Source organism: Amaranthus tricolor, chromosome 11, assembly GCF_026212465.1.
Source record: "Amaranthus tricolor cultivar Red isolate AtriRed21 chromosome 11, ASM2621246v1, whole genome shotgun sequence".
Classification (NCBI taxonomy): Eukaryota; Viridiplantae; Streptophyta; class Magnoliopsida; order Caryophyllales; family Amaranthaceae; genus Amaranthus; species Amaranthus tricolor.
The window spans coordinates 19739973-19803700 of record NC_080057.1 but is presented as its reverse complement, the minus strand read 5'-3'; the positions used below and the strand labels follow the sequence as shown (position 1 = coordinate 19803700).

The window sequence follows — 63728 nt, the reverse complement described above, 5'->3', positions numbered from 1 at the left end:
CCTCATAATTACCTTAAAATGACATTAGGATGTATCAATTATATTCACAAAAATCTTTAAAAATATGAAAATTCATTTAGTCTATAAGATAACTCTGTAAAGGAAATATTTATAGACCATAATTACCTCAAACAACTACCTCATAAAGAATATTTCTAAAATATTTAACTACCTCATAATTACCTTAAAAGTTTATAGACCATATAGGGGTAATAATTACTTTTTGAAAACTTATAACCTATAATAATATAATGGAAAAATTGCCAAAATTAATTCAACATTTTTCGATTTTCCGACTACAATTTCAACACTTGATTAATCATAAATAATACCAATTAAAAAAGGTGTTTTCTTTTAACATTCAAACATGTAAAATAACCTACTATTACCTACGACCTTAAGCATGTTGTTTTGGAGTACAAAGCTAAGATACTCGTTCAAGCACAGGGTCGCTCATTCTAGGACCTTATTGCTTGTTCGAGCACATTGCTTGATCAAAATCAGTCTGTAGCTCCTATAAGTTGTTTCTTAAATTTTTGGGGGTATGCTCGTTCAAGCACAAATGCACTTGAAAGAACAACCCCATATAGTGCTTATGTTTGCAAAGGAATATTTCGTGTATGTACATCTTTTCATCAGTTATAAGACACGAAACAAAGGGATAAAACATACAATATCACTATAAATAAAGGACATGCATAAGGGTTAAAATATACTTTTAATTATTGAATTCATACTTTATACTTCTCGCTACTCATGAACAAATAAAGAATCTTGCAAACACTCTGTTTAGTTTTCTTATTTTATTACTTCCTAATACACATATTCATTTAGATTACATCTTATGTACTATAGGTTTGATGTGATTGTTTGTATCTCATAGTACCATTGTGGGGATAATATCACAAAAGGAAAATTTTCATACGCCTACAATAAATATTAGGTTTTTGAGTGACTTAAGTGTCGCAAATCAATTTTTAAATTTCTGTCCATATTTTAAATTCAAGCAAGAATTCCATTGCCATACAACAACGAAATGAAAACATAAACTTGTAATTCGTATTGTTCTTATCTTCATTATTTGTAATAATATTTTGTGATAACTTATTTTGAATCATGGCAAGCATTAAGAATATTACATCAAACTTTATCAAGTTGGGCAAATTATTGGGTGCAAAATTTCAAAGGTGGCAAAAGAAGATGCCCATTTTATTGACTACCTCCAACATTGCATATGTCATGAGCACACCAAAACTAAAAGAGAAGCAGAATGAAACATAGAAGGAGAAAATGATCATTTCATTTGCGGTATGACCGATTCTCATTTTGATATTTATCAATTTTATGTATCTGCAAAAGAACTTTGCATAGTCTCAAAGGAATATGGCTGAAGATGCTACTTCCAGAATCTTTTCTGTTAGTAACTTTAACAATTATAAACATTGGGGGATCTACGTATGTGCCCCTCAGGGCACGTGCTCCGGACGAAAAAAAAAATTTAGGGGTCAGATTTCAAACACGATTTTCAGCAATTTTGGACATTCAAAAGTCAAAACTCTAAATTACTCTTCCTTCTCTCTACTCCAAACGCCTAAAAACCTCTACTCACCGCCGCCTCCTGCTGCCACAGACGAGCCATCACAGCCTGTCGTCGGTGTCAGACGCAGCTACATCTGGATGCTCGCGCCTCGCTGCTCACGCCTCACAGTTGGCAGTCTTCCCTTCTTTACAAAAACCCTAAAAATCAAAATTTTATTTTTTTAGGTATTTTTCACTCCTAACCTTAATCTTTGTTGTTCTAATACTAGCTTCATTGCAAACGAAACTCCAAAATTTACAAAAAAAAATTGAATTAATTAGAATTTGGGTTTGGTTGGATAATTTGAAAAAAAAAACCATAGGTTATTGCGCTTTGGCTTTGTCTTGGGATTATTACGCTTACACAACTCATTTTGCCGAAATAAAAAATATTTTAGTTGTTCATTATATTAACAAAACTATGTCAAAATTTCATCTATTTATTGGTGCCTCAGGAAACTCTAAACTCTGAATCTGCCACCGACCTATATAATGTACCAATTCCATGAGTTAGGTACAATGTATATCTTCACTTGCATGAAATTATATGACATAAACATAGATGAACTATACATTTTGTTGCATCTGTTTTTTTGAAGTGTTCATTAAGACATGATGAGCTTTATGTCTTCTAGCCTCCATATGCTAGTCATGTTAAATACTACACAATCCAAAAATAAAGGGTGATCTCTAAGAAAACTACATGCCTTAAAAGATCTATAAGTTTTCCGATCTCTTTATTGTAAGAAATATTACATAAATGATATTTTTTATTTTTATGACTTTCAAAAAGTCATATTTTATATGAGACGGAGGCCTTGATATCCAATTCGAAATTAAATTTTGGATATCGGATATCAATTTATATATCAATTTATGAGAATCCAGATATCCGGATCTTTTGGATTGCCAGATATCCGAAAATTATATTTCGGATATCCGATATTCATATTTATAAAAATGATTTTGTTTAGATTTGGATGTCGGGTATCAAATATTTAGTGGCATCGGATATCGGATATCCGATTCAGATAATATTGTTGGAATTCGGATTTGAATTCTAGTCTAGTCGGATCAGATTTCAAATTTTATATATACTATTTTTAAATATCCAATTATGTTCACCCCGTTTACGGAGTATTAAAAATAAATTACTAGTTAGAAGGGAAATGAAAAGAGGAGCACTCAGGCAGGAGCAGGTTATGCAATAAGCAAGTTAATTTGTAATTATATCCTTCACCGACACATAATTGTTGCTAAGTGTCGGCACAAACCTCATACTCAAACTCAGATCTAATCAACCAAATATAAAATGGACATTTAACTAATCATTATTGGAGTTGGTTATTGTAACTATTTTTATTTTATTTTCCAATAAAAAAAAACATTTTTGTCCATGCAAAATTAATCGTGTTGAATGGTGAATGAGAATTTCTAACAATTTGTTCAGTTGATTTATCGTAAATGTTAGCTATAATTGTAAAATATAAGGGACATATGTTATAAGCCGCTATAAGAAAATATTATCTTAAAACCATATGACAATGGAAAGAATAACTCTGACGACTTATAAAATATACAACTTTCATCTTTACTTTATTGATGTGGGCCAAACTATCTCAATATTTATTTTTATTTTTTCATCTACATCACCTTATGTCAATTTCTTAAGTAAATCCGTTCACATCACCAATCTTAATATTTTCTTTTTTTAAGCAAATTATTTGATTATACTCTTTAAATAAAAATATACACATTATTTTAACGTAAATTAAATTGTTGTTTGACAAAGCCTCTAAAACTATTTCTCCAATAAAAAAACCAAAGATAGCCAAACATTGAATGTAAAAAAAATATACAAATTTATTTAGTTTAGGAGTAGAAATTATAATTTGAACTTCCACTTTTGATTCAGTGAAGCAATAAATATATCATTAAGAACTTTTTATCTTTCCACGAACTTGCTTGTAAAGTTGTAATCTACTATATCATTTTTTGATCTTTGGACAAAGTACTCTATCATTATTTTTTTTTTTTTTTTTTTTAATTCTTAAATGAACATTTGATGTTATTTTTTATGAGCTCATCTTATTATACACTATGTCGTAATAGAATAAACTTATATAATTAATTTATTTTTAAATTGATAATTTTAAAATTATAACTAATCACTTTAATACAGTAATATACAAATATCAACCCAATAGAGAGCTATGGTCTCATTCGTGTGGTTTAAGAATATGATTTTTTATTATATAATAAAATAATACTCAACAACTAATATACATAATTGCAAGTAAAACTAAAAGGCGAAACACCAACATAATTACAAAGTCAAACATAACCTAAATCTATTATATGAGTATATAGTGTAAAATCATAAATGTGCTCTTGAAATGAGTAAATATAAAATTATCCCTAAAAGTATCACAATGTATTATTACAATTACAAATCTGGATTGTCCAACAGAATTCATACTTGTAACCACACAGATCCAATGGCAGGAGGAAAACACTTGATTGAGAAACTCCCATTAGTCAAAGCATCTATGATTTTATATCACATAATAAAATAATGGATCCCCAAGGAATTTCTTGATTGAACTGCAAGAATGGGTCCAATGAAGACCCCATCTCACATTACAGATACAACTAATCTTACCAACTCCCTGACTCTCCCAGTCTATGTTATTTGAAAAATCGGATGCTGATATGTGTAAAAGTGTCAGATACATCTAAATATTCAATTTTATGCATCTAAATGCCATACCAATGTCCGAGCATCAAGGATCAGACACGGATACGTGAAGCAAAATGAAGAGTCCAAGTAACATCCCAATTAAACAAAAAATTTGAACCAAGACCTAAGGTCAATCAATAGAAACAAATTCCTTGACAAGAAATGTTAAGTTTTGTTTACATCCCAACTAAATTAATCATTTTCTAGTCTTCTTTGCCGAGTGACCCGTCTTACGTTTATGACGGCTGAAATCTGACACAAACCGGAATGTCTGGCCACAATCTAGCTCGGTGCAGACATAAGGACGGGCACCCGTGTGGACTCGAATGTGTTCAGTGCGTGCCCACGCCCACTTGAAAGTCATGCGGCATCCCTTCCAAGGACACTTCAATGGACGGTCATCCATGTGAACACGCCGATGCTGCACTAGATACTTGTGTGAGAAGAACTTCTTACCACACCCTTTGACGGGGCATATGTTCCGTTTATGAGAGGCCAACTCTTGCTTCGAACCAAAGCTCATGGAGCAACCCTCAATATCACAAGTAAATTCATCATCCTCGTCTTCTTCTTTGTCTACGTTTGCGTCTGTAGAGAAAGACGGATTCTTCCTGGCTGGACCCTTCATTGCTGGACCTCTCGATACGGGTAGCCTCATCTTTGGACCTTTTCTTGCAGGTGTTATATTCATAGTGACATGAGCAGCCTTCTTTCCTTTGGAATTCGGTACTTGCTTCTTCACTGCAGGTTTATTTTCCCTCTTCTTTAACGTGGGCCTCGAGATTCTTTTCCTCAGACGAGTACTTGGCCCACCATCAACCTCCTCATCTTCAGTCGCTGGCTCATATTGTTCATGGACCGAGAGTCGTCTCTGAGACGCCGCATAACTCCTTACATTTCTCTCATGCTCCTCTGGCTCGGATTCATCAGACCGCAATCCTTCGGAGTCACCATCCAAACCCTCCTGGGGTTTTACCTTCTGAGTAGATTTCACCTCCGCCTTGAATTTTCTACTACTATTTCTCGGTCCACGTTGATGCGACATATCATTGGGTGAATCCTCATCAGAATAACCTTCAATGGCTGCAGCACTACGATGGCCTTTCGGTCCTTTCAGAGCTCGTCTAGCTCCTCGCTTCGAAGCTCTAGCGCTTTTCAAAGGTTCCTGATGCAAACTAATGTCGTCCTGTGAATCCTCGGAGATGCTATCTTGGACTTCTTCATGGTGTTTTACTCTCTTAATAGACCTGCATTGTGCTTTTGATTTCCTCACACTTCTCCTTGTTTCAAACTCAGGTTTATCGTCCACGGAATCTTCTGGTTCGGAATTTGCAAACCCGGATGCTTCAAATTTCATTTTCTTGACCGTCTTGCTCTCTGACATTGGTTTCTTCCTCTTATTGGTCTTCCGTTTCATATAGGATGTTTGAGCTTTCGGGATAGCTTCCGATTTTCTCACAACTTTCTCATTTGATTTCAAACAAGGATTGACGATTCTGTCATCTTCATCGTGATCTCTATGCAACAACATCGGATGAACCTGATTCGACATCCAGACTTTGCCGCACCATTTACCAGCCATCACCAACTTTTTCTGTCTACCGAATCCTTTACCGTGAACCTTAGCTTCCGAAGACGATATTGACGGAGTACTGCAGCCAAAAGCACTGTATATGACAGAATTGTAAGGCATCTGCTTGTTGTAGAGAGGCGAGCGGCTGAGTATTGCACTGTAAAAGAGATTGATACCGAGCTTTACAGCCCAGTCCCCGTTTTTTGGAGTGGCCTCCTCACTCTGCAATGCCATATGAATCCGCTCCTCATCGTCTTTTGTGGCCTCGGAAAACGCAATATCTTTCCAAACATAATTCATTTCCAACTCTTCCGCTACTTTCTTCGCTTCAACTTCTACATTCGGATAGTCTAACGACAGACGACAAATATATTAAAACCCATGTGATAAAGAGAACAAACATAGAAAAAATCAAGCTAATACGAAAAATAAAAAGACATGGAAGAAATCATCATTAAGCCCTGCGTCAGCACATTCACCTAGTAAAACATAAAAATGACGGTCCAACAAAACTATGATTTAGCGTATAAAACTCGACACACACCTGGATGACAAAGGAGTAATATATGCACTCCGCCGATTGGTCTGAGTTGTTTCTCAACCTCAACAGCATGCTCAAGACAAAAAACATGCATCCTTGAAGAATCTTCATCATATCTACGAGCATAAGAAAGCTGCGGCTTGCTCACCAGATCATCATGATCATCGGCAATAGGTGAATAATTTTGCTCTGAAGTCAACGTATCTTCCTCCGCAAATTTGGCAGAGCAGTTGTGAGTCTCATACTCATTATCGCCGCTATTCGATCTTCTATGGCCACAGTCCTCATAAATATCAAACCTTTGGGGAAAATCCTCATCGACACACTCCGATCGAGAAGAAATCTGGCTTCGTCCCCTTTCTACACCACTATCATAGCCTTGCTCGAAATTTGGTGATGCAGTATCATCTTGGTGAATTCTATTATCCCATGAACCATCTCCGGACAGATTACCCTCAGAAACAACAGGACTATTGGGCTGAACATCATCTTCATCAGAGTCGGAAGAATTTCCATATGTCAAAGCCAATAGGCCGAGAGCAGATGATTCTACCTTATTTTCAGTAAATAAAGCATCTTTTACAATTGCGGTATTTGACTTCATCTCCGAGGTGTTATCCATGCTGTGAGCTTGGTAATTACCCGAATGGACAGAGAAATCATACAAGCTGTCAAGAGCATTTTTTTCCAAGGATCCTACAATTCAAATAGTACCCAAGTCACAATGTTTCTTAGATACTAAAAAGAAGGTCATTAGTATTGATTCAATCCATTATATAAGTCATTCATCAGTAAATATTATTACCAAACTACATTTAGAGGATTGCAGAAGTCGTTTTACTGTACATCCAATCCATCAGAAAAATCCATGCAGATCCCCCCTCCAGCCCTCCCACCGGGCCGCCCCTGATTTTCCCCTCTATCCCTTATAAACCTAACAAAGTAAGGACATATCAAACTACACAAGTACTCAATCACATTTGCCAAACAGAAGGAACCAATTCACATGCTGGCTCTTGTTAGACAATATTCTTTCTTAACACCCCCCATCCCACCCCCACCACCGGCCCCATCCCACCCCACTCCCACATACACAATGAGAAAGGACCTCTAGCACATTACCCCTGACACAACAAAATTAGAGTACCATTAATCATAAGACAATCCATTGGTCAATGGACCTCAACCCATGAGTCATCATCCAACAAGTTATCGGATAGATTCTAGTTTTATGCAGACTAAGCACATATTTAAACAGAGGAATAAAACTAACTTCCTTATCTCCATCTTGTGAAGTAATTTTAGTACTTCCTCCGTTCTGAATACTTGCTACTTACGGTTACTAACACTATTCATCATTCAAGTTTATTTTACATATCAAGGCTAACGTGTAAGAAAAAAATATGGTCAAGTAGAATTTTGTTTGAGTCGCCTAATCGCATACTTTTAAATATAAAGTTTTTATAATTTTTAGATGAGCATAGTTCAATATATAAATAATCAAAATAACACATTGAGTTGAGTAAAAAATCAAATGTAGCAAGTATAATCAAACGGAGAAAGTACTAAAAATAACAATGCTAAGTGGAAATCGCTTTGATACATAAATCAAAATCATATTATTCTCCTTAGAACACTTTCGTCAGCTAGGTCTATAATAATGATAAACAACTCTAATAGAAGATCCACAATAGACAACATAAAAGAGAAATTAACGAGAACGAGGAGCGCTTGTCTGCAAATGTATCTTCAATCTACAAAACTAGCTAAAAGAATATGCAAAAAAACATACCCGAAAAAGAATCTGGCTCTGTAGTATTTGCTTCACCGTCAGCAGCCTCCATTACTTGACTTGATACTCCAGAAGCAGCAACCCAATCATTTAAGGAATTACAATCTGCTGACATCAGGTACTGAGCGGCTGATTCGGTAGGTTGAACAATGGCAACACATGCAAAAGTCCAAATCCCACATTTGACACATGAAAACAGTCCGCGTTCTAATAATCCATCTCCAGCTGCACTTCTCCCCTTTTCATTTTCCGAGTCTTGGATATTATGCGGCGAAGTGGACAGAGAGCCACCAGGCTTAGTTTTGGTAGAATATAAGGTATTCCGTTGGTTACCGTCTCTAGCTAACATAATGTCATCAGAAGCTTTTATAGATTCTTCGGAACTGTATAAGCTAAAAGGCAACCCGGGTTTCACTTTATACTTGGATCCAACACGCAAATTGGACCAAACAAATTTTTCAGATGAATTGTGAGGGAGAAGTACCACTTCGGATCCTTGTCCAAGAGTGTGAAAAAGCTCGTTATTCTGCATTACGTCTTGCACAAACATCTGTTTAACCAGCATTTCACCTTCACCCTTCTTTTTATCTTTTAAGCGAGAACTTCGAGGTTCAGTTTTAATCCCCATTGGCACCCTAGCACCAAAAAAAAGGGGCCGATTGAGACATCACTTGAATTTGAGGTAAAAGTTAGCCAATATAGATCACTAAATGATACTATTAACAACGCAATACAAGGCAATGATCAGACTGAGAACTGCCCAAAACTGTTTATAAGACATATAATGACTAAGAAATAACTTTGTGCAATGACAAATGAAGATCAGAGGGAAACAACAGAGACGAGTGAACTAATCAAATGCGATGATTAGTGTTTCATACATAGGCGCATCCACATCTTACCCGGCCCCCCTTGCCCAAAATGCGTTTCTTTGTAATTTTGGCTTTGGCCCCCCTTACTAATATAATATAATTTAAAGAGTGCATAAATATAACAAAAAACTACTATAGTTTAATGGTTGGGGTAACATTTCTGTAATATAAGGTTAAGGGATCAAACCCAAATTTGAAACATTATTTTTAATAGACTAATAAATTTATATTATAATGCCATTACTCTTATCTTTTATAATTTCACATTCATCCTTTTTGGTGTGTATTTATATTTTTGCTATCTTAATTTTAATAATGTTTTTTTAGACTTAGTAGGCAAATATATGGAATCGAAAACACTTATTTTTTTTCAAATGGCGTAATTATAGAGAAGCTTCAACTTCATTTGTTAGAAATAATTTTTGCTATGATTCAAGTTCATTTTAGTCTATATGTAAAATTTTCATAGTTGAACTAGTTTTTATATAATAAATAATTTGCTAGTATATCGACAATTTGGCCCCCCTAACTCAAAATCCTGGTTTCGCCCCTAGTTTCATATACTAAAAAAGATTGCATGGTAATAGGCAAAAGGTAACTAGCTTGCGGCAAGAAAAAGAAACAGCCAAAAAGTGCAATAACTGATTTACTTGCACATTCATTTTTACTAAGTCCATTTAATAATGAAAATAAGCACGTGGTTCTGGCAGCGTAATTGAACAGCATGTCTATCAAGAGAGAGAACGGATACCTTGAACATATTGCCAAAGCAAGATCGTACAGCAACTGAAAGTGAGAAACCATTGGAGGATAGTTTATTGAGGCTCTACGAATAGCAGCATCTTTTGCAAATCTCAGCCATTCGGGGGTGGCAATATTTGATGCTTCTCCACAGTTGAACCCTGAATCAAAATATTCAGCTTAAATCAACTACACGATAATTTGAAGTGTAGAGGAAAAATAAACAAGATAAGAAAGAGAATTTACCGTGACTGAAGCCAGAATGGTAAGCTCTTGGGAATGTAACGACAAACTCCCCGGCGTTTTGTACTAACCTGATCAAGAGTAAAAGAAAATGTAAATAGGACTGATTATATTCAGGGGAAACCTGAAGAGAAAACCTTTAATTGACGTAAAAATGTCAGCCTAACAATTAGCCAATACAAAAAAAATTCCAGGGCAATTGTCACCTGCAACAGGGAACCCCTGCATTAACAAGTACTTCAGGGGACATCACAGTAGTTTTCTCACCGAGTGTTGCAAAGGTAACTGTTGCATAAGACAAATAACATATCAGATCTTTCTGACCCCTTAAATCAATTTTTGTTCACCAATTAAAAGAACAAATAAAAAGATTTGCACATAAGAGGCTAATCTAAAACCAGCGCGTTTCAGAGTAAAAAGTAGAGATATAACTAAACATTACATGTACAATACTGCACAAGTGTCGCATGATTCGCTAATCGTCTCAAGAGTCCGAATCGAAAAAGCGAATTATGGTCGGTTTTAGGCTATTTTTGAACTATTTTGAGCGAATTGCGAATTCAAAAGTCGAACTAACTAGCAAATTATGTTTCACTAATACTGCAAGTACATATCAAAACATTTTTGATCAGTGATACCAAAAGAATACATGGTTCCATGAGATGGAATACATTAACATGATAGAAACAATTTAATTTTGACAGAGGACTTTAACTTTTCTACAGGAAAATTTCAGCATAGAACTCAGGAAAGGCAACTAAAATCATCTCCAGCCCAGACTAATCTTTACAAGTTGGTGAAGCATCAAATAGCCTCTCACGAAAATGTTGTCTTGATGATGATGGTGTACATGTAGAAATAAACTACAATTGGGACAGTTTTATATTTATCGCTCGACTTCTATATCCCTGTTTAGTTATGGAGGAACCTTACATAAGGTCAAGAAATTTTCTCATCCATAATGAGTCTCACCCCTGCATACAGAAGGAATTTGAAGCAAAATGAAGAGGGCAATATTTACATAAAAGACAGTTGGATTTTCCTAGCATAGACATCATTTCCACTGCAAATTTTCTTTGCAAATTTATTCCATACACATGTTTACAATCATTCCATCAACCAATTATGGATAATTAGAGATAACTCCAGACATTTTAGATTCCCAAGATCCATACAAGACCATTGTTGTCGTTGTGTCGGATTGAATATCTCCTTTATACTCCATATGTGCAGAATAGGACTCTTCTACTGTTCCCACTATCATTCAATTGCATACAAATGGCATTTGTAATAATAGCAATGTCAAAACCTTAATCCTCTTAACAAATCAACACAATAAAAACATCGCTAATAAAGGTTACTTCATTTGGCCCTATCTAATATAATTACCAACCAAAGACAATCAATTCTAATAATCCTATACATATATTATTCTCTTTCACTCATCCCTATCAATCGTCATACTCTACTTGTCAATTCCAATTATCTGATTCATCAATGGCTCTTAAAAGTTTCAACCTCTCACTTTTGTATGTAGTGCATTTTCAGTCTTCTTTACACATGACAAAACTAACATAAATATAATGGAAATATTTCTAAAAGCCAATGATATCTAGTTTCTACAAAAGGAAAGTTAACAAATATAGTTCCTTATCGATGATCTATGAAATAAGACACTACTATAATAGAGAAACTACAATACAAGGATTATAATAGAGAGCCAGAAAAACCTCACGAACATACCATAGAAGTGAAAAGCAAGTAATTATGGTCTCCTACCACTTTCTCCTACAAAGTGTACAACACAAAATTTTACAATGGTTCCATCAACATAACCAGCTTAATCAAGTGCTAAAACCACCCAAGAAAAACTTACCTTCACACCATTTCAAAGATGGTAATGCTATCAAAAAGATGCAAAACTAAATCCTCACACAACCAATTTCTAGTGGAAAAACTCCAAAATCACAAATTCACAACCATTACCCCTTTACAAACATTTCAAAACAATGCAAAGACAGAGCAAACAGGGAAAGCATATATTCTACCATAAACAAAGTTCAAGGTATCCCATCATGAAGCCTTAACTAAAATACCATACAAATGCCTCCAAGTAATCTAAAGATAGCAATACAAAAACTTCAGAAATTATAATATGAAACTTCCATTACCAACATGAAGATCAAATGTAGTATTAAATGCCAACTGAGTAAGACATGAAAAAATTGACTCACCTAGATGATTAATCTCTTCACCAAAACCATAAACTCTGATTACCTCCTCAAATGCGGCGGCTGCATCTTTTGGGACACCATACCATGTCTTACCAGCACCATAATGCAAAAAATTCAAGCTATGCAAGTCATGATCTTCAACATGCCAAGCAAACCAACTAAACAGCATAGCAACATAAACCATAGGAGAAGTAACACCAGGAATCTCTTCCTTCATAAACCTTAACAAAGACCCATTAGCCCTTGCAACACCCCTCATATTCCAAGCAGTATCCCCAACATTTCCTGCAACAACAACAACAGAATCCCCTGTTCTTTTATCTTTCAAGGGCACAAAAGCAGAGCCAGGCATGTCGTTTGCATACTCAACTGAAAAGGGTCTATCCCCATTTGCTTTCCAATAAAGGGTTTCAATTTCCAATGCAGAAAGTGCCTTCTTTGAGCATTTTTTCAAGTAATTTTTCTCAAAGTTCTTAGCTTTAGCTTCAAATTGTTGGAGGGTATAATACTCACCACTCTGCCAAACTGATTTCTGAATGGGTCTTTGTTTTCTTGGACAAAACCCTATTTGTTGCTGTCTAGTAGTAAATGTAGGTTGTGATTTAGGGTTTTGACTATTTGAAGAAGACAATGATAAAGACTGATTAAAATTAGATACTACTGATTTTTTCGATGGAGGAGGTACAGGAGGGACTATCTTACAAATCCCATATTTGGAAGCTTCTTTTTCAATCTTATATATGTAGGAAATTGGATCTTGAAACTCTTGAATTGTTGGGTAATATTCTGGTGCTAAAGGTAGGGTTTTCAGCCATGGAAAAACTTCTGGGTTTGTATGCTCTGCTGCAATAAATGAAGAAGAACCCATTATTAAAACAAAATTGGGAAAAAAAATGAGATTCTATTTAGTGGGCTTCCTCCATTAAAGAGAGAGAAAAAATGGGTAGTGATCAGATTTGGGTATGTTCTTCAACAAAGAATAAAAGAGGTGGTTAATTTCCCTTTATTTTTATAATTTGCTCTGCCTCTTCTTCTCTGTATTTTAACAGAGGAGAGAGAAAGGGAGAAATGGAAAGGGGAAAACAGGGGAATGGTAAAGAGTGGATGACTTGAGTTGAGTGGGTTTTATTCGAGTTGTGGTTTTGTGGGGAAGGGGGGAACTTTGCATTAGACATCTTTTTTTTTATTGGATTTAGTAGTATAATACTTTTTTTCTAAAATAATGCTCCAATAACAAAATCTCTTATTTTGATAATAATAAATTTAAATTCTCATTATAAGTTATATTATTCTTAAGTTAGATTTTTATTGGACCCAAAATAGATTTTGCATTCGATCGAAAATTAGTGGCTTATAATTTAATATTTCTCATTATGATCTGAAATGATCATACCTAATTATACTAATTACTATAGAAACATTGTGTCAAATCAGTTTGAAACCTCAACCCAATCATTTTGACTCGTTTCCTTAATTTTGTTGATCATTTTAGCTTTATGTCATGATTTTTAATTGGTCCGAGCTCAACTAAATATGGATCAGATTAGATCAAAACTTATAAAAACATAATACGATCTTTACATAGATCGGATCCTTTCAACTCGGCCCGATCTAGCCAGTTTTCATTTAAGCATTTAAAAAATAATTGATGTAGGTTGGATTCTTAAAACAAATACACCCATATACGGGCCTTCTCGGAATCGGGTATTGTGTTGTTGGTTATGCCATGCTTGTATTCAAGTAAAGCTTCTTTGTCGATGGATGACAACATTTTTTAAATTTTGTGTGGAATAGATTGGATAATATAATGAGGATGTAAATTAGGGTATGGACAATGTTTCTTTTTTGATTCATTAGGTGTAATAGTCTGTGATAAAATGTGAAGGCCCATTTACAACCCTCTTGTAAAGTAGGCTCCTATTAAATTTCGACCCGTTTAAGGTCCGCCCGTCTAAATTCAGTAAAATAAAGAGTCGGATTCAGGTGTCCGATGGTCCGCCTACCCGTTGCACAGGTTTAGTTGGGTTGATTCGTGCCCGAATTCAACATGATATATACCCGAATGCAATCCACAATTAACTCAATCAAAATAACCTGATCTGAAACTTGCTTAATTAATCGTTCACGTATAATATATTTTTTGTTGTTTCAGAGAGATGATAAACCAAATATCTTTATCAAGGTAAAACTGCATTGACAATTTCAACAAGTTATGAAAAACAAACCATGCACTGATTTTTTGTAATCAATATTAAGAAAATTAATGTCCTTTATTTTGATCGGGCCAAAGATTTTTAAATTTTTGATTTCAGATTATAATGACTATAGGCAGAGACACACATGTGCCTATGAAATTATTGGACCCCAATTCACTTTTTTAGCTCTTAAAAATGAGGTATTTCTGTCATGCATATATAATAAAATAAAAAAATAAAATAAGGTTATAGCATTAAACTCACTCAACATTTTGATAACTAGAAAAAGCATCTAAAATTAAAAGTAGCATATAGTTATAAAGACATTTATCAATCAAATTGAATGAGTATAAATGTATAATTAGGTTATATCTATTCATAAATTGTTGTGAGAGACAATCTCTTTGAGAGATCGTTTCTAAATTGATCGACCCATTATATTTATAAAAAATAGAAAATATTGTGTAACTACATGCTTACTCAGTAGGGTTAGGATATCTCAAGTAGGCTTTTAAGATACGTCAATAGGGTAAGTAGATTTTTTTATCATGCTAAATTTATCAAGTAGGTGTTTTTAATAGCCTGATTCTTGTAAACCTTAAAAATTTATTAGGTATACCTTAATACAGCCATCTGACATACCTCAAATAGAGCTGTGCATGGGCGGGCTACCCGCCAGGCTCGGTCCGCCCGGCTCGAAAAACAGGCGGGCATGGACAGCGTTTTTTAAAAAAAATTTAAGTTTGGACGGGTAGTCCCGCCCGCCAAGATAAATGGGCGGGTAGCGACACTAAAAAAATACCCGCGGGTATACCCGCCCGCCCGCTTAGTTTAATATATATTAAATTTTTAATAATCAATTATATTAAGTTACCCAAAAGAAAAAAAAATAAAAAAATAAAAAAATAAAAAAGGAAGCAAGGAACCGCCTCTTTTAATGTTTTAAGTTACCCTAAAATTTTTAATGTTTTAGGCATTATAATGAAGAAAAAGTGATGGTTAAGGATGAATTGAAAAAAGCTCCTGGTAGAAGAAGATGAAGAGGAGGATGAAGATGACGATTGTGTTACCATTGATCAAGTTTTTTGAAACTTTTTATGTATTCTTATATACATGTAATTCGAGTATTTTGAGACCTTTTATGTATTTGGAGTATTTTGGACAATGTATTGTATTTTAATTATTATCAAAACCCAACTTTATATTTTGTATTATATTTTTGATATTTATGTAATAAATACCCGCCTACCCGCGGGTCCCGCCCGCTTTAAAAATGGGCGGGTAGTGACAAAAAATTATGCCCTCAAATGCGGGCGCAGTTTTGTACATTTGTGCCCGCAGGTAGATTTTATAGCAAATACCCGGTCCGCTACCCGCCCATGAACAGGTCTAACCTCAAACAACTACTTGATATACCTCAAATACTTATTTTACATACCCAAATGCATGCTTAGTATACCTAAAACACCCACTTGACAACCCCAAATACTTGCTTGGTTTATCTTAAATATCTACTTAGTATATCTCAAATCCATACCTCACATATCTCAAACACCAACTGGGTATACCCTAAATACCTAATTGGTATATTTCAAATATCTACTTGGTATACCTCAAACACTTATTTGACAATCCCAAATACCTACTTTATATACCCCAAATAAATGCTTAGTATATCTGAAACCCTTGATATATCTCAAACCATTATTTGATAACCTCAAATACCTACTAGTGTATCTCAATATTCGTACTTGATATACCTCAAATACCTACTTTACATGCACAAACTCATACTTAATATATCTAAAACACCTGCTTGATAACCCCTTTGCTTGGTGTACCCTAAATACATAATTAATATATCTCAAATCCCTACCTGACATACCTCAAACACCTATAGGGTATACCCTAAATACCTAATTAGTATATTCCAAGTACCTACTTGGTATACCTCAAACACCTATTTGATAACTCCAAATACCTACTTGATATACCCTAAATACATGCTTGGTATATCTCAAACACCTACTTGATTTCTTCTAACCCACCCATACATGAAAACCCCAAATACCTACTAGCATACCTTAAATTTCTACTTGATATACCTCAAATACCTATGTGATATATATCAAATCCGTACTTGGTATACCATAAATCATTAACTGGTATACCTTAAATCTCCACCATAGTGATGTTTAAAAGATAATTAATTAGCATTTTTTTTAATTGATCAATTTTTGTGGTTGGGCCACTAGAAAGTCGTCTCTCAAGAGAGTTATTGGTGTCTCTTATATGTCAGTTTGTCGGGTAGCTTATGGTCTACAAACAAATATAAATTACCACTTTCAAAAAAAAAAACATAAATTTTCAGCTCAAATTTAAAACTTTTAATCTAACAATAAAGATTTGACATTTATAAACTTTATGTGTGTGTGTGCAGAATTAAAAATCGCATACACAACTAAAACTTTTTTTTTGAAATACCAACAATAAAGGTTCATCATAACATATTAAACTTGTTTCTTCTTAGAAGATTCAATGACTATAAACAATACAAGATTAATCAACACAAAACCCTAAAATAACGAAATTCAATAAAAAAAAAAAACGAAATAAAGCCTTGAAATTAAATAATAAAAAAAATAAATCAATAAAACATTAGCACCTATGATTATGAAGAGACACATTTTGGACAACTTGAATGATTTTGGAATAAAGAACAATGAGATTACTTGAGATGATGATTTAGGAAGATGAATGGGTTTGTAATAAATAGAATTGATATTCTCTCAATGTATTTTGTTTTTCATTTCTCTACATATTCCCTTTTTTAAATATAAATGACGAGTTCATTATGAACGATCGTCACTTTAGACAATTTGTGTTTAAGAATTTGTGCAATTCATAGCATCACAATTCACATCATTTGAGTGTCAAAACCTCAAAACCACAACAAAAAGGTTTTAGCAAAAACAGAGCATCAATAGAGGTGAGCAATTTTAATAATGGAGATTTGAGCATCAACAGAGGATAAAAAAAAAATAATTAATAACAATTAAATTGAAAAAATCAATTCAAAAATTGATTTTTTAAAAAATAAAGAAAATAATTAATTTTAACAAATTGAATTTAAAATAAGAATAAATAATAAAACTATATTGAAAATAGTAAATAGTAAACAAAAAGTAAATTAGAAAGAATTGGCAAATATTGACTCAGAAATTCAAATTGAACCAAAACCCTTTCTATTTTGGTTAATCCGACTATAAAGTCCATTGAATATGATTTCTATTTCTACTAAGGAATTTCCGGTGGATATTGCATATATAGAGTTATCTCTTTCGAGATTTATCTTTTGACAAACCAAATATTCTTGCTATTATATCACTTTTAGTCCTTTTCTGTGTTATTTTGTTTTTCCTGGGAGTCAGGATGAACATAATATTAACTACTGTGAGTTTCTTTTAAATTTTTCTCTCTCAATTTAATATCCTTCTTTTGATTCCTCTTCTCCGATTAATTCACATGTTACACAATTTTTCCCATTTCCTTACCAATGACTGCCCAATATAATATGTTCATATTAGTTTTTCTTATTTAAAAGAGTAAATCGGCTTGAAAATGCAAATAATGAAAAGTGAAATTATTAGGCAATAAACTTAAACCTTTCTAAACAAACTTTATTTTCAGATTGAAACTTATTAAAACTTACTCTATAAAATATACTCCCTTTTATTTATCATAAATGTCTCATTTTCTTATTTAATAAAGTCACCTAAAAGTCTCATTTCTATTTTAGGTATGTTAATTTTATCAATTTATCCATACTAAACTTAACTTTTTTACACCTCTATACTTATTAACCGGACCCTATTTTACATCTATCAAAATTTAAAAAAAAACTACACTCTTTCTTTCACAAGTGGTACCATTTAACCACCTAAAAAATGGTAAAAAGTCAAATAAGACACATTAGGTGAATAGGGGAGTACTACTATCACCCTAAAAATGATTTCAAAGAAAACATATTAATATTTTATTTTATTTAAACAAAGAATCCAAACCAAGAATTTACATAGTGTTACAAAGGTTTTTCAAATTGATTCAAAATCAAATATTATGTTCACACTAATTTTTACATAATTTTAAATTCAATATAAAGTCTTATTAGCATTGAGTTCAATTACAAGATTTAATAATTACAAACACTCTCTATAAAACGTAACTAAAAAGTCAATATTAGTATCCGTAAGTTCATAACCGATCAAACAAACCAACAAAATGTTAACCAATTTGTAATTGCCAAACACTCCCCAAATAATGAGAGGCCAAGCTCAAACCCTTGAAATCTCTTTATGAACCATTGGCATTGGCGCCATAGACTAACTAGTGGCAGATAAGCCTTTGTCATCTTCATCTTCTATAATCAAACTTTTTCCCTCACAATTCACCTCTCCAATCTAATTAATAATCGAACATATAGTGAGAGATCACACCCTTGTTTTGTCTCTCCAATGGCTTCTTCTATCATTTACTCCCCATCAACAACTCCATCTTCCACCTCCATTTATTCCCACACAAAATTGTCCAAACTTTGCAGCTTTAATAAGAATGTGAACATCATAAAACTCTCTTCTTTGTTTGGTAAAACCTTAACAATAACAAATGAGTTACACATAAAGCTAATGAGCAACAAGAAAAGTTCAAGTGTTGTTACATGCTCTGTTTCACTTCCTGCTGCTCTTCTGTTTGATTGTGATGGTGTTCTTGTTGATACTGAGAGAGATGGTCATAGGGTTTCCTTCAATGACACATTTACTGAAGTATGTTTTTCTCTCTATTTTTTACCCTTTTGAAATGTTTTTTGCAGTTTAATTATTGTAATTGGGTATAGAATTTTGTGGGTATTGCTTGTTATGGAAGAATTTGATCCCCATTCTGAATTTGTGGGGAAAATTAGTAAGTTGGGTAGTTTTAGTTGGATTAGGATGATGGAAATTTAGGGATTTAGGGGTTTATGAGCATATGGTTCAATTCTTTCATGAATTCATTTCAGACTTTTGAAATTTGAATGAATCCACAGAGGGGATTGGGTGTCTCTTGGGATGTGGATTTGTATGGTGAATTGCTCAAGATTGGAGGTGGAAAAGAAAGGTATACTTCTATCTTTATTTGGTTGTCTATTTTACTTGTTGCTTTGTCTTCAAACAGTAGTCACGTATGCACCAATACTATTTTAGAATGTTCCTACACTATAACTACCCAAAATTATGAAGGAAAAGACTAACTTGAATTAAGTAATAAAAGTTTAATTTTGCCAACATAATTATAGGGATTACTTAAATAAACTAACATTCAAGTAAACACTCAGACTAAACCAATCAAATGCATTTCAGGATACATGATAAAAACATAAGTCTTAGCAGTTCAAAGTAACGAAAATTACAACCATATCGAACATAATCCAAAAGTTCAAATTACAATTTCTATAAATAAAGTCTCTTTAATGAAAAGAATTAATTACATCGTTGAAATTTTCAAATCACTACCATCATTAATCAAAAAAAAAAAATCTGACGTTTGTTATTATAATGAGATTAATTTCTTATATTGTTTCATACACTTAGCACTACGTTTGGATAACATTTGTGGAACGAAAGGAAGGGGAGGGAGTGAGGAAAGGGATGGGGAGAAGGAAAATTGGTGTGTTTCCTTTTCAAATCTTTCTACTATTGAAATGATTTGTTTTGTTTAAAATGTTGAGAAACTCCTCTTTCCAATTCGCTTCACTCGATTTCTTCCTTTCTCCTGTTGGTATCCAAATGAGACAAATACAATCCCGCTATTTATCTCCCTATCCTTCTATTCAAAGATAGTGTAAATATACAAATGGTTTATCATTGGATTTCTTGGTACTCATGTGTGCTCTACTTCTCTTTACTTTGCTACATTCTTATGTTGGTAAATATTGGTTTTGATTGGTTGTTAATGGAAAGATGAGACATAAGAAATAATTGGATGTATAAATGTGTGGATGAGATGAATAGAAAGATCGAGTTTGTGGATGAAATTAGGAGACAAAATGTCACCAATGTCTATGCATAGAAATCCGATAAATTTATTAGGACAACAAAATTTGGAAAATGTAGCAAATCGAGAGGGACATAAAAACTATATCTTACAATAGCGAGTTTAGAGTCAGCAAAACTATTATAAGTCATTTTGTGAAAAATGTCATTACTTAATTTACGAACTTGAAACTAATATTAATGGTTGGTTTTGGTTTATATTTAGCTCATTTTACGCAAATTGTGAATTGTGAATTCAAAAAGTAATTTACGAACTTGAAACTAATATAAATGGTTGGCTTTGGTTTATATTTAGCTCATTTTATGCAAATTGTGAATTGTGAATTCAAAAAGTGAAGTAGGTAAAACTAAAGTAGTGAACTATGTGCTTACAGCTTAACATCACTTGATCTTCTTTATCTCCCCTCCTCCAAATGTCCAATTGCCTTTATGGTGGCATTCTTTAGTCTCATCCATGATCCATCATGTTCAAACTATATGCTAATAAGTCAAGATTCAAGAACATGAATAACTGAATAGCTTCTTGTGTCTTCATCATTTGCTGATGGTATAATGAAATTCCTTCCTATACAGGATGACTGCCTACTTCAATCAGACTGGCTGGCCAGAAAAGGCTCCTTCAGGTGAAGCAGAAAGAAAAGAATTTGTTGCATCTCTACACAAGCAAAAGACGGAGCTTTTTATGGCGCTTATTGAGAAGAAACTGCTGCCTCTTCGACCAGGTGTTGCAAAGTATGTTACTTGAGTTTACACATGTGTAAGTTATATTTTTTCTTCACATTGGTAAATAATAGCACAACCTTTGAGCAATTATTTAGCTGTGGGACTAAGCTTTCCATGGCTCCGATCTTTTGAGGAAAGAAAAACAATGTTAGAGTATATAACATAACCAAAATATTAAACTGATGGTTGATGTCCCATGATATGTTATATACTCTAACACGCCCACTCACACGAGAGTCATTTGGGCTAGATGTGTGGATGCAGCACAGACATCCTCATACCTGGGGCTAAATATTCCACAATAAATGAGAGGTGGTTGAGATTCGAACTCGTGACCTCTTGTCATGCTGACTTCTAATACCTTGTCAAGGAACCAACTCAATCAAAAGCTTAAGTTGATGGTTAATGCCCCAATATATGTTATATACTCTAACAAACACAATTTGAATTTATAGCCCAATGGACTTGCCAACAACACTGCCAAAGTCTTAATCTCGATTTTAGAGTGAGCTACGTGAACCAAAACTGACCAAAAATGCCTAGCATATCATTTATGGTGCCATTTCCTCTTGTTTGGATATAAGTTCAACCATTCTGCTGTCAAATGCCACAGGCTGATCGATCAGGCTTTCGCCAAAGGCGTCAAAGTTGCTGTCTGCAGCACATCTAACGAGAAAGCGGTATGAATTTGTGATTAATTGGAAATAGCTACCTTCTCAACCCGAAATTAAACTTCAACATAAATTTAGGATTTGTCTACTTCAGGACTGATGTATACTAGTAATATTCTTGTTGAATTCAACAACGGAACACTGCTGAAATTCTGTGAACATGTGTTTAGTATGTAAGTATCATATTCAATGGTGGTTTGATGGAGTGAACATATTGGTTTCAGGTCTCTGCAATAGTTTCATGCTTGTTGGGTCCTGAAAGAGCAGCGAAGATCCAGATTTTTGCTGGAGATGTGGTCCCTAAGAAGAAGCCCGATCCTGTAAATTCTCCTTCTTATATATGCCTTTGTTTGATTTCATGCAGTTACTTTCTCTTTCCGTTTGGCTCAAAGGCCAAGTATATGGTGAATGAGTGTAGAGCTAGTAATCGCTAATTTAGTACAATATTCTTTTGTTGGGATAATTTATTCCACATCGATAAATTAAAGATGGTGTATACACTTTATAAGTTATTGAAGCCCTTCTTTCCATTGTCATATGGTTTTGGGACGGTATCCATTGGCTAGACTTACAGTGAATTCCAACATATTATGGGGAAACACGAGGTGCATCGATGTAAGATAAACCATCCCAACATGTTAAACTCCAATTCTTTATAAATTGTGCCACCATCTTTAATTCATCAATGTAGAATAAACCATCCCAACACATATGAAAAACAAACTACTCTATAGTTTTGTCATTTGTCACAACCTATGTTACTTGGACTCGGGTTCTGATGTCGGATACTGATACATGTCCATGTGTCGAATACGTTTAAATATTCAAATTTACGCCTAAAATGAAGTGTCAAAGTGCCATACCAATGCCCGAACATCAAGAATCGAACACGGGTACGTGAAGCAAAATGAAGAGTCAAGTAACATAGGTCACAACCTGTACTTTTGGTATTCAAGCTTGTTTTATATCTCTAATTTGTCGTTCATTATCTATACGCTTCTCTTTTTTCTCCTTTTCTTATGTTGAATGCTATATTCTTTTGCAGGCCATTTATATACTAGCATCCACAACTCTTGGTGTTGACCCTGCAAGGTAACTAATAATGGAATGTTTAGTTTTCTGAAGTTAAGCTATGATAAAAACAGAAAAGTGATTGTTGTGGATCATGAAATTTTAACCATTCTTTTCTACACTCGGCCTATATTTACTCCCTCTGATCATGACTAAAGTATAATCAAAGTTCATACTCTTCTTGACTTTCGCAGTTGTGTGGTGGTAGAGGACAGTGCCATAGGTCTTGCAGCAGCCAAAGCAGCAGGAATGAAGTGTATAGTGACCAAAAGCGGGTAAGTAACCGCGCACAGAACAAACCTTTTTGATTATATGTCATCCTATTATTACATTACTCGAATTTTAGTTATTGTGATAAAATAGGAATCGATATTTGTGTTGTAGTTACACCGCAGAAGAAGATTTTGAGAACGCGGATGCAGTTTTTGATTGCATCGGAGACCCTCCAGAAGAAAGATTTGACTTGGATTTCTGTGCAAGCCTTGTTGCTAAGCAATATGCTAGCTAACAATATGAGAGTTGATAATTTTTCCAAGGTTTCGGTATTGTATAGCAGTTAATGTCATGATCGTTTATGGTTAACTTGCTTCATTGTGTTTATGTAACAAGCTGTGAACGAAAGGGTCGCCTCATTTATTTCCGTGATGAAACCCTTTAATTTGTTGGCTGTCTAAAACTTGTTTATAGATGCTCTACATTCTTTTGGGGTCGGGTACTTAGTAGGCGCATACCGGAATCCAATTTGAGATAGATTGTGGCGTGTGGGGTGTATCAGAACCGAAGTGATGGGAGCTCGAGTCTTATTCTGGTAATCGTGCTCTGATGGACTGCATTTTTACATCCAAAGCTTATAAAGCAATAAGCTTGAACTGTTTTTGAGCCTTGTATTATCAAGCTGATATCATTGATGAGGTGAAAAGGGTGTGAAGACGATTCCAGGGGCTCGGAGTGTGCCAGAATTTGATATCATTGTTGAGTGCATTAAAATTTAATTGATATCAAAGTTCGGATTAGTTCGGATTTTTAAATAGTAATTTAAAGTTGAGATTTTTATAACAAAGTCACATAATGTTGAGATTTTTAAAAGTAATTTTTCCTTTATTTTTTGCATTTGACCATTATTGAAAGGACGCTCCTCTGTGGTTCGTTTAAAACCAAAATATAATATAAAAAAGCATAATTTATATTTTCATAAATTAAATTACATACCATAAATAAAATAAAAGAATTAAATAAAATCTATTCAACATCATCATCACCAATTTCCATGATAGAAGAGAATATATCGTAGATAAATCTTATCACATAGTAGCCATGATCAAGACCATTTTCTTGTCGTTGGCACTACATAGAACAATACTAACTTTTGTTTATAGTAGGCTATTTGACAAAAAGCAAAGGTAAATTAATAGTAAAACAAAAGTTGGTAATATTCCATAAGAAAATACTCCCCTAAGTTGATATTGTTTATGATAATCAAAACTCAAAAGTTGTATTATTGTAGGAAAATCAACAAAAGTTTATATTATTGTAGGGAAATTAACAAAAGTTTGAATTATTCACGGTAATTTTTCCAAAAAATTAGGCATATGCTATCCTGTTTTCTCTCACAGCTTCGCAGTTCAGAGTACAAGAATTACATGAGAGCGGAGAGTCTGAGAGCTTAGCAATGTCATGTCACACTTGGATCACTACTTAACTTAGTATTTTGTACTACAATAAGATTGCTCGATACGCATTCATCAACTGAAAGTTTCTAACGCCTAAAAAGGTTCAGCTGATCCCGAAAATTCCCCCCCCCCCCCCCCCCAAAAAAAAAAAAATGGGGCGGTTCTACCAATGATCAGCAAGGAAAGCTAAGCTGGCAGCATTGAGTATTGATAGTCATCCTCTTCGTTTCTTCTCGGCTCAAAACCAGTGTGTTTTCAGTCAGATGCCCAGACAGCTAAACCATGTTCGGTCGTTGTGGCAGCAATAAATTGTAAAATTTATCAGCTAAGAAAAAACTTTTTCCCTTGCTATCAATGGCCTTTTTCCAACCACACCAACCGCCATTAATGATCTTTTTAAGATCTTCACTGCCTGTGTAATGAGGATCCAGGATCAGGAATGCGCAATCACCACTAGCGTCATTGTAATCAACCCCAAGAAGGGTATATGCAAGGACACCGCCACCTGCAGTTGTCGGTAGGTGAACTTAGGTTAGAAGAGGCTCAAATAATTGAAGTCAAAGAGTACCAAGAATATGTATTAGAGTCTAGAGAGAATCAACAGTTGGCCTAATGGTTGAAGACTTTCCCTTCCTCCTTTGTGATAGGAGTTCAATCCTAACCCCACTATAGGAAGGATAATTCTTCCTACCCTCCTTGTCTGTAGGGGATTCTCTAACCTTACCCCAACATTAAAAAAAGTATATATATGGAAGATGCTAGTCTTTCTAGATGACTCATCTGCTGAAATTATCAGCAAATAAACTTGGGTCAGCAGGAGATCATAAAATAGAAGTCAAGAGTATCGAGTACATGTATGATGTATTAAAGATGCTAGTCTTTCGAGATGACTTGTATACGCGGATGGCAGCTTTAAATCTAAAGATTTGCCAGCATTCGGGTGATGAAATTCACAAAAACAAAGATAAAACGCTCTGTCTAGGTTGGGGTTAATTGTTAGGTTCCTTAACCTTCCCCTTGAAGTACCAGTTTTGCAGGAAACTTTTCACACAAGAAAATCTCACTTTCTCTATTCATCTGCGAGTATACTTGTTATTTTGACAAGTAAAAAGTCAAAACTGAAAACGCTTTGTCTTTCTCTCCTAGCCTTATTTAGATACTTTCTCCATTCGCTATTAATGTTCCCATAAGAAATTGAATTTTTTAGACAATAAATATATTATTTTATTAAATAATAAAAGAGAAAAGAGGGGACCATAGGCATTAAAAAAAATACTCCCTCCTATTCACCTTAAGAGTTCCATTTGACTTTTTATGGATTTTAAAGAGAGTCAAAAGTGGGACCTTAAGGGTAGGAAAGAGAGTGGTATTATGGGTTTTTAATGTAAGGGAGGAAAATTAGTATGGGTAATAGAGGGTATAATTGAAAATAGGATAAAGCTACTAAGGGCATAAAAGTCAAAAACCCATACCAAAAATAAAAATGGGACAATTAAGGTGACTTGACCATAAAAGGAAATGGGACACATAAGTTGAATAGGAGGGAGTATTAAATAAAGTTAGTAGACAAAATATGGGGACACAATTATTAAAAAATGTTAAAACTTAGAGAGATAAGGAGGAAGTAGAATGAGTAAAAGTTAGAAGATAGAAATATTTTCTCATTGGTGTGATTTCTACATTAATGAACTTTCATATTTATAGGTAAGTTCTAACTACAATTACATTGAATGCATTCACATTAAGGTAAATCCATTAATTACCTTTCACATTATATTTCAACACTCCCCCCTTGAATGCATTCTAATTATAAAAAAGAGTAAAATATTATTATAATATATCTATTCAATACTGTCTCATTAAAAACCTTGTCAGGAAAAACCCAATGGGAGTATGATTCTAATTATAAAAAAGAGTGCAGTGAGTATGATTCTCCCCCTGAGTTCAACAAATATCTCGTAAATGACATATTCCAATTTTATGTACAAGTTGTTCGAACCTCTTTGATGGAAGGGACTTTGTGAACAAATCTGCAAGATTTTCGCTTGATTGAATATGTTTGACTTTTACTATATTATATTTATGGAGATCATGTGCGAAGAAAAGTTTTGGTGTTGTGTTTGGTTCCATCCCCTTTTATAAAGCCTTCACTAACTTGTCAATACAGCCGGTATTGTCTTCATAAATTATAGTTGGAGAGTTTGTTATTGTGTTTATCCCACATTCTTCTTGAATATGACCAATTACTGACTTTAACCAAACGCATTCTCTACTTGTTTCATAAAGGGCAATCAATTCTGCATGGTTTGATGATGTAGCGATCGGTGTCTGTTTTCTGGATCTCCAAGATATTGCGTTACATCATCAAACCATGCAGAATTGATCGCCTTTTATGAAACAAGTAGAGAATGCATTTGGTTAAGGTCAGTAATTGGTCATATTCAAGAAGAATGTGGGATAAACACGATAGCAAATTCTCCAACTATAATTTATAAAGACAATACCGGTTGTATTGACAAGTTAGTGAAGGCTTCTTCATAAAAGGGGATAGAACCAAACACAGCTCCAAAAATTTTCTTCGCACATGACCTCCAGAAGTATAAAATAGTAAAAGTCAAACACATTCAATCAAGCGAAAATCTTACAAATTTGTTCACAAAGTCCCTTCCATCAAAGAGGTTCGAACAACTTGTACATAAAATTAGAATGTGTTATCTACGAGATATTTGTTGAACTCAGGGGGAGAATCATACTCACTGCACTCTTTTTCCCTTTGTTCAAGTTTTTATCCCATTGGGTTTTTCCTGACAAGGTTTTTAATGAGGCAGTATTGAATAGATATATTATAATAATATTTTACTCTTTTTTATGATTAGAATGCATTCAAGGGGGAGTGTTGAAATATAATGTGAAAGGTAATTAATGGATTTACCTTAATGTGAATGCATTCAATGTAATTGTAGTTAGAACTTACCTATAAATATGAAAGTTCATTAATGTAGAAATCACACCAATGAGTAAAAATATTTCTATTTTCTAACTTTTACTCATTCTACTTCCTCCTTATCTCTCTAAGTTTTAACAAAAATAAAGTTACTGGAAGTTATAAGTACAATAAGCATTAGTAAAATATTAAAATTAGGATGAACAATGTTAATTATGTCCAGTATTTGTGATATAAAAAAAAGATTATTTAGGGGAACAATAAATTAAACAACCAAAAATGGCAAATGGGAACATCATTAAGGAACAGAGGGAGTATAAACCTCAAGTACACTCAAGACTGCTAGATGAGTTCACTTCGGTTTTTGATTGTTCATCAATCACTTGGATTCTCTAAATGTTAAAAATTTAAGATAATTTACCACATCTGTGTAATTTTCCATTAGTTTAGCAAACACCTACCCAGCTACCACTATCCAAGTACCCATCACCCACTTCAACCCCCTAGTATACAAACACCGAAGTCCAAATACAGACAAGCAAACATAGAAAAGGGTGGTGAGCAATTTACCAATCATAATGGGTGTTCCTTGGTTCTCAAAATGCATGGCCAACTCTCGACATTTCTCAGGAAGCTCAGCTCCAGATCTTACATTCATGACCTTACAGGTAACCTGTTAGACCAGAAAAAGTATTCTTTTAATTGACAACAAGCAAACAAAATATGATATACCCAGCTGTAAAACTCAAGTAAAATTAATAACTTCAGCACAGGCTCACAATCATATCTCCTTTTCTTAGGCATTATATAAATTCTTTTTTTTTTCCCAGTTTTACATTTCATCTTCCCTATACGGATCTTCCAACCATAGTGTAAAAAACAAGGCAGTATCGCATTGCATCGGTTGCATTGTAAAGGTTTTCAAAAAAATGTAGACACGATATTTCCCCCGTCGTAAGGTGTGAAAATCGCATTTTAGGTCATATCAAGGGATAGCTCATACTTTAGACCGATATTGGGTGTTATAATAAGCGCATCACTCCCGTTACCGCATCACTGTTCCGTTACCACGATCGCAAATGTTACCACATTTTTACACTATATGACGTCAACTATAAAAAAATGCAACAAGAAAGGTTTAAGCTTGTTGCCTCCAGAAGACCGAAACCAGGTGTAGATAGCCTTTTTTACGTTCTCATATCCCCTTGCCAGATAAGGTTCGCTAAAATTTGAGTCAAGTCTTCCAATGTTGTGATGGTGAAATGATCTTCCCCTTGCATGAGGTCCCAAATTGTACTGCAATTTGATATAGTTTCCCATGTAGCAAACAGACTTAAAATTCATTCTAAAAATGGTGGTTGTCTACTATCTCAAGAAGATGTTTGAATTTTTTCCTTTACCAATTCAAACTCAAGATAAAATATTCAACACAAGAAATATATATAGAAGTACTTTATATAAAACTTGAACAATAGTTCATACTTCATACATACTTCAAAAAAGGCCATAGCTTTTAACACGTAAGTAGACTCAAGTAGTTGATTATCATACTTACACCCAAAAGTTTGTCCAGCACATAACTTAACTCAATGGCACCAATCCACTCCCGTGATCCAATGAAACAAGGATCCTTATCACCAATCTCAACTAGTGCTTCCTGTATCTCCCTGAGCAATATGACACAGAAATATGATACTCCATTGTGCAGAAGTTTCCAATAAAGGATTAATACATTGAAATCTATGAGCAAGAACACATAATAGGAATTCCATTAATCATTCTCACCTATGAGTGGGAACATCAATTGAAGTATAGTGCTGGAGTCTGAACCAGGAAATTATGGTCTGTAATGAGCGATAAGCACATCCCCATCCCTATCACATTTTCAGGAGATCACTTGTCAGAAAATAATTAGGGTGTGAATATCCCCAGACTCAAACCCCAATCCTTAAATTTGGCCACATCAGATTTCCACAAAATGTTATCAACTTTGTTATTATGCAGACTCATACAAGACTCTCTAACTTTACAGTTTATTCTAAACTCACTTTATACTCTTTAAACATTTTTAAAAAACATTACTTCTTTTATAAAGGTAAAAGTGAAGTCACATGATTGACAATTGATTTAGAAAAAACGCACACAAAAATCTTAAAGAGAGTCTTAGATTTTAAAGACTCTATTTAAGACTCTTGTTAATATGTTATATATAATTGGTTAGTCTTATCTTAAGACTTTCTGCAAGACTAGGGATAAACATACCCTTAGTCATGGCAAAAATGGTGAACCAAAAGAAATCCTTTCTCTACAAAGGGCAAGACCCAATCAATAGAATATTATACTTCAAAGGAAAAGAAACGTCTATATTTAGAAGAAACCCTCGAACGTGCTACCCAATCAGCATAAATCTTTTCCCTGGTTGATATATAAATCTATGACATGTGATTAAATGGATTTGTAACTCTAGTAGTTTTGTATCCTCTTCCATCTACCAGACAGTTCATGTTATCTCAATAACTACTTAAAATATATTTAAGGCATCATAGGCATTAAAGCACATTGCTGATAAATATGTCAGAAAACTAAGCCCTACAACTGCAGCAACACAACCTGAATATAGCTTCGAAGTGCACTATAATAGTGACTTGATCAGGAGTAGTAGTCTAATCAAAGGTAATAAAAAAAACTTCTGATACAATATATCTAAAAATAAGAAAACAAAAAATCTCACCCACCACAGGAGATGAGGTACAGTCATCAAAGTTCAGAAAGGTTCTCATATCTAAAGCCATGGAATAGCCAAATATTTTCTACTGCCTCAACACACAATCACATTTCACTGATATTGGTTAGGGTACGTGGATACACCTGCTAGCTCACATATACATTCCACACAAGTTCAAGTAGATTACTTTGGTTTCAGCTTTTATCATTGCTCTGGATGTAGTTAAAGCATAATTTTTCAAGATTCAATAACAAAAACAGATTTCTCATATCATTACCGAGTCATCAAAACCATTTTGAAGGTAGTGGTGATATTCATAAGAACCTTGAACCAGAGATACGAGGCCTCCAGAAACTGCACATAAGATAATGACATGAGTAACAAGTAAATAAAGGCGGATCACATTACAATAAAATTTTACATAATAAGAAGTCTCTGACCCCCACTGCTAAGAATGTCTGTGTGTACATCCTTCAGCAATGCATAGCCTAAAAGCACAATCAAGAATTCCTCAAAAAGTCAGTGCATGTAGAAGACAGCTATAAAGGAATGCCTATACTATATACTTGGGAGAAAAAAAAATTTAACTCTTAAAATATGATAATGGCACTCGAAAGCAACTCTAAATGGTCAGCAATTGATCATGAAAAATCAAAGTGGACTTATGAGTAAGATAATTACCCTTCCTGGCTGGAACTCCATCAGATGATTTTGCAAATTTTAGGGAATTGGCAACTCGTAGAAGAGGGCGATCAGAAGGCAAACCCAATCGAAAATGAAGGGACCTCCTAGCTTCGACTGTAAATAATAACACATTCTTGTTTAGGACCATCCTAAAATTAGGATGCTAATTCATATGTGATCATTTTAAAAGCTTATGTGATCACTTCTTTGTAAGGCTTATGTGACACTTTTAAGGCCTATATGATCACTTTGAGAGGCATATGTGCTCATTTTTATTCTACTATGTGATCACTTTTAAAGTTTATATGATCACTTTTAATGCATAAGTGATCACTTTTAAAGCTTAAGGAGATTGTGGTGGTGGTGGTGGTGGTGAACTTGAATATTAAAAATGATCAGATATGCCTTAAAAGTGATCACATAGGCCTTAAAAGTAATCACATTGGTCTTAAAAGTGACTACATAGGCTTTAAAACTAAACACTTATAATAATCAAAGTGTTCAAACATGCTTTAAAAGTGACCACATTAAGCCTTAAAAGTGATCACATATGCTTTATAGTAACTACATATTAAATAAAAATGATCACATAGGCTTTAAAAGTGATCACATAGATCTTAAAAGTAATCACATATGCCTTAAAAATGATCACATAGGCGTTAAAAGTAATCACTTACAATAGTAAAAAGTGATCACATATGCTTTAAAAATAATCACATAAGTCGTAAAAGTGATCACATATGCTTTAAAAAGTGATCATATAAGCCTTAAAAGTGATCACATAAATGTAATCACATAAACTTTAAAACTGATCACATAGTGGGCTGGCCCATTTATCATGTCCTAAATAAAGAATGGCCGCATAGGAGATTGTCTCAAATAATAATAAATTTGAATGAGTATTATAGCTCGAGTAAATAAAAAAGAAAAAAAAGAGAATTCTAAAAGGTTGATAATTATCTTAGGAGTCTGGCCAGTCCATGTATATTAGAATTTGAAACTATAACTCAACTAAAAGTGGGTGCAAAAACTGGAACTGGGAAGCTAGAAATTCTCCACCTTGGCTCCTCAAGCTATAATTACAGTGTAATCCACTTAATTTTCTGGATCTAATGTCATGAAAACTTGCAGGTCCTCATATATCAAACTCACTCAATTAGCTCATTAGATATTTATAATGGACCTGTACATACCTTGTTTAAGTTCCGTTTCACCATAACTCAATTCATAAGTAACTGTTACAGGGTGTAAAATTCCCGGAGGAGAAAAATGGTATGGAAGTAGCTGCGATCATAAACAACAAAGGAAGAAAATGAGTTTTAAAACAGTATTCACATCAACATCAGAAAAGAAAGTATTTTCACATCAAAAAGAAACCAAACCAAACAAGAATCAGTTGTACTTGTGATGCAAGTTGTGAAAAAGCAATCACTTTATAGTACATAACATAAACAACAAAACCAAACAAGTTGTGAAAAAGTGGGTAGCTGCAATCATAAACAACAAAGGAAGAAAATGAGTTTTAAAACAGTATTCACATCAACATCAAAAAAGAAAGTATGTTCACATCAAAAAGATACCAAAACCAAACAAGAATCTGTTGTAACTTGTGATGCAAGTTGTGGAAAAGCAATCACTTTATAGCACATAACATAACAGAATAAATTTGTATAATCATTTAAATTAAATAAAATGTACAAAAGAAATCATTACATAGCAAACATAATAGAGAATGAAATAAGGACCACCCCCCCCCCCCCCCACACACACACACACACAAACACCCACACAAATGGACATTTAGAAAATAGAAAGACTCGTACACTCTATTGAAGAGCAAAAGTTAATGAAATAGGGAATAGACAATCATTTTCACCACAGTATTAACCAACGAGCACAACACCAACAATGGATGAAAGAAGAAAATGAATAAGGATAGGAAAAGGAAACAAGGAATTTCGTTGGAGTAATACACATAAGACAGAAAAGAGCTAGCTAAGACACAACGGAATTAATGTGCAATGCAAAATACAGAACAAAGAGTTCCAACTTGCAATAGAAAGATTCCTTGGTAGACCCCATTGAACACTGTCAAAATGAAATGAAGCAGCTTTAAAGTTTAAACAAGAGGCAAAAAGCGCAAGATTAGGAACTGGGAAGATCCTGATTTTTTGCAGACTTAAAATGATTTCTTATTACTTTTTTATACAAGTACACAAGTGGAATCCTACCCGAGGATGTTGACCTAAAAAGGAAGGCGCGACAATGTTCTTCATTGTTGTTAATTGGTCAACAAGAGCAGGAATGACAAGTTTTGAAACTGCAAGTACAAGAGAGAGATCTTTGACAGCATAACAAATAACTTCCAGTTTATAATCCATGACCCTCAATATGGCCTCCTCTGGAGCTAAAAAAAAAAAGAAAAAAAAAGTAAATGGAATTTGCCACTGTAAGAATAGTGTCATGAAAACTGATAGCACTAACAATATTAAAATGCAGGGAGAAATGTCACTACCAGGACAATACTCAGCCATTGGTGCAAAAGATTGAAGAGACCTTCCCGATTTATTCAAAAGGACATTCACCTGAATCGCATCTGCACTCTAAGCAAATAAACTTTTAGGGAGAAGTATTACCTTGAGTGACAATCAGCTATGGAGTAAAGACAAATCAAACAAAGGTTGTGATACCACTTTCCAAAACATGGCAACTCAAAGAAATCCAGGAGCCAGGACTTAAGAAATTTTGTAGAATACCAGCAAGTATTTTCTGCTCAAGGATCTTTGAAGTCATAAAATGTTTTGTTCTATCAAAAACTCTTTATGAACCAAGCTAACTTTTTGACACCCTCTTAATTAACATTTTTTTTATAAATACTAAAAGTCTAAACCCAGTTTAGGTTTCTAAGCTAAATAATTGATTTATCTGTTTCAGTTTTTATATATTTTGCGTGTCCTGTATTTATGTTTCTGTCTCCTATTGTCTGATTATGTGCACCATGCATGGTCATCTACGGTACACTAGAGAAAACTTTGTAACTTGAAACTTATCAGCAGAAAGAAGCAATGAACTACTATGCTACTACAATATCTGCGGGGGGGTGGCATTTTAGCAAAATCACACCTCAAGAAAGGTATGTTAAAATCATTACCTCAGCATCAATGGCTGGTTTGCTCTCTGAGAAGAAGTATGAACAACACAATGACTTTGCATCAGACCTTGTAGAACTATCTGTCAAAAGGTTAATATTTGAAACATCAATTTGAAAGTCCAGCTCAGAACCACGGACAATGACAGGATGAGGCAGATCAGAGGAGGATCCTTTCAAGACTTCCAAAATGAATGTGAGCTGAGGATCTCTAAACACAGTAGCAAGTGCATCAGCTGCTTGTAGATATCTTCGCTCAGCATCTTGGGTACACCAAAGTTGTCCAAGTTAGAAAAAGGTATATTGGGAGATAACTGTTTCAAAGTATTGACTACAACGCACCAGTAATATGATACATCTGACTGACATTCAGAGGAATAGAAATAGAGACTTCTATATAATGAATCACAAGGTAAGAAGTCTAATATCAATTCAAAAATGTCAACCCAGAAAGACAACAAATATAGACCATTTGACAATAACTCAAATTTCCTCTATAATCAACCAAAACCTTTGCATTGGGTGACTTAAATTTGCTTTGGGTGACCTTATCTCTGACTATATAAGATATGACTACTTTCAAACTTACCCCTAATATCTCAAAATTATTTTACGAACAAATACATCAATATTCTTTACTAGTATAACTTCAACATAAAAATCTCATTTTTATTACAACTAAATCCCAAATCCTCAAATTTCATTTTTCTGCGTTCCAAATTCCAACCCCAAACTCTCATGGACTTAAATCACAAATCATAAGTCAAAAAGGATGGTTCATTTGCCTCACTATTTTAACGTAATACACCTACACAGGTATTTGTGTGGAACATGGGTATAAAAGTTCGAGTAAAATTAAAGTAGGTTGTCTCACAAAGTAGCTTTTCTCTATGTTCCTGTAATCCCAATTTCCTTTTACTGCTGCAAGTGAAGCCAGCATTCTGTTTTCTTTCTATAGCGTACTAAGTAGGTTTCAACGAATAGGCTATGTCTTTTGCTAGACTTGTCAAATTTTGATCCAATTCGAAATTTATTGACTCCCAAGAGAAAATTGGTGGGTCATAATTTGGAAAATGTGACCCATAATCCGAAAATGACCCGACCTGTAATTTTTTTTCTAAAAGTTAAGTCAAATCTGACCATAACTCAAACCCGACTGTTTTTCACCTTTTTTACCAATTTTATCAATTTATGAGTTCCACATCATCATGTTTTGTTGAGACCCCTATGTTTCAAGTAAATTTTTGAAATTTTATTCGATATTTTTTGTAGAAGTTATTGCAAAAACAAGATTGCACGCATTGCATAGGTCGCGTTTTAAAGTTTTTTTTTAATGAAACAAACCAATACTTCTGCATCGTAAAGGTGTAAAAGCTTTATTTTAGGCCATTTTGACGAATGTCTCATACTCTGACCAATATTTGGTGTTACAATTACCACATCTCTCGTTATCGCGTTACTATGCCGGTTAACATATTCGCGACTTTTACCCCCTTTTGCATTGTGCTTAAAACCTTTAAGGCAGTAAATTGGTCTTTTTTTTTTATCAAAATTGTTTATAAACACATAAAATTTTTATTTATGGGGGTGTTTGACAAATGATTGTTGGTTCTTGCATGTTGGTTGTTGGGCTTTTTTAGTTGGTTTGTTTGACCAACTAATTAGAAAGATGTTTGGTAAAATTATGCATTTGTTGTTGGTTGTTTTTGGTGAAAAGGTGGGTTTACAAGCCAAAAATCAATGGAAAAGGCTAACCTGAGCAACTTTTTCATTTTGGCACTATGGTATCATCTAAATGTAAACATTACCTTCCCACATGAATTTAGAGGAAGAGGTGCACATCAATGATCAAAGCTTCCCTACATATAGTAAGATGAAAGATGGGAAAATTTGTAAGATGAAGAAATTAATATATGGCCTAAAAAACACATCAAGACAAAGAAACGGAGAATTCAAAGGCTTCCTGGGAAAACAAGGATTTGTATATGAGGATGATTCCATGTTCACCGAGCAAAGAGACAAAGAATTTATGGTAATCCTTGTACATGTGGATGATATAATGGTTACTCGCACTAGCATACAATAGATGAATGAAGTCAAAGAAGCCCTTAATGAAGCATTTCCTATTTAAGATCTAAGAGAATTTGAGATTTTTCCAAGGAATTGAAGTATAAAAGATTTGAGAAAAGAACTACTTTTTAAGAACTACACTAAGACCCTATTTGGTTATCAATTATAAATAGTGGTATCGTTGTAATGGGAATGAGTTTTAGTGCTATTTTTCATGATATGTATTCAGAAAAGTTACCACAGAGATAACTGGCTTGTGGCAGCCAAGGGTTAGCATAGTGACGTTGCTTTTTGATCCTTCGATGTCGGCTCATCCTATTTCTCTCCTTTATGGGTATGAGTTTCCGCCTTCCTTACCTCGCTGACCTGATCATAGTTTATCCTATGAGCAGGATACACTAGGTATGATGATGATGATAATGTATTATGCCATTTCTACGGTAATTAATCATCTACATGTGTTTTTCTTCATATTTTCCATTAACAACTAATACCTCTCTCCCAAGCGATGATAGAAGGGGACAAACTTTGTGAAGGACAAAATATTTAGAGTAGGACAAGCATGGTTATAAGCCTTGTCAACTACTTTTTTTTTTCTACATTGCATAATAATTCCATCATCATTCCCACCATAAATGCAATAACCAAAACGCGCCGTAAGGAATTGATTGAAAATGCAAGCTTGCAAATTGCAAACCAGTGGTAAACCATTTAACCAGTGTCTTTATTCAAAAAAGTATGCGATCTGTTAAATGAAGATGAAACTTACAGAAGATTGATAGGGTAATTGTTCTACTTCAGTAAAAGTAGGACAGACCTATCTGGCCTATCTTATCCTATTCAGTGCTACACTAGAGGCAGTTCATGAGAAATCTAACAAAATAAATATGATGTCTGCATATCATGTGATCATGTACCTAAATGGAACTACTAAAATGAGTTTTTTTTACTTAACAGTCTAATCATGATCACTCCATTAGGTGATGCATAATGCTGGGAATGCAATTGCTTCACCTGTAGATCATTGAGCACAACTTGCATCTTTCCAATAGGAAATCTAATTTCTAGAAAGACTAAGATATGAAAGACAACTTTAGCATGATCTGAATATAGAAAATGTCCTATACAACTAGTAGTCTCTTATAGCCTATGGGTATATGGGCTAATCAAAGACTTGAAAATATGCTTTTTCTTGCCAAGAATTTGTTTTCCTCAACTTTAGAAAAATAAGTTTCAACAAACTTAAGTTTAGCAAAATATATTCAATAAAAATAAGTTAAATATATAGTAAAAATAAGTTAGACAGCAAAATACGTTCTGAAATAAAAGTTCAACAGAAACAAGTTGAGCAAATGTAAGTTACTTCACAAAATAAGTTAATTTCACCAAAACAGGTTCAACAACTTAACAAAATAATTAAGTTCAATAAGAATAGGTTCACTTCTAGAAAAAATTGGAGTAAAATCAAATAAAGTTGGGCAAAAATAAGTTCAATTCAGCAAAAACATAAGTCAAATTCAGCCAAAAAAATGCAATAAAAGTTAAGTTGTAGCGAAAAGTACGCTGAAGAGAATATCCCCCTATATCCCTCTATTGTGCTAACAAAGGTTCTGAGATATAAGCTCACAATCCCAAATTCCATGGGAACAAAACAACTATCAAGTGATTGTTACTAATAAACAGTAAATGTAGAACTAAATTTCATCGTTTTAACTTTTAACGCAATACCTTACACTAGGATGATATCGTAACCAAAACGCTTCCCTCATCTCAACATATATTTTAAATTTTTGTGGAAAAAGTGCATGTAACTCGTCTAGCTTTGGCAAAAATAGTTTATTAGGTTCGACTTCAAGTATTGTAATCGTTGGGACAAACATTGAAATTAGTTTTTATTTGACAAGCTTTATTTTACTTAATTTAAGTGATTTGATTTAATTTATTGTATTTTATTTTAAAGTTTAGTTTTTATTTTTATTTATCATACAATATTAACATTTCGATACCCTGATGCCATTTAGTGGCTCCCACTAAGGATGAAGTTTGGATGTCCAATGTATGCAACCTTATGCTTAGTAGTGATAACACTAAAAAAGAGATTGTTACATACTAATCCTTGAGAGTAAAAAATCATCTGCAACTTCACATAATTAAATAGTGCATATGATTTAATAAACCATTTTTTACCATGACTAACAATTGTTTTTCCAAAAAATACATTGCAATTTTCCTTATGGCAAGCCTGGATTGAAAATTCAATCAAAAATAAGTATTCATATGTTGATTTTCTTAACATGCAAACAGAGAAGGTATTTAATGTTGTTATTACCGGCACTAGCAATTTTTTTCGAAAAAACATATATCACAACCACCCTTATAGAACGCCTAGATTGAGAATCAAATTTAAATAAGTACTCATATGGCGATTTTCCCAACACGCAACATGAGATATTCAATGTCCTTTCATAGGTGCTAACATTTTTTTTCAAAAAACGAATTTCGCAATCCCTCATGGAACACCTAGTTTGAAAATTCGTTCGAAATTAGACTGGTATGTTATTTTCTCCGACATGCATATTAAGAAGATAACTTACGTTGTTTTTACCCATTGTTTGACTTTTTTGAAAAGTCAGTAATTTAAAAAAAAAAATTAAAATATCAAAATAAAATAAATATTAAAATAAAGATGTATATGAATTTACAATAAATAAGAAAAAAAATAAGTATTAAAATAAAGAGGGTTGGGAGGGAGAGGGATTAAAATTTTTTTTTTACAATAATCTTTTAAATTAAAAAAAAGGAAAATGACCCGTTCAATAGGTAACCGGCATAAAATACCTAATGGAAGAAAACCAACTTTAAAGTTATTCCCAACGAACATAATACTTGAAATTGCACTCATTAAACTATTTTGGCCTAAGTTGAACCTGATATATGCAATTTTTCCTGATTTTTATGCTCCAAGCTTTGACTTATAACCTTAGCATGCAGTAATTTTTCTCGATTTTCCGTACAGCCCTTTCACCAGCTTGCATTTGTGATGTAGCATACTAATAACTACGATTAAGTCTAACATAAAATTAGTGCACAATATTTTAATTTATTGTGCATCATTCCTCAATCAACTCTTCACTAGCCTATACTCTTCACTCTTCAATGCACTAAGCAATAATCCACACTTTCTAACTCATACTCTTATAAGTTCAAGGTAGGTGCACTAAGTCCATACAAGACCAACTTAGCGACTAAATAGGTATAAAATTCTATGTGAATCTTACATAAATGGGCCTCCACCTACTACACCAAATACATGGAAAATCATCCCAGGAAAGTTGCTTCCTTGAAGCAATTTTTATGGTTATAAGTGAACATATATCCTCTCTAATATTTCTTATTGTGCTTTTAATAACATAATTGCAAGGATATGAGTCAAACACAGCGTCCAGCACCATTTTCTGAAATGAAAAAGATTCTAACAACACCTGAACCATGTTATACACATTAACTTCAATGGAGAATAGATGAGTACAAGTTTATGAACTCAATAAAAATAATTTAGCTATGTGTTACACCAATTAATATTGCAATACAATTAGCTATATCAGACGAAATCTGATCACAGTAAACATCACATGCAATTCATAGTTATCCAAACATCACATTATCACCACATAATCGAAAAAAACCAAGCCAAAAATCTTCAACGTAATAAATTAGTAACAATGTCTCACAAATTTCACAAGAAAAAAATACCTGAATCTTTATTTGCAGGGGTATAAACAGGAAATCTAATAGGCAGTTCACATTTCAGCAAACAACCTCTTCCCCAAACATAATTCTCCGGACTCTCCTCATACACAACACGTTCTACATCCTCCACATTCTTCAAATCCCCCGATTTCGCACAAGAAAACTTTAATTCACCGCTAATTGAAATCGAAACTCCGCCAATTACATCAAAATTCCTCAAATCATCTCCGTTATACAGCAATTCCCTTAATTTACAAGCAGCATTGATCGCGTGTTTCGCATTTTGAACTGAATCGCCTTTTTCACTGTTAATGAGAGCTCCAATAACGTGAAAACCTTTTATTATAAGTGATCTGAGATCGTCCGCCTCTTTAATGAAATCAGGAGAAAGAGGATCAGATTGTGAGTGATGAAGACATCGCAAAGTAGAGACGATAGTAAACTGAGGAAAAAAAGGTGAGCCGATTAGCCATTGAAGGGATGCGTCGTTGTTCTTGGGGAGGATGAGTTGACGGCATAAAACCCTAACGATTTTGCCGTCGTCCATGGAGATTTCTGTCAAAATTTTAACAGTTTGTGCCCGAGTTGAAGATGACGCGCAACAGTATAATATTGACTTGAAAATATCTAACCAGAGTCATTTTATTTTGATAAAATAAAAAGTATATTAAAAGAAAATTATTAATCATATTAATATTAATATTTGTATTAGAATCCATACAATATTATCCAATAATAATATTTTCAATAAAATTTAATAAATCAATTTAAATTGTTTATAATAATACTATAGTTGCATGATTGAATAAATTATAATTGATTATAAAATTATAAAATTAACTAGATAAAATAAAACATAAAATTTAATCTAGTCTAAAACATAAAATTTAATCAAGTTAGAATCTCTTGAATAAATCTTTTGTATGGCAATAAATAAAGGAAGAAGTGTCCAAAAGTAATCTAATATATTTTTTTATTTACCTATAATAATCTCAATTCTCACATACACCGGTCTTCTCCATCTCCTCCTCCCAATGTAGAGGTGTTTAATGGGCTGGGCCCCTATTTTGAGTCTTTATTCGGCCCATTTTTAAAAGGGCCAGGCCGAAAATGAACCGGGCTGAAAACAGGCTCTATTATTATTAAAATAGAGCGGGTTGTAAGAGGGTTTAAAATGGGTTGAAAACGGGCTATTGTAAATTTAAAATGGACTTTGAAAATTTTAAATAGTGTTGAAATATAGTGTGAAAGGTAATTAATGAATATAGTGTGAAAGGTAATTAATGAATAGTGTGAAAGGTAATTAATGTATTTACCCTAATGTGAATGCATTCAATGTAATTGTGGATGAACTTGCCTATAAATATGGAAGTTCACCATTGTAAAAACTACACCAATGAGTAAAAACATCTCTATCTTCTAACTTTTACTCATTCTACTTCCTCCTTATCTCTCTAATTAATATATTTATCTCTCTAAGTTTTAACACGTTATCAGCACCAGCTCTACCCTTAATCATCAAGAAGGTAATATTTTTAAAACATAATTAAGCATTTTTCTTCATTGGTACCCACAAATGGACCAACAATCAAATGGTGTCAACATCACCATCCAAGGTGTTTCTAACACATTTTTATATTTTATAATTGAGCATAATTCCATACCCTTCACTACAAACCCAGCAAGGACTGATTTAAATCAGCTCCGACATAATAATCCCAATAACACTAATGGTCCACCAGTACCACCAACTCGTAATTCACATGTACGACCAACTAATAATCCACCGATTCCACCGACTAATATTCCACCGATACGACCAACAAATAATTCATCAACACAACCAACTAATAATGCCCCAACAACAACAACTGAAAATAATCCCTCACCAAGTAATAAAAGAACCAAAGATGATGAGGGAGAAACAAGTACTAAACGTTGCAAGATAAATTTAAATGACCCATAAAATAATTTATTGGACAATACGTCACCTTTACGGATGACAAGGACACTTTATTGCTTTTGTTATTATTTTATTTTATACCGCCTATATGGCTGGTTAACTTTTTTCTTTTTTACCGCCTAAATGGACGGTTAGTATTATTTATTTCTTTTGTTATTCTTTAAACCGCCTATACGGCTGGTTAATTGTTTTTTCTTCTACCGCCTAAATGGACGTTTAGTATTATTTATTTCTTTTGTTATTCTTTAAACCGCCTATACGGCTGGTTAATTGTTTTTTCTTCTACCGCCTAAATGGACGGTTAGTATTATTTTTTTTTATTCTCGTATATTTATATGTATATTTTTTATTTGCAGTATTTGCATTTATATCCATGTGCATTTTTTTACCTTTTACTTTAAGTATTTCTTTTAAGTATACATAACAATACGGTATATTGTACAATTTGGGATAACCCTCTATAAAATAGGATTACCCCAATTTTTTTACCACATACTCCTTATCCTTTCAACTTTACTCTTTACATCAAAAACCCTCCTTCTCCTTCTTCCTTCCACCGACAATGTACCACCATTACAAAAACAATCCATCTTCTTCCTCTTCCCATACTTTTAGATTTGAAGAAAATTTTGCCAAACTCAAATTATATATCTCCTTAATTATGGGCTTGGTGGTCCTTCTTGTAGCATTAGGAATTATAATAATTATAAAGAAATAATTTATTTTGAAGAAGAAGAAACAAAATGCACATGTTTTTCTTTGTCATATTTTCTTTTGTTTGTTAGTGCATTTTGTATGATAAATTATACTAATATATTATGTAAATGTTATTTCTTTTACCCTCTTTAGCATTTATTGTCTTTGATTTTTTTTCGTTCTTCTCCTTGTTATTATTATTATTATCCCTCTTGTTCTTGATTTATTCCTAAATTTATTATCTACAACAAATTCATAACAATAAACCAAGGGGGAGAAGATTATGAAATTAAAACATCATAATTTTTCTAATGGTTTATTATTATGAAAATATAAGAATTATTGCATTGTCATATACTTACAAAACAATTATATATTATGTAGCAAGTATGGCAGAAATTACCAAAAGGCTATTCAACATATTAGACTTAATTGGACAAAAATTCTTAGAATGGAAAGAAGATGCCATCATGAACTTAGAAGCTCAAGAACTTGAACATACTGTATTGGAAGTAAAAGAAAAGGATCCAATAGATGGAACTCAAGCTACCAAAATAAAGGTAGCTACAAATCAAGAAAAGGCCAAAGCCTTAATCCTCTTGAGGCATCATATTCATGATAGCCATAAATTTGAATATTTATTTATAAAAGATCCCAAAACATTGTGGGACTCTCTTGTTGAAAGATTTGATCACCACAAAAGGGTGCTTCTTCCACAAGCTAGCCATGAGTAGAAGAATTTAAGATTTTCTGATTTTAAGACTCTCAGTGAGTAAAATTCAACATTATACCGAATTGCATCAATGTTGAAATATTATGAGCACCCGGTGACTGATGCAGAAATGATTGAACTCACATTATCTACTTTTCATCCATCAAACATTATTCTGCAACAACAATATAGAGAAAGAAATTTCAAAAGATATTCAGATTTGAGTGTAGTACTCTCATTGGCTGAACAGCACAATGATCTCGTCTGGAAAAATCATAATATGAGACCTATTGGATCTCAAGCTATCCGTGAGACACACTCTACTAAAACACATGTGCCTGAAGCACATGTTGTTGAAAATAAAGGCTGTGGAAATTATAATAACCGTGGTAGAGGATGCGGAAATTTCCGAGGAAGAGGACGAGGATGAGGTCGAGGTCGTGGAAATTTTTATGGACATAGTAGATAGTTTCAAGGATCCGGTAGAGGCCATTTTCCCCAAAATTATCAAAATGATCATTACAGTAATAATTCTCGAAGGAGAAAACAAGTTGGCTATCACAATAGAAATAGCCATCAAGAAGGAAAAGAAAGTATTTGTTACAGATGTGGCATGACAGGGCATTGGTCACGTACATGTCGTACTGCCAAACATTTGATTGAGCTGTATCTAGCCTCCCAAAAGAAAAAAGGAAAAGGTGTGGAAGCAAACTTTAATGAAGCAAGCACCTCAATGCCCAATGTCGATCCTTATAATAAAGCAACCACGTCGATGCCTAATCTTGACCTTTCAGACTTCTATTTAGATGGCGATGAAAATGATAAAGAATACGAAGAAGATATTTGAATTTTTTTCTTAATAATGTTGTGGCAATTATTTAGTTATATTTCTTTTTATATGCAATCTCCTTTTTTTTTTTTGATATCACCTTATGTTAATGAAATTTTATTTTAACTATATATTTATTTAATATGAAGATATGGATCAGTTTGAAAATGGAGTCAAATATCAATGCCTCCTAGATAGTGGAACAACTCACACTATCCTAAAGCACAAAGAATATTTTTCTGAGTTGAAAATGGTGAAAGCAGATGTCACCACAATCTCTGGAACCACTACACTAATAGAGGGATATGGAAAAGCTCAAATAATACTTCCTAATGGGACAAAGCTAGTAATTAATGATGCTTTATATTCGAGTAAATCTCGACGAAATCTCATAAGTTTCAAAGATGTACGCCAAAATGGTTATCATTTAGAAACAATGACCGAAAATCATACTGAATATTTATGCATCACATCTGAAAAATGCGGCAAGAAAAGCATTCATGAAAAATTACCAGCATATGCATCGGGATTATATCGCATTAACATAAAACCGGTTGAGATAAACATGGTGTCTAACCAGAAGTTAGATAATAAAGAAATGATAAATTTATGGCATGACCGATTGGGTCATCCTGGTGTGGGAATGATGCGAAAAATCATTGAAAATTCAATTGGGCATCCAATGAAGAAAATGAGAATTCCCCAACCAAATGAATTATCATGTTCTGCATGCTCACAAGGCAAATTGATAATCAGACCATCTTTAAATAAAATTGCTACTGAAACTCCTAAATTTCTAGAAAGAATTCATGGAGATATATGTGGGCCAATTAATCCTGCTTCTGGGCCATTTAGATATTTTATGGTATTGATTGATGCCTCAACACGATGGTCACATGTAAGTCTCCTACAAACTAGAAATGTGGCATTTGCGAAATTACTTGCTCAAATCATTCGATTGAGAAATCAATTTCCAGATTATACAATTAAGCGAATAAGTCTTGACAATGCCGGAGAATTTACATCTCAAACTTTTAATGATTATTGCACATCAATTGGAATTGACGTAGAACATCCAGTAGCTCATGTTCATACTCAAAATGGTCTGGCTGAATCATTGATTAAAAGACTCCAATTAATAGCAAGACCATTATTAATGAGGTCGAAATTGCCATCATCTGCGTGGGGACATGCAATAATACATGCATCGTCATTGATAAGATTGAGACCAAGTGCTTATCATAAATATTCACCACAGCAATTAGTGCATGGTCGAGAACCAAATATATCACACTTGAAAATATTTGGATGTGCAGTATATGTCCCTATTGCGCCACCCCAACGTACAAAAATGGGTCCACAAAGAACGATGGGAATTTATGTTGGATTTGAATGCCCATCAATTATCAAATATTTATAACCAATGACCGGTGACTTATTTAATGCTAGATTTGCAGATTGTCATTTTAATAAGACAATATTCCCATCCTTAGGGGGAGAGAAAGTGGACCCAAATAAGAAGGAAATAGATCTCACATGGAATGCAATGCATTTGAAAATATATGATCCAAAAACAAATGCTTCTGAACAAGAAGTTAGAAAAATTGTCCATAATCAATATATTGCAAACATATTACCTGATGCATTTGTAGAAACAAAGCAAGTGACAAAATCATATATCCCTGCCGCAAATATTCCGGCACGAATTGAAATTCCCACTGATAACAAAACCACTGAAACTGAATCTATTGCACGCCGGAAGCGTGGAAGACCACTTGGTTCAAAGGATTTGAAACAAAGAAAATCCAAAAGGTTGAATGAAATGGCAAATGTTATCAATATTACTTCTTCAATGAATTGTAAAGAAACAAGTCTTGGAGATGAGGATGAAAATCTCAGAGAAGAAGAAAATAATAATATCAAAGATAACAATGAAATTTCGATTAATTACATTTCAACTAAAAGGCAAATAAATCGAAAGAATGTTATTGTTAATGATGCACTTGCTCATTCAATCGCCACCGAAATAACACTTGATGAAAATGATATAGAACCAAGAACGATACAAGAATGTCGGCGTAGGAATGATTGGCCGAAATGGAAAGATGCTATTCAAGCGGAATTAAAGTCACTTGAAAAACGAGAAGTTTTTGGACAAATTACACAAACACCAAATGGTATAAAACCGGTCGGCTATAAATGGGTGTTTGTAAGAAAAAGAAATGAAAAAGATGAAGTGGTCAGATATAAGGCACGACTTGTAGCACAAGGTTTTTCCCAAAGACCAGGGATTGATTATGAAGAAACGTATTCTCCAGTAGTAGATGCGACTACACTAAGATTCTTGATAAGTCTAACTGTCTCAAACAGTTTGCAAATGCGACTTATGGATGTTGTGACCGCATATTTATATGGTTCACTTGATACAGACATCTATATGAAAGTCCCTGAAGGACTTAAGTTGCCAGAAAACCACCAATCACGAGAAATGTTTTCCATAAAGCTGAAAAGGTCACTTTATGGACTAAAACAATCTGGAAGAATGTGGTATAATCGTCTTAGTGAATATCTCCTGAAAGAAGGATTCAAAAATGATCAAATCAGTCCTTGTGTATTTATTAAACGGACTCAATCAGGATTTTCTATAACTGCAGTCTATGTTGATGATTTAAATATCATTGGAACTCCCAAAGAACTTGAACAAACTGCAAAATATTTGATGAAAGAATTTGAAATGAAAGATCTTGGAAAAACAAAGTTTTGCCTTGGATTACAAATGGAGCACCTAAGGGGTGGAATCTTTGTGCACCAATCCAACTATACAGAAAAAGTGCTAAAAAGATTTCATATGGACAAAGCTCATCCACTGAGCTCTCCAATGATAGTACGATCATTAAAACCAAAAGATGATCCATTTCGACCTTGTGAAGAAGACGAGGAGATTCTTGGCCCTGAAGTGCCATATTTAAGCGCAATTGGAGCCCTGATGTATCTAGCTAATAATACAAGACCTGATATTGCTTTCGCTGTTAATTTATTAGCTAGATATAGTAATTCACCAGCAGAGAGACATTGGAGCGGAATAAAACATCTGTTGCGCTACGTTCGAGGAACTAAAGATCTTGGACTATTTTATAGATCAAAGCAAGATGCTACACTTGTTGGATATGCAGATGCTGGATACTTATCAGATCCCCATAAGGCTAAATCACAAAATGGATATGTATTCACATATGGAGGTACCGCAATATCTTGGAGATCCACGAAACAAACACTGACAGCTACATCATCAAACCACGCAGAATTAATCGCTCTTTATGAAACAAGTAGAGAATGCGTTTGGTTAAGGTCAGTAATTGGTCACATTCAAGAAGAATGTGGGATAAACTCGATAATAAATTCTCCAACTGTAATTTTTGAAGATAATACCGGTTGCATTGAACAAGTTAGTGAAGGCTTCATAAAAGGGGATAAAACCAAACACATAGCTCCAAAACTCTTCTTTGCACATGACCTCCAGAAGTACAAAATAGTAAAAGTCAAACAAATTCAATCAAGTGAAAATCTTGCAGATCTATTCACAAAGTCCCTTCCATCAAAGAGATTCGAGCAACTTGTATATAAAATTGGAATGTGTCATCTACGAGATATATGTTGAACTCAGGGGGAGAATCATATTTACTGCACTCTTTTTCCCTTCGTTCAGGTTTTTATCCCATTGGGTTTTTCCTGACAAGGTTTTTAACGAGGCAGTATTAAATAGAAATATTGTAATAATATTTTACTCTTTTTACATAATTAGAATGCATTCAAGGGGGAGTGTTGAGATATAGTGTGAAAGGTAATTAATGAATAGTGTGAAAGGTAATTAATGTATTTACCCTAATGTGAATGCATTCAATGTAATTGTGGATGAACTTGCCTATAAATATGGAAGTTCACCATTGTAAAAACTACACCAATGAGTAAAAACATCTCTATCTTCTAACTTTTACTCATTCTACTTCCTCCTTATCTCTCTAATTAATATATTTATCTCTCTAAGTTTTAACAAAATAGGCTTTATTAATTAGTGAATTTATTCAATTATTTGCATCAGAATTTATTCAAACTACTACTTATAGAAACTGAACCTTCATTTTCATTTGCATCAAACTTCCTACATCAACATTTTAATCTTTTTTTCCCCAATTAAAACCCTAAAATCTGCCCAAATTAAAACCTTAATCCAAATATTTAATGAAATGAATAAAGATATTATTTTGTAAAATTAATTCATTTACAACATAAACTTAATTATTAAATCTTTATATTTGTTATGATATTATTATTATTATCAAAGTGAATAAATAATTTATTATACACCAATATTAAAACATATACTCATAGTAATTATTGATAATTAAGACAAATAAAATTTTAAAAGTCTTCAACTATGATAGATAGGAGGGAAGATTTAGTTGAAAAATAGCCAAATTAGTTAGCTTATTATATGATGATGATTTATTATCTAAGTTAAAATAAAGATTTACGTATATATATTTTTTGGTTTATATAAGGAACTAAAGTATTTCAATAGATCATCACGTATAGTTATAGTCAATCAACAAATACTACATGTTTTGATGAGTTAATTATTTTCCTAAATATCAAAAGTTTTCTTGTCAATAATAGAAAATTGGTGGAATAACTTTTAATGACACTCTAACACGTATCTCAAGTCGTTTCTTCATTAGTATATTTTATTGAATTTTATTGATTATTGATTATTGATTGATGATTGATAGTATGATTGGTGGATTTATTTTAGTTTAATAAAATAAAATCAACTTTTACCTTATTTAGTTTAATAAATATAAAAATTAATTAATTTGATTATTTCATGAGGCAAATCATTGCGAGGATGCCACATGGAATTTTTTAGTTCTTTTAGTTAATAGTCTGATTAATTAATTTGATTATTTCATGTGGCAAATCATTGTGAGGATGCCACATGAAATTTTCCAATTATTTTAATTAATAGTATAATGATATTCATGATTAATTAATAGTTGAAATTACAATGAAAAAATTGAAAAAGATTAAATTATCCAGGATAATTTTTCTATAAATAAATGTTCCTATTTTATTTCTTCCTTCTACTAACTACATTCTAATGTTATAATACATCCTAACGTTAGTAATAAAATCATACAGTAATTTAATTGACATTATCTTAATGTCATATACTTAAAAAAAAAAAAGAAATATTAATTGCAACTATAAAAAATATTTAAACCATTCTAAGTACATGTGGCAACCTTCTATTTGTATGCCTTAAGGTTTTCCTAGGCACCACTATACCCCTTGATAAAAATGTCATTCATGCCTTTTTGACCTACCTTTAGGATCAATTCTATTTATGACATTTATAATTTTTTTTGTGATTATAATTTTGTTCGCAAAAGCATATGAAAATGCATATTTTTTCAGTTATATGAATAGCAAAATGGGCTAGTGGTGCCATATATCTTCCCCATACCCAACTACTATTTTCATACCTATCACCTATTCACCATCGATGACGGATGAAAATTTTATAATGTCTTCCAGCTTAGTTATGCAATTAAATTTATCCTCATTCACTATGGTCAATCACTCTACCCCACCGACCTAGTCATGTACTTAAATTCATCCTCATCCACAATGATCAATCACTCTACCGACATTTATTCGCCTTAGATTCACTAATAGTTTATGCTCCATATAAAATCTAAATTTTTTACAAATTTAATTATACATCTAATATCACTTATATCGTACAATGTAATAAATAAACTTAATATTCTTAATTTCTTTTATAGTTTTCGATAAAAATATACATAATTGCTATAAAATAGTACACTCAAGATCTAGGGCGAACTGGTATGAGGCAGGGCGTGTGGGTATGGGGCGGGACGGGTGGGTATGAGGCGAGTAGGGATGATCTCATGGTCATGGGTTGGGTTCAATCGGACTCAAATTCGAACTCATAAATATTTGTGGATCCATATCCAAATTTGGATCTTTAGGGCTTGAAAATTTTAAACTCGAACTCAAATCCGCTAGTTCTAATGGATATAAGTCCTAAACGGATCTTGATTTAGTTATTTAACTTTAATTGTTTTAAATTTTAAAAGTTTAATTAGTACTAAAATATGTATATGAGTTATATATAAATTTAAGTTAAATTCAAATAAATAGAAATATGTTTATTAAGACAAATTAAAATAGTAAGTGGCATAAATTTGGTGGAACATATCAGTGTATTGATACCACATGCGTGATTATCTTTGTAATAAGAAAATAAATAATGCCATAAACATTTTGTACTAAATAATTATTAATTTAGCTAAAAAGAAAAATTATAATGTAAATATTTTCATTACTTTTGGTTTGACCCATTTTTTCTCAAATAGTTACCAACAACTAATAATTATTTTTAACGAATTTTTTAATTACACAGTATGAGGGGTCTCATTGAGTTACTATGTGATGTGTTTTGTACATGAGTTTAATAGGACAACTAATATAAATATGAGAGTATAACTCTTTATTTTGAAACCTTCTCATTGAGATATGGTTACTAACAAGAGTAGTTTGCTTAGACAACTAGCTCAGGAGTCAATATTATTAATTGGTCAAATAAGACAATTAAATAAGCAAACACAAAATTGCCGAGTAACCCAAAGAAAATATTCCTAAAATAAATTCTTGTATGAGACGGTAGTCTCATTGTAAGAGCTACCTCATATTTGGATTAAGTAGTCCAAAATAAAAATTATTAAAATATAATAAAATTCTTATTTAAAGACCATCTCGCTAAAAAACGATCGTTCGCAAAAGCATTTCTAGTCCAATATTTTACACTTGTGTATTTTTTTTCTTAAAGGGGACAGTGCTTAACGACCAAAACTACCAATAAATCCTGTTAATCAACAAGGGACCCACTTAATACCCAAAACATATGGAAAGGGTAAAGGGACCCACATAATTTGTAGTTTAATCACGCCATTTAACCCGGCTTTTTACGTCTTTATAAACAATACTTCTCCCTCCCAATTTCTAACTCACATTCAAATAGGAGTTCACTTCAAAATTCATCCCTCTCTTCCTCTATACAAAGTGAAGTCCTTAATTGTATCCCATTTTATACAATGTTATTCTTCTTGTATTCTTTCTTAGTCTTAGCCCCTACTTTTATTCTTTCAATACCCGTGGTTCACCCTGACCCTGAAATTGTTGTACATGAAGTACATAGGTACGTACATTCTTATACTACCACTTGTTCTTTATTGCTTGTGTCTTAATTTACTATGTTTTTCTTGTCAATGTTAGAAATGTTTTAGCAACTTTTTAGGTTTCTTTGAAGTATATTAGAAATAGCATCACATGATGAATGATTGAGTCCTAGAATTTGAGATTTCTATGCAAGGTCCTTCAAATGTACATTTATTTCTATTATAGTCTAAGATTCTTAGGAGTTGTATATATTGAATGATCTCCCATATGGATATGTAGGAAAATCAATGAATCCATTGCTAGGAGGAGCTTGAGCTACCTATCTTGTGGAACAGGAAATCCTATTGATGATTGCTGGAGATGCGACCCAAATTGGCATGAAAATCGCCAACGACTGGCCGATTGTGCAATTGGGTTTGGAAAGAATGCCATTGGGGGCAAAAACGGGCGTATTTACGTGGTCACTGACTCGAGTGATAATGACCCGGTTAATCCTAAACCCGGAACCCTTAGATATGCTGTAGTTCAAGATGAACCACTATGGATCATATTTGAAAGAGACATGGTCATCAAATTAAAACAAGAATTGATCATGAATTCATTCAAGACAATTGATGGTAGAGGAGCAAGTGTTCACATTGCTGGTGGACCATGCATAACCATACAATATGTGACTAACATCATCATTCATGGCATCAATATACATGATTGTAAGCCAGGTGAGACAGTGAGTTCAATAAACATTATAATTTATGATATATTTTTATGATTATGATTCATACACTATGGTGACAAAAAGACTATGTCGCCATTCTTGTCGCCAACAGCTTTTAGTGACAATGCAAGATGATTTGTTGCCACCATATTTGTCGACAAAATGGTGAAGAGCAATTTTGTCGCCTTTTTGTTGTGGATGTTAGAGACAAAGGCTTTTTTTAGTGGTATATAGATATATTTTTTCATATTGTATTTTTTCTAGATCTACTCTTTACTTGTGTTATTACTGACTTTTTTTATTGGGCTGGTCATTGTAGGTGGGTATGGTATGGTGAGAAGCAATCCACATCATTATGGATTAAGAAGGGGATCGGACGGTGATGGTGTATCATTATTTGGAGCTAGTCATGTATGGGTAGATCATTGTTCATTATCAAATTGTAGAGATGGTTTGATTGATGCTATCATGGGTTCAACAGCCATAACTATTTCTAACAATTACATGACTCATCATGATAAGGTCATGTTATTAGGTCATAGTGATTCATATACTGATGATAAAAATATGCAAGCTACCATTGCTTTTAACCACTTTGGTGAAGGTCTTGTTCAAAGGATGCCAAGGTAATTTTCTATCCACTTTTTAGTTTTACGTAAACTTATAAATAGTCATAGTCATAGTCATAGCCAACAATTCAATATCTCATACAAAACACGTAAAGCTATAGATAATGTTTTGAAATTATGGGTCAGATAAATTAGTCATAAATAATCTTTTTGTTTATACAAGAAAATAGTTACAAATATTTTCCTGATTGTATTTTGTAGAGCTATCGTTTTTTATAGAACTAATTGTGTGATCCCTTGTATTTTTGCATCCATACATGTAGATCCATCTATTAAGTAAAAAGTGAAGATAAATTTAATAAGATTATTATTATTAATTATAATTGAACAACAATGCAGATGTAGACATGGATATTTTCATGTGGTGAATAATGACTACACCCATTGGGAAATGTATGCCATAGGTGGGAGTGCTAACCCTACTATCAATAGTCAAGGCAACAGATTTTTGGCTCCTGATAGAAGATTCAGCAAAGAGGTCCTAATAAGTTTCTTAACTACTCCATATGTTTACTTTTTGAAATTGTATATTTCCTGAATGCCCCCACAAATTTTACCTCAAAGATAATTAACTGAAAAATTAAGAAAAATAAATAAAGTGATATTTAATGGAAAAGTAAAAGAATTGTGTGAATGTAATGAAAAAATAAGATAAATATGTAAAAGTGAATAAAAAAATGAGTGGATAATGTCCAAAAATAGAAACGGATCAAATTTTATAGTCCCTCCATTCCAATAGAAAGGGACATTTATTTTTTGACACTATTTATTTATTACTCTTAATTTGTATTTTATTTTTAATTTATAAATTAAAACATAATCAAGTGTAATCTTGTTTGATTCATCTCAATGCAGAAATTAAGAAAAAAAATTAGTGAATAACATGTCGTTATGTATAATAAGAAATATTAAACATTAAATAATTGCATATAACGTGCATATAGCGTGAAAAAGGAAAAAGCAAAAGTCTCTTTTTCAGAGGAATGGAGGTAGTATGACATAATATATGTTACGTAAAATCATAAATTTGATATCTAATGCATAGCGAACGTTAATATATCAAAAAATGTAAAACTGAAACCAATTTTATTTGACCGTTTCACCATTAGACGGACTCATATAATCAGCACATTTTTGTAATTGACCACTTTAAAATTATAAGTAATCATTTTAATACATTAAATGTACAGGTGACTAAACATGAGGATGCCCCGGAAAGTGAATGGAAGAATTGGAATTGGAGGTCAGAAGGAGACCTAATGCTAAATGGTGCATATTTTAGGGCATCGGGTGCAGGTGCTTCAGCTAGCTATGCAAGGGCATCTAGCTTGGGTGCTAGACCATCTACCCTTGTTTCCTCTATTACTGCATCTGCTGGTTCACTTAACTGTAAGAAGTCTTCTCGCTGCTGAATGCTGATTCCGGATCGACTTTTTTGTTAACTGTCGCAACTGAGTTTGCGACATTTAGTTCTTTTTAAAAGAAGCGTAGTGAACTTAATTAATAAAACATATAAAATGAATAATTAATTGGTAGGAAATTTTATAATGTTTAGAGAGGGATGAAGTTTAAAGTGTAAGGGAAGAATCTGTTATTGTCTCATATATAATGAAGAAAAATTTTATTTGATTTGTCTAAGATATTAATTTTATATGATTTTTAATTATATATAATTTAAGATATTTGTGATTGAACCTATACATTAATAAATGTGCAAAAATTATGTGGAATAATAATATAGTAATTATATAAGATAAATTTATTATATATTTCCTCCGTTCTGAAATACTTGCTACATTGCGTTATTGACGTTATTTATCGTTCAAGCTTTTTTTATATATAACGGTTAATATGTAAGAAAAAAAATTTAGTCAAGATCTTGTTTGAATCGCTAATCGTATACTTTCATAAAATTAACTTTTTATTATTTTTATATTTGTATGCTTCAATATACAAATGAGTAAAGTAAGACATTAGACTGTACAAAAAGTCAAATAAAATAAGTATAATGAAAGTATGAAACAGAGGAACTGACGAAGTAGAAGTAATTTCTCATTGTTTTTACCTTTTGACTTTGTTATTTGGCTTTTGTTGGCTTTCTTTTGACTACATGTTTTTTTCTTGGATATAGACCAAAGAAAATTACAGACTTTGAGCTAGTTTCTCTTAAATCTATCTATCTTCAGAAAAAAAAAAAAAAAAAAAAAAAAACCCAATAATTCAAATGACTTTTAACTTTCTGAAAAGCTAATATAAAAAAAAAAAAAAAAAAAAAAACAACACTTTTGAATATTAGTAATTTTTGGCAAGTAGCATGATCAAATTAATGTTTTTGGAGCAGGAGCGTAATAACTATACTTAAGTTACTCTTTTCCAGGCTAGTCATTGTGTCAAACATACCAATTTACCCGTAATTGGTGGGTTATCATTTTTCAACTATGTCACATTTCTCTTCCTTAATCTTGTTATCACTAGTAAAAGTTTGGAAAATTACCATGAATAATATAATCTTTTAGTTTATTAGCTAATTTACCAAATTTTTTTTGTTATATACTATTCTATAGTTGATTTTTAACATGTAAGGGATATTTTAGGAAAACACCCTCAAAAATTGATATTATTCATAGTTAATCAACAGCTAATATTATTATAGAAAAATCAATAAAAAATTATATTATTCCTAATAATTTTTCCAAATAAATCGAATTAAAATATTATACACTCTTTCATCTACGAAGTGGAATCAAGTACTTCTAACTAAAGTTGAAAATGATAAGAGTTTTAATAAAATTGCACAATATTTTAGTGAGGACTAAGTTGATACAAAAGTTTTAATTTACGGAAAATTCTCAAATTAGTTTTACTTAAATTTGTTTTCTGCTTTTTTCTTCGATTCACTCTCATTGTCAGTTTAATTCAACTATTGTTAGTTAAATTGCATTCATTTAAGGAATTCACACCCTAAAATAAGAGGAGCTATATGACTTATTAGGTCATTTATCATATTGTATTTTTATACTCCTTCCAATTCACCTTAAGTGTCTTATTTTCTTATTAGGTCAAGTCACTCTAAATATCTGATTTTTATTTTGAGTATGTTAACTTTACAAATTTATCCCTACTAAACTTAACCTTTTTATACCTTTACATTAACTAACCCCACTTTATCCCTATAAAATTTTAAAAATTCTATACTTTTCTCTTACACATGTGATTCTATTTAACTACCTAATAAATAATGAAAAGTCAAATGAGACACTTAGATAAAATAGGGGGGAGTATTATATATTAAGATGTGAAAATGAGAAAATTAAATGAAAACTAAACTAAGAATATGGTGGTTGAAAAAGTTACCATACTTGAATTATTTATTCATCTTATCAATAAAAAAAGTTATTTAATTGCTAATTATCAATGCTTTTTCTTGAAGGTATATCATCAATGCTTTTATTCTTTATTCTTTTGAAAAACTATCTCACTTTTTGCAATTAATGTGTAACAAACTGTCATAAGAATAAACAATTCTTACTAGAAACGGAGAAACTAATTACTCTTATACATTATCCCTTTTATTTTAAAAAAAAACTTTGTATGTTTTATTAAAAGACAAAAAACTATAAACAAAATAAGAGAGTTTGTTTCAATTTAGAAGTATATATAATATTAGGGTAAAACATTAGGACCCTGAGCTAGATTGATAGGGTCTAAGTCAGGTGGGATAGAATTCAAATCAAGGTTTGAAATATTTTTTTCATTAAATTTAATTACAATCAAATATAAAATCGTTGAATGTACCTTAATATAAAATTTAAAAAATTATTTTTCATTAATAAGATATTTCTAATATTGATATAAAAATCGGATATATCAAGTTTTGAAATAACTTACAAGTTATAAACGGTATCAAATATAAATTTTTTAAATGTTTTGAAGATAGAACGCATTTAGTTAGAAATATTCTCCTGACTTCAAGTTACAAACAAAATATAAGTTCAAAATACACAACACAAAAAACTAAATCTAAAATTAATTAATCATGTTTTAAATGAAACAAATATGCTCCAAAGTAACCAATACAAATTATTGCATGGACTTAAAACACATACAAACTATCAAATATTTGTAGGAAAATTTAGATGTAAAATAGTGAATGGATATATTTGGAGAGGAAGATGAGTGAATATGTAGAATGGATATTGTTCTTCATTGCACAAAAAATTTATTACATCAATGGGTATTTATAGTGCAAGTTTACTAAAATATCTTAGATATTTTTAATTTTTTAATTACTTTTCTAGGATCTTCCATTATATTATCTTAGATATTTTTATTTTTTAATTCTTTAGTTTAGATATATTTATATTTAATTAAAATCCTAGATTTTTCTAGATTATTTTAACACTCCCCCTAATCTGAAAAATCTTGAACTCTAAGTCGTCTTCTGAAATCGATAAATCTATCAGTTGATATGGGTTTTGTGAAAATGTCTGCGAGCTGCTCCCCCGTCTTGCAGAATTGTAGTTCGATCTCTTTCTTATCTACTAACTCACGAATGTAGTGATGTCGTATCTCGATGTGCTTTAATCTGCTATGAAACACTGGATTCTTCGTCATTGCTATTGTTGACATGTTGTCGCAGAACATTGTAGTTGGTGTCTCTTGCTTATGTTGTAGATCGATTAATATCCTTCTCAGCCAGACTGCTTCACGTGCTGCACTTGTTGCTGCAATGTACTCTGCTTCTGCTGATGATAAAGCTACTGTCGCCTGTTTTTTTGATGACCATGAGACCACCTTGTTTCCAAGCTGAAATACGTACCCGCTTGTACTTTTTCTATCATCCACGCTTCCAGCCCAGTCGCTATCGGTGTATCCTGTGAGCATGAAATCTTTTTCAGTTTCGTACATGATCCCATAGCTTTTTGTTCCCTTAATGTATCTGAGAATCCTCTTTGCTGCTGTTAGATGATCCTTGCTCGATTCACTCATGAACCTGGATACGATGCTGACAGCGTTGACTATATCTAGTCTTGTATGTGTGAGATAGACAAGAGAGCCGACCAAGCTTCGATACATTGCTCCGTCGACTTTTGGTTTGCCATCGTACTTTGATAACTTCTCATTGATTGCCATTGGTGTAGCCAGCGATTTACATTCACCCATGTTGAATTTCTTGAGAAGGTCTTCTGCATATTTCTCTTGTGATAGAAATATTTTTCCTGGGCTTTGTTTGATTTGTATGCCAAGGAAGTATTTCATTGTACCAAGGTCTGTCATCTCGTACTCCTTCATCATAGCCTTTTTAAATTCTTTGATCATCGTTGGGTGTGTGCATGTATAGATTAGATCATCCACATACAAGCATAAAATGAGAAAGTTGTTACCTTGTGTCTTGATGTATAGTGAAGGTTCACTCGGACTCTTGATGAAACCATGCTGGAGAAGATAATTGTCGATGTTGCTGTTCCACGCTCGGGGTGCTTGTTTGAGTTCGTACAGAGCTTTTCGAAGGCGATATACTTTGTCTTCTTGGCCTTTGATGACGTATCCCTGCGGTTGCTCGACGTACACTTCTTCTTCGAGTTCTCCATTTAGAAATGCTGATTTGACATCGAGTTGAAAGACTGGTAGCTGATGCTGTGCTGCTAATGCCAGGACTGTTCTGATTGTCTCCATGCGGACAACTGGTGCATATGTTTCGTTGAAGTCGATTCCTGGTTGTTGCGCATATCCCTTTGCTACGAGCCTTGCTTTGTACTTGTTGATGGAGCCATCATCATTATGTTTCACCTTGTAGACCCACTTGAGTCCGATGACTTCCTTATCTTGTGGTTTGTCTACAAGTTTTCATGTGTGATTCTTCTCAATCATTTTGATTTCTTCGTTCATAGCCTCAATCCATGTTTCTTCTTGTGCTGCTTCTTGAAATATTTGTGGCTCACTAGAGAAGAGAGCCATCATTGCTTGGTCACAATGGTAATCTTGTAACCATGATGGCGGTTGCCGATCTCGTGTTGATCTTCGGGCTTCTTGATGTTGAGGAGTTGAACGTGATGTTTGGCTTCTTGAGCTTGGGAATGATCTTGTACTTTCAGGTGTACTTGGACTCGGAGATGATGGGTTTATTGGTTGGTCTGCTCCGTCTTCTTCACTTGGATCTCTTAGGAGAGTATCTCCTTCGCAAGCTTCAGTTTCTTTTTCTTTCCACGTCCATTCGGCTGCTTCGTCGAAAATTACGTCTCTAGAGATGATTAATTGTTTAGATTCAGGCTTGTAAAGGCGATATCCTTTTGTTTCGTGACTGTATCCAATGAATATGCATTTTTCTCCCTTCTCATCGAGCTTTTCCCGATTCTCCTTCGGGATGTGGGCATAAGCTACGCATCCGAACACTTTGAGGTGTTCTACTCTTGGCTCTCTCTTGTGCCAGGCTTCATATGGCGTTAAATCCCTAACTGCTTTTGTGGGAGATCTATTGAGGATATATACTGCCGTGTGAACAGCTTCGGCCCAGTATCTTTTGGGTAGATGTTTACCTTGCATCATGCTGCGGGCCATCTCTGCTATAGTGCGGTTTTTCCTTTGCGCGACACCATTTTGTTGAGGTGTACGCCTTGCTGTAAGTTCTCTTTTAATTCTATGCTTCTTACAAAAGTTGTTGAATTCGTTGCTTGTAAATTCTCCGCCACGATCCGTTCTAAGAATCTTAAGAGAATGCCCACTTTGATTTTCTGTGAGGGCTTTGAATTCCATGAAGTGGGAAAAAGCTTCTGATTTTTTCTCCAGGAAATATACCCACGTCATGCGGGAGTAGTCATCTACGAACAGAAGAAAATATCTTTTTCCGCCAAGAGACGGATTCTTGGTAGGACCCCAGATATCTGCATGAACAAGCTCTAGAGGAGCCTTGGCCCTCCAAGGTGCGGTAGGAAATGGCAATCTGTGCATCTTGCCATATATACAGCCTTCGCAAATTTTACTTTCATTTTTTATTGATGGTAGTCCAATTACCATTTCTTTTTGTTTTAATAGTTTTAGACTGTTAAAATTTAGATGCCCGAATCTCAAATGCCATAAGGTGGATTCATCATTTATTGAGTTTAAAGCCAATTTTTCTTGAAATGGCAATTTTAATGGGAATATTTTGTTAGGAGCCATTTCAACAGTTGTTATTATCTGACCCTTATTTTTATCATAGATTTGACATTTGTTATTCTCAAATTTAACCATATATCCTTTTTAATTAATTGGCCTACGCTTAATAAATTTTGTGCAAGTCCGGGAACATAAAAAACTTCATGAATTAATTTTGATGAGCCATTTTTTGTTTTAACGGAGATTGTTCCTTTTCCGGCGACATCTTCTTTTTTACCGTCGCCAAGTGTGATGTGTGTTTTAACATTTTCGTCAAGAGTGACAAAATAATTTTTATTGCCAGTCATGCGATTTGAACAACCACTATCAATATACCATATGTCACTTACTTTTTCTTGTGCATTTAATCCAGTGTAAAATATTTGCTCTCCGAAATTATTGTTTTCGAAATAGTTTGCTTCTTCTTTTTGTCGATACCAACAATCTTTTTCGAGGTGAGAGTGTTTTTTACACCTCTTACATTTGTACCGACAATCATTAGTATTGTAGTTAGTTTTCTTACATAATTTACAATAAAGGTCAGTTTGATTATTTAATCGACTCCTTTGATTTTTAAAATTTCCTCTCCCCTTGCTACAATTAGTTGATGTTTGTCCTTTTTCATAATTTTTACAATGACTATTTTTATTTTCACCATTAGAAAATTTTAATTTAGCTTGAAATGCTTGTTCTAGTGGTTCTTCGTTAAATCTTTTTAATCTATCTTCATGTGCAAGTAGTGATCCCATTAATTCAGGCATACTTAATTGAGATAAATTTTTCTTGTTAACTTCTTCTATTGTTGTGGCAATAATGTTATATTTTTGTGAAAGACTCCTTAATATTTTTCGAATCACATTTTCATCTTCTATTTTACCACCATTTGATCTTATTTGATAAACTATATTAGTGACTCGGTCAAAAAATGAATGTATTGTTTCATTTTCTGCCATTAATAGATTATCAAATTCTCTCCATAGTGATTGGAGTTTAAAAAGAACTACCTCTTCGGAACCTCTGTATTTTGTCTCCAGGATCCTCCAAGCCTCCGTAGCTGTTTTTGCAGGCATGATCGTTGTAAGTATTGTCTCGTCGACTCCACGATATAATAGGGATAGGGCATAGTTATCCCTTATCCTATTTTGTTTATATTGTTTTATTTTTGTTTCATCCCAAGATGACTCTTTAGTGTCATCTTTGGGTGGTTGCTCGTAACTTTCTTGTACTAATTTCCATAAATCTTGGGAGATAAATATTGACCTCATTTGCATAGCCCATTGTTCATATTTTTCTCCCTTAAATGTGGGAACCCAATTAACTTGGGGGTAATTAGTGGTTGAGGTCATTTTTTATTTTGTGGTTAGAGGTTTATTTTATTGTGGAGTATGTTGGTTAATGTGTTTAGGTTGTTTGGAGGTTTTGGTTTTAATTAGCTCTGATACCAAATGTAGGAAAATTTAGATGGTAAAATAGTGAATGGATTTATTTGGAGAGGAAGATGAGTGAATATGTAGAATGGATATTGTTCTTCATTGCACAAAAAATTGATTACATCAATGGGTATTTCAATGGGTATTTATAGTGCAAGTTTACTAAAATATTTTAGATATTTTTAATTTTTTAATTACTTTTTTAGGATCTTCCATTATATTATCTTAGATATTTTTATTTTTTAATTCTTTAGTTTAGATATTTTTATATTTAATTAAAATCCTAAATTTTTCTAGATTATTTTAACAATATTTTTATTTGTTTGATAATTCACCAAAGGGTCATTAATTTATACCAAAAGACCTACTTTTATAAGAATTAATCAATACTTAGTTATGAATATTGAGTAACACATTAGAATTAGGATTTAGGATTAAGCATTACTCTCTTTGTCCGTCTCAATTTGCACTTTTTTTTATTTTAGTTTGTCTAACTCATATTACACCTAATTTTTTTTGTAATGATCTCACTTTCTTTCTTTAAATCTCATCCACAAACGTATATTCTCTCTTCATCTTAACCACTTATTTCTATTATCCACTTATTTTTTGTCTTATTCTCCAACAAATTTTTACTTTTCATTAAATTCCACCCAAAATAAAATAGGTGCATTCTCATAGAAATGAAAGAAATATATATTTTTAAATTTTAAATTCTAAAGGATGAATTTATGTTTTCGAAATTTAGACTTAAATTCTAAGTTACAGATTAAAAACTCGTATCTAACTCGATCAATTCTATGAAGGACTCGCATTCTAAAACCCATGCCCATACGGGACAAATGGGTGGAGGCATGCATGAATGACAATAAAATGAAATTTTGATGATCAAGCTTTTCGCAATAACTCGTGTAATTTTTCATAGAAAATATCATATCTTCTTAAAAACATAATGATAACTGTGGAAATGGACAGACCAACGCCTAATTTAATCATCGAAAAGCCAATCTTGATCATCATAACTGACTATTTATGCCGTTAGTTCCATAGTTTATGCCGAAATAAGATTGTGTTTGACTTTGACAAATGGCTGATAAATGATAGTTAATACACTACAATATAATTTGGTTTTAACGGGATATATTAAGCGATATCTAATTAAAATTTTATTCCTTTAAATTTCTAATAGTATATATAGTGGATTTAGTGATATTTATTAAACCCTTTAGCAGTATAATAAAAAATCATACTAAAGTTTTTCGCGACATAGAATCTAGTGACATTTCTCATAAATGTCACTATAGATTATAATAACGTTACATGTGCAACTAAAGGTCAAATAAAGTGATACTAAATCACTCTATAGTGTAACTTAAAATAAAAACGACAATAATTACACTAAAAATATTAATCAGTGACGTTTTTTTAATGCCACTAATAAATTTGTTCTAGCGATAGTTGATTCAAATAACTAATTTGATTAATTGATTTTATGAACTGATTTGACCAATTGATTTTGAGCACATTGTTAAAGAGCAGACTGTTCAAAATTAAAGCATTCATAATAATAAATTATTTCAAACAACTAATAAAAAAATACTATAATAAAATAATTTAACCACCTAACCATTTATTTTTATAAAATGAGCTAAAATTTTTTATTAAGCTTTTTTTTTTTTGCCATAAACGCTAGCTTTTTCAATGACTATCTCTTTCTTTCGCTTGCAAGTTGCAACCTATGTGGCAATCTCGTCATATTGACTGGCATGACTGCTTGACTCAAGTATAGTTAATGATGTTTAACTAATTGCCTTCTTCAATAGGTAATTCTGATTGTGTCATAGTTTAGTTACTTCTTTTGCTTTTTTATTTTTTACGGCTTATAAAATCGATGAAGTTTAGTGAAAACAAAAATTAAGTTAGAAAATTAGACAAAAAAATAAGTGGAGAATAAAAAAATAAGTAGTTAAGATGAAAAAATAAGTATAAGTCAATGAAATTAAAAAAAAAAAAAAGTAGGAAAGTAGGAGGACAAAAATCAATAATACCAATCAAAAATTAAAGTAAAAAATGTTACAAAATAAGGACATAAAGGTACCAGTTTTGCTTTGGGCTAATGTACAATGTTTTTAATAATTCTAATATACTAATTAATTCATATGACAACCACAGATGGAAACGTAGATATAAACTAACAGTAAAACGATTTTTTTTTCTTATATGATACACGAGTAAATTGAAAATTGATTTCAATAGTTATCTCATCCACCCAAGCATGCAATTCATCTACAAACTTTTATAGGAGT

General features: G+C 32.9%; 4 protein-coding genes across 6 annotated transcripts; 2 read left to right on the top strand and 2 right to left on the bottom strand.

Annotated features, from left to right (window-relative positions):
- Positions 1–4291: 4291 nt before the first annotated feature.
- On the bottom strand, positions 4292–13457 carry LOC130826819 (lysine-specific demethylase REF6). The gene is made up of 7 exons (XM_057692409.1): positions 12315–13457; positions 10287–10365; positions 10084–10151; positions 9848–9998; positions 8225–8859; positions 6436–7128; positions 4292–6241 (listed from the first exon to the last, which is right to left on the bottom strand). The coding sequence occupies exons 1-7, from the start codon at positions 13180–13182 to the stop codon at positions 4515–4517; spliced, it is 4221 nt and encodes a 1406-aa protein (XP_057548392.1). The 5' UTR covers positions 13183–13457; the 3' UTR covers positions 4292–4514.
- Positions 13458–18707: 5250 nt separating this feature from the next.
- On the top strand, positions 18708–24076 carry LOC130826420 (CBBY-like protein). Of its 2 annotated transcripts, none has more exons than XM_057692006.1 (8): positions 18708–19332; positions 19593–19663; positions 21172–21330; positions 21935–22001; positions 22217–22312; positions 23038–23084; positions 23258–23338; positions 23448–24076. In XM_057692006.1, exons 1-8 carry the CDS (start codon positions 19024–19026, stop codon positions 23569–23571), a joined length of 954 nt encoding a protein of 317 aa, XP_057547989.1. In that variant the 5' UTR covers positions 18708–19023; the 3' UTR covers positions 23572–24076. The 2 variants fall into 2 exon arrangements, with proteins under 2 accessions (XP_057547989.1, XP_057547988.1); XM_057692005.1 differs by having other exon boundaries at positions 23427–24076.
- A 480-nt stretch (positions 24077–24556) lies between these two features.
- LOC130826419 (probable Ufm1-specific protease) lies at positions 24557–40688 on the bottom strand. 2 transcript variants are annotated; one of them, XM_057692003.1, is made up of 12 exons: positions 40058–40688; positions 34238–34497; positions 33602–33689; positions 33318–33493; positions 32280–32370; positions 31084–31200; positions 30843–30890; positions 30680–30756; positions 29463–29551; positions 29233–29344; positions 28248–28350; positions 24557–25238 (listed from the first exon to the last, which is right to left on the bottom strand). In XM_057692003.1, exons 1-12 carry the CDS (start codon positions 40599–40601, stop codon positions 25009–25011), a joined length of 1935 nt encoding a protein of 644 aa, XP_057547986.1. In that variant the 5' UTR covers positions 40602–40688; the 3' UTR covers positions 24557–25008. The 2 variants fall into 2 exon arrangements, with proteins under 2 accessions (XP_057547986.1, XP_057547987.1); XM_057692004.1 differs by lacking the exon at positions 30843–30890 and having other exon boundaries at positions 40058–40673.
- Positions 40689–51340: 10652 nt separating this feature from the next.
- LOC130826938 (probable pectate lyase 18) lies at positions 51341–54487 on the top strand. Its single transcript, XM_057692570.1, has 5 exons — positions 51341–51533; positions 51794–52233; positions 52549–52855; positions 53198–53336; positions 54049–54487. Exons 1-5 carry the CDS (start codon positions 51430–51432, stop codon positions 54268–54270), a joined length of 1212 nt encoding a protein of 403 aa, XP_057548553.1. The 5' UTR covers positions 51341–51429; the 3' UTR covers positions 54271–54487.
- Positions 54488–63728: the final 9241 nt, after the last annotated feature.

What these genes read in the sequence shown, in the direction of transcription:
- LOC130826420 (XM_057692005.1), top strand. Translation starts at nt 19,024, where the DNA reads ATGGCTTCTTCTATCATTTACTCCCCATCAACAACTCCATCTTCCACC. An exon ending in GCACATCTAACGAGAAAGCG is followed by an intron (nt 22,002 to 22,216) that starts GTATGAATTTGT and finishes TATTGGTTTCAG; the next exon opens with GTCTCTGCAATAGTTTCATG. An exon ending in CTAAGAAGAAGCCCGATCCT is followed by an intron (nt 22,313 to 23,037) that starts GTAAATTCTCCT and finishes ATTCTTTTGCAG; the next exon opens with GCCATTTATATACTAGCATC.
- LOC130826419 (XM_057692003.1), bottom strand. Translation starts at nt 40,601, where the DNA reads ATGGACGACGGCAAAATCGTTAGGGTTTTATGCCGTCAACTCATCCTC. An exon ending in TTTTAGGTCAACATCCTCGG is followed by an intron (nt 32,371 to 33,317) that starts GTAGGATTCCAC and finishes TTATGATCGCAG; the next exon opens with CTACTTCCATACCATTTTTC. An exon ending in AGACATTCTTAGCAGTGGGG is followed by an intron (nt 30,757 to 30,842) that starts GTCAGAGACTTC and finishes TCTTATGTGCAG; the next exon opens with TTTCTGGAGGCCTCGTATCT.
- LOC130826819 (XM_057692409.1), bottom strand. Translation starts at nt 13,182, where the DNA reads ATGGGTTCTTCTTCATTTATTGCAGCAGAGCATACAAACCCAGAAGTT. An exon ending in GCAGGGGTTCCCTGTTGCAG is followed by an intron (nt 10,152 to 10,286) that starts GTGACAATTGCC and finishes ACTCTTGATCAG; the next exon opens with GTTAGTACAAAACGCCGGGG. An exon ending in ATTACTCCTTTGTCATCCAG is followed by an intron (nt 6,242 to 6,435) that starts GTGTGTGTCGAG and finishes GTCTGTCGTTAG; the next exon opens with ACTATCCGAATGTAGAAGTT.
- LOC130826938 (XM_057692570.1), top strand. Translation starts at nt 51,430, where the DNA reads ATGTTATTCTTCTTGTATTCTTTCTTAGTCTTAGCCCCTACTTTTATT. An exon ending in GTTGTACATGAAGTACATAG is followed by an intron (nt 51,534 to 51,793) that starts GTACGTACATTC and finishes ATGGATATGTAG; the next exon opens with GAAAATCAATGAATCCATTG. An exon ending in TATACATGATTGTAAGCCAG is followed by an intron (nt 52,234 to 52,548) that starts GTGAGACAGTGA and finishes TGGTCATTGTAG; the next exon opens with GTGGGTATGGTATGGTGAGA.